Source organism: Drosophila ananassae, chromosome XL, assembly GCF_017639315.1.
Source record: "Drosophila ananassae strain 14024-0371.13 chromosome XL, ASM1763931v2, whole genome shotgun sequence".
Lineage (NCBI taxonomy): Eukaryota > Metazoa > Arthropoda > Insecta > Diptera > Drosophilidae > Drosophila > Drosophila ananassae.
In genome coordinates, this window is record NC_057931.1 from 15,910,543 (window position 1) to 15,982,631 (window position 72,089).

Here is a 72,089-nt window from a genome sequence, read left to right on the forward strand (position 1 = left end):
TATTCCAACAAATTATGTAGGATTTAAAACCTGAAAGCGGTAATTAAATTGGTTAAAGATATTACTGTTTGTTTCGTTACTGTTCTGTTCCATCGCCGGTGTCGGGGATCTTAGATCCGCGGGAAGAATGCTGGTTTAAATCATTAAACAACCTATTAATGTTCCCTGGTACAAGAACCGCGTGACAAAAACAGAAAGTTGGTTTTACATTGTAGTGAATCCTGCTGAAGGTCTCAATATAGGAGCAGTACGTCTAGAATACATTTACGGGTTATAGTTGGATCAAAGTTCTGCTGGTAGAGGAGCTAGACGCCGAGAACGTAGCTGGCGGCTGGAATAAGTAGTCGAGGGATACTGGAGATTGTACTGAACCAGGAGTAGCTTGCTGAGAATAGAGTTACAGGTTAAAGAGAACCACAATTGTGGTAACAAAACTACATACATTGTTCGCTGTTCGAGTCTATTTTTATTCTAGATGTGAAGTTCATTTATATATTAAATATTTTTGTATCTTATATACTAGCCATTAGTAGGAAAATGTCAAGTGACATTGAATGTCGCTTGGACAGCCTGTCCTGGATTCAGTTCGGGTTTCGACAGCCAGGCTAGTAGATCCATCTCGCCCGGATAATAGATCAGTTATTAATGTTGTTACTGCTTAATCGGTTGATGGTTCATGCATTCCCTGCATGTTCTGCTATTTCAGTTTGCTTAGGGCAGCAACCACATTTTGAAAAAAAATCCTCCACGATATAGGCATTTTCGATATAATTAAGATCAATAAAGTTGAAACAATAACTAACGTGATTTGATGCGGCTTCTTTTAGTCATTAAGAAGGGTTCTAGAAATGAAGCAGGGTTCTAAAAATGAAGCAGGGTTCCGTATCTAACACCTAGCTCATTGTCACAGAAACATCAAGGTTGCACATTTTTAACACCACCTCATATGCCGCACAAAAATTGTGTCGTTCTCAAACAAAAATCTACAGGCGGCAGAAATCGGTTTCTGGTCGTGGCCTGCTCAAGGTATATTTCGCATGTACTAAACGCAACGTCATGCTAAGCTGGGTTGTGCCCATAGTTTTACGGCACGACTTCGCTAAGAAGACGTAATCATTCCTTTTACAATAATAACATTATGTTTTGAACCACAGCGCCAACAAAAAGTAACCCAGAAGATATTAATAAATTATAGTGAAAGAAAAACTAATTAGAATAATGTTTTAAGATACTGAACAGAAAGAAGTAAAGTAATATTTTGTGACATGATTGAAATAATTAATACTCATTTACCACCGAACAGTACACTGTATTATTGAATTATTGTAATATTGAATTATTATTAAGTTACTGAATAGTTTAATATTTATGCACATTTGATCACGAAATAAGGAAAACCTCGATCCCTCCGAAGAGCAAATAGTTTTCCTCTATTGTAGATATCAACGACGATAAATAGAGACTATGACCTACCCTAAAATTAAAAAAATTAATATATAACATTTATTGGAAAAAGTCTGGTTTAAATAAAATAGGATAGAAATGAAAAATTAGTCATTCATTTTAACATTTTAACTTAAAGAAAACAATTCAATTTATCTTTTATAAAGTGATTCCAATATAATTATTCTCTTTTTACAAAACAGTATGTGTAATAGAAAAACACAAAACACATAACTTATTAGAGGAATGAAGCTTTCACAGGTATACGCATTTATGAATTTTTGTGCATTTAAAATAGAATTTTTAGGTGTTTACATATAGCTAGAATATTAATGAACTTTTAAAATTATATTTTGTGTCATACTTTATGTACATTTATGTCATAAATATTTCCTGCGCCTTAAATTTGTCTCTTTTCTATACTTACATTTTAACTTTACAAATCAATATAACTATGTATATCCTTATTTTCTAAACTAAACTTATTTTGTATACTAAAAGATAATTTTATTTAAAATAACTAAAGTGCTGTTAAGAGCGACCAGATTTATATAGATTTAAGGGGTTATATATGTTTGGAGGAACATTTGTTTGGTTGTTCATCAGAATGTTTCTGTGAAATAAGTTTTAAATTCAAATTTTTTATTGTTATTTAACCCAATTACAGTATATTTACACTTCACGTCTCCAAGTTAGTACCTCCCGAATTGGGTCATTCAAGCTAGAGCTTTATAGATTTTTTCCAATTTAATTTTATAAATTCTTTATAATAAATGATAGCTAGAATGGAGCTTTTACACCTTTTTTTAATTTAAAACTAAATTAATACAATTAATTATATGCAAAAAATTCATCATCAAGATAGTGCCCAATAGTTACCTTTCTTAATTTTTCAGGGACATCAATCAAATTTTTTTTACAACAAAAAAATCGAAGAAAATGGATTTAAAGGAGCTTTTCAAAATTTAAGAGGGATATTGCTCTTAATCAGATAAAAAAGAGATTCGCCCTAACTTTGACGGATTATTAATTTTGTATGTTCTGGAGTGGCGCTTTGCGTCATATTTTCTTATGAAAAGAAAATAAAACTTGAGCAAACCGAAATATTTAATTCAGGAAATGCAAAAAAAGTTTCATCAACACAATTGGGTCAGATGTGTCATAACATGGAGATGTGTAAAAAAAAAAAATACAGACAAGCTACATGGCCTTTCCAAACTGAAAAATAGAATTTATTTAAGCTTATTTTTTGCTGGCTTTATTGTGTGCACATTAGACACATCAAATTCTTGGGGGGCGCTAACGTAGTGACGCACCTTATGGATTAAACAAAATTGTCACTTTTGATTCATAATCATGATTTCAAAACTGTAATTAGAATACAATTTGTATGCCAAGTGCTCCGCAACAGCAGTGGAAGTTCGATGGATCGCCGCAAACATACATATATTTGTTGAAACCAAAAAATTAGATGTGCTTTTTCACAAAGTTTTTTTTTAAATATTATTATAAAATAATACACAATTTAAAATTTTAAATTTGTAAATAAAAAAAATCGTTTTAAATCATTTGTGTTGTAAATTTCTAGTTCTAAGCACAATTTGACAATTGGAATTTTACTATGTTAAATAACTCCCGGCAGAACTGTACAGTTAAATTTATTTTTAATGCTCAATAAAAAATATATTTTTGCAAGGTTTTTGTTAATGATCTAGAAAAGTCATCGGCACACAATACATTGATATAATTTAAATGCATTTGTATTTAAAAAAAAAACCGACAGTTTGGTGCTCTGTATGCGCGGCAGAGCTGCGGAAAAAAAATCTATGCTTCTGACATAGGGCTCTGCCGACTACTGATCCAGATATATTATAAATATATTTTAAGGGGGCAGGATGGTTTCTGAGACTGAAAAAAAAACAGATTTTTGAGATTTTTTTTTTCATTTCTGAGTGAATATAATTATTTCATTTTTTTACACGATACATGGCTATATGTAGAGAGTATCTAGGAATTTTTTTGTTAAGAAATAATTATTATTTATCCCGTGACGGGCGGAGTCGCTTCAAAAAATTATTATCTTGCGGTGCGTAAAGTCTGGCCTTACAGTGTTATCGAAAAAAAAAAAATTGAATTGATTTACTTAAAATATTAGTTTCTTGTGCGGATGAACGAAACCATTTTGAAAAATATGCGATTTTGACTTTTTGGTGCGGTTGTAAAGTCGGAGGTACCATTTTTACATAAAAATTAGCCCATTATTTTGCCCGTAAAAATGGTAAAAAAAAATTTACAAAAAAAAAGCGTTCGTTAATCCGCAAGTATTTATTGTATTAAAGATGTGTGAAAAATTTTATTTAGATTCGAGCATTACTTTTTGAGTGACGTTACGCACCGACTTGAAAAAGTTTTTTTGAGAAAAACGCGTCTAAAGTTTTAAAAGCAATTGGAAGTATATGGATAGAAAAAAACAAAAAAATTGGTATCTCAGCAAGTTGAAGTCTCAAACCATCCTGCCCCCTTAAGCCATTAAAAATTCATTTAAGAAATATCCAAACATATATAACCTCTTAATGAGTTTACAATTATAAATGTCAACCCAAAGGTTGAAAATATATCGAGTCTTCACCTCTTTCAAAAATTTTATTTATTTAATTATAAGTTCATTATTAACACAAAAAGTTAATTTTATAAATTATAATATAATTTTGTTTTTATTTTACAAAAGCGTCACGCTTATTGGTGTTATTCAGGCTTTACATGGTACTAGGTCGAGGTAATAAGGATGATGAAATGTAAATTGGAGGTGGTCGAAATTTTTAAAATTCCAACGTACCAACGTGGTCGCTCATAAAATAAATTATTTGCTTATCATCGACTTGGGGCGACTGATGGCACTGGAGATAAACCTATTACACCGCCAGAAACTGTACTAAGACCAACGGTCGCAGCACTTGCAACAATTCCCATTGAATGGTCAGTTTCCTTCGTGCTAACAGTTTGATGACTTAATGAATCGACAGCAATCATATGCTGAACTGGAATGCCTATTGATACCGCTGGACCTGAGTTTTTACCGACTACAATACCTGCTGACAGTTGTGTTAATGGTAGTTGCTGTTGGATTTGGGATGACTGTGGGACCCCAGTTGAACTAACAACACATGTTTGTAGTCGGTGTTGGGATGGTGTAGGTCCTAGAGCACTGACTGTAGGAGGAGGATCCTTGACTCGTAAATGAGATGCAGATTGAGCTGCATAAATATTTATTGCCTTTTGTCTTTCTTCTGCTTCATGGCGTAGCGCAGCTTCCATAATTGGGTTGTAGCGAAGAATGGGATATGGGTCACGATAGGGATCTATACCCCATCCAGGTGGAGCTGAAGCACTAAAATGTGTAATAGGTCCACCAACACCTAAAGTGGGTGGTAGCATTGCACGTGCCAGATGCGGTGGTGGGGGCAAACCATGTCGACTTGCAGCTATAATATTAGCATGATGATGATGGGCCGCTGCAGCTGCCGCATTTGCTTGAGCAACGGCTAATGAGGATGAGTGATATCGAGGGTCTCCTGCAACAGCTGCCGAAGCGCGCATTAACATAACTTCTTGCTCATCTTTTGTACGAGGATGTTCCTCTTTTATCCGAACTTCTGGGTTAAGATCTCCAACATTACGCAGTGGTGAGCGGTCCCGCGCAGAGGCATTTACAGAAACCATTGCCTGAACTGTGACTGACTGCTTATTATTTTCGTTAATTCTTTGCTGTTGCAACATCCGCTCACGTTCCAATTCACGACGCTCAATTTCTCTTCTTTCACGTTCACGTTCTTTACGATCACGTTCCCGTTCCCTCTCTTGCTGCTCTCGTTTTAATTTTTCCTCTTTTTCTTTGCGTTCACGTTCTTCCCTTTCTCGTCGTTGTCGGTCACGTTCTCTTTGTTCACGTTCGCGAAGTTCACGCTCGCGCTCTTCCACTTCACGACGCGCACTGTCAACCCCAGAATCAGGTTTTCCGGACCAATTTGTAGGAGCTGATGATATTGAAGGATGATATGCAACGTTCCGTTGCATATTATTGGTTCTAAAAGGGAAATAAAAAATGTATTAGCCTTTGGTCCAAACTTTTGAATTCGGTTTAGAGTTTGTGAGATTACTCTAAGGATATCTTGGTAACGAACGAATCGCACGTAAGTCTCGGACAGCAAGCGGTTATTCGCACCGAAGCGGTACCTCTAACATATAGCTTTACATGCTCCGCACTCCCATACAATATTGCCTATACACTTTCTATCACCCAACTCAATCGAGCTTCAGACCGATAAAAGGTGTCTTTTAAAACGTACCGAGAATCAGGCTATCTGGGGTCTGAAAACTAAGCTAGCTTAGTCTTGAATGGACGGCTCAGGGTAGTTGGTAACCCTCCGATCTAGGAATCCCCTGTTTTCCGAAGCTTTTGGGAACAACTGAAAAATTTAGGGTAACTTTTCTGTTTTCCTTGTAACCAGAGCATGCAAATAACAGTTAATCGTTTCTATTTGTTAAAAAAGAAGTTTTAATTATGGACCCATTGAAAAAAAATGTCAGAAAAAACATTTAGATTCGGTTTTTCAGTCTCACTCAAAGAAAAACCGATATTTATACCCTTGCAGATGGTATTATAATTTTGGTCAAAGTATATAGACTATAAAGTATATATATTCTTGATCAGGATCACCTCCTGAGTCGATATGAGCATGTCTGTCTGTCCGACCGTCTGTCGCTTTCTTCGCAAACTAGTCTCTCAGTTTTAAAGCTATCGATTTGAAACTTTTCGCACATCCTTCTTTTGTTTGCAGGCAGTATATAAGTCGGAATTTCCGGGATCGGTTGACTATATCTTATAGCGGTCATATATTTGATTGATCGGAAATGCCATAACTTTGGTGTTTTTTAAGTTAGAAAGATGGGACTTGGTACAGATTCTATTTTGGCAAAATAATCCGATTTGCCGAATTTCATAGGGATCGGCCGACTATATCCTATAGACGCCATATAACTTAACGATCGGAAATGGAACAACCTTAACTGCAAGGGTATATCAACTTCGGCTCCGCCCGAAGATAGCTTTCCTTTCTTGTTATACCCTTGCAGAGGGTATTATAATTTTGGTCAAAAGTGTGCAACGCAGTGAAGGAGACATCTCCGACCCTATAAAGTATATATATTCTTGATCAGGATCACCTCCTGAGTCGATATGAGCATGTCCGCCTGTCCGTCTGTCCGTCTGTCTGTCTGTCTGTCTGTTTCTACGCAAACTAGTCTCTCAGTTTTAAAGCTATCGAGTTGAAACTTTGCACACACCCTTCTTTCTGTTGCAGGCAGTACATAAGTCGGAACGGTCGGGATCGGTCGACTATATCCTATAGCTGCCATATAACTGATTGATCGGAAATGCCATAACTTCGTTGTTTTTTAAGATAGAGGGTTGGGACTTTCCACACATGTTATATTTGATTAACATATCTATATGTACAAAATTTCATAAGGATCGGCCGACTATATCCTATAGCTGTCATACAACGATCGGAATTGGCATAACTTTGGTGTTTTTTAAGTTAGAAAGATGGGACTTGGTACAGATTCTATTTTGGATAAAATAATCTGATTTGCCAAATTTCATAAGGATCGCCCGCCTATATATGATCCGCTATATATCTAATAATATAAGATGCGTGGCGCCACCTAGCGGACTGCGACTGAACTGCAAGGGTATATCAACTTCGGCTCCGCCCGAAGTTAGCTTTCCTTTCTTGTTTTTGTTTAAATTTGATCAGGTTATTTACTAACTCTTTGACTGAGAGTTTGAAAAATAAAAGTCATTGTGTCAATTTGATTTTTTTTTTTGTGTATAAATTTATAATTTTCCATCCCCATATTTTTAAAAATTAGTTGAAAAAATTAGTCAGTTGAAAACCGAATTGTATTGTTGAACATAACTTTAAAAGAGTTTCTGGTTCGAGGAACAAATGCCGGGAGTTTCATGTGGTAAGTTAGTCGCTTCACGATGTGAAAAACATTATTTAAATTAATGTTCATAATTTTAACGCTTCTTTAAATATTGTAACCAATCTGACTTATGTCATTGAAGCCCCATGGGGCCATGGGGCCATGGGGCTACGCATTCGTAGTAGCTGAGGCAGATTCACAGATACAGTCACAGATAACGTTTGTGTTTTTTAAGTTAAAGGGTTGGGACTTTCCACACATGTTATATTTGGCCAAAATATCTTATCTAATTTCATAAGGATCGGCCGACTATATCCTATAGTTGTCATAGAGTGATCGGAATTGGCATAACTTGGTTAACTTGGTTTTTAAACTAGATAGATGAAAATTGTTTCGGTGGTGAAATATAATATAAAATATATTTATATAATAATAATAATATATATAAATATAATATATAATAATATAAGTTGGGTATATCAAATTCGGCTACGCCCGAAGTTAGCTTTCCTTTCTAGTTAGTTGTGATAAATTTTAAAACTTCAACCGTGAAACAACGATTTTACTGTGCTATATTGAGTGATAATTACACGAATTTAGTAAAATTTTGAAATTCAAATGTAGTTCTGTTACTTTTTTTCTAGTCCCTTTACATATTTGCAGTTAATTTTCTGTAATTATCTATTTGTACTTCTATTAAAAATTTTATCACTCTCCCCCTTTTACTAACTCCAAACTCTCAATATACTTTTAATTAACCTTTTTGGTACAGTGATCGAATGTTAATTCGTATTCGTAAAAAAAAACATCCTATTCTGCCAACTACAGAAGCATTTCTAAATTGCTGGCAATTCCAATCTTTGTAGTTCAATCATTTCACCATGCTAGGTGTTTTTAAGCGCCGATCTACCACCACAAACTAATTGAAGTTAGGTCATTCATTGCTTCAGCAGATTCAGAATATGTACTTTCTCTATGGGTTTGCTTACAAAAATAGCGCGTCCTATTCGATTTAAAACTTAAATATGCCGACCATAGATCTTCAATGGTTAATGGAACTAATATGGTCGAAAACAATTTAATAACCCCTCTGTACCTATAAAGCTTATATACATTATTGGTCCTTGCGATGCTGGAGTTCGAGGCATGCGCCTGTAATCCCCAATATGAAATTCATCAAGACTGCATTGAATCGGTACAAATGATTTGCTGGCACGGTGTTATTAAAGAACTATGTAGGTGTTGCAAATGTAAGGTGATTCTTTTATCAAAAAGCTTTGGAATTGCTGACAATTTAGAAATGCCTCTATAATTGGTAGCGTCGGATTTTTTCCCTTTTTTATGCAGAGGAATAATGAAAGATTCCTTCCACATAGGGGGAAAGATTGAAGTCTTTAGCGGTATATCAAAGAGTTTGAGGAGCGGTTTGATCAGTGCCTCGGCGCAGCTCTTCACAACACAGTCTGGTACTTCATCAGGGCCTGAAGAATTCACGGGCTTGACCTTAAAAAGATCCGTTAACCACTTTCCGTACACCACTTTGATCAAAAGATGGGCAAAATAAGGTTGGCTAATTGGATATTATAAGTGTAAGGCTGAGCTGGAGTGGTGCTAGGTGAATACGTTGTTTGAAAAAACTTTGCAAAGAGATCGGCCACTGCCTGATCAGTGTTCGCATACGAGTTCTCAAACGTAAGCAGAGGAGGAAAAGATACATGTTTGCGCTTAGTGCTTACAAAGTTATAAAACTGCTTCGGATTCTGAGAAAACTGAATCCGGCAGCGGTAAATTTAACTCCTCTAACATCCTGCGTTATGCACGGTGAAATTTGACCGAGCTACTAAGTATCTTGAGGAACTAACTACTGTAGAGCCAGATGATAAACGTTTATTACAAAGTCTTTTCATGACGTTCTTTCAATTTAATAGGTGTCTTGTATACCAAATCTGATTATTTGAAATGGACGGATATTTTTACGGCACGCAAGTGTCGAAAAATATATTCAAAGCGTAATAAAATTTAGGTTCGGCATAGCCTCACATGCCAGTAGATCGGACCAGTCAAAATCCAAAATTAATTTATTTAGTTATGTTAAGTCAGCTGTCGGGTCAAGCAGCCGCCGGAAAGAAGTTTAGCCGGCAATAATTTATTGAATTCGTGACGTCACTTTCTTTTATATTTATGTTTGCGTCGCCCGCTCTATTCTAGTCGCCCGCCCTCGTGCATTCGATCGGCCACCTGCATCCGCGTCATGCGCTAGCGTTTGTCTCGCTCTCTCGCGGGATCTCTCGGTCGCCCGCGACATTATTCTAATTCGGTCCTCAACATTACTCAGTCACATATGTAAATATATCATTTGTAGATTGACCCTCCGCATTTTAAAGGTGTAAAATTCTGGAAAGAGTAATTCCATCCGGATCTAAAACGAAACACAAGTCCAGCAACTGACACACTTGTAAAGTGGTTAATTTGACCAAGTAACATGTTAACACGCCTACGGGGATGTCATGGCGGGTTTTAGGCAATAAAGACGGTGAATTATCAACATTAGACCACATCTAGGATCTTAGAATGGTGGGCTTTACGTATGTAAGGGAAGCCGCGCGAAAAAAAAATTACCTCAAAGCGAAGAGTGAGTCTGGCAAAGCGATGATAACAGTGAGTAAGGTTGTCTGGCCAATGCCACAAGGCCGGGAATGAGCGTCCTAACCTAAAGCAGCCCAGCGGACTATACATGTAACATCCCAATGAGCCCCTAGCTAGAGCCATACAGTATGGTCCAATCGACCACATTAGGCAAGTTTTTGTGGTTTCTTCGTAGTTATATCTTAAAGTGAATCGTCTTAGCAGTGAAAATTTGCATAGAAATCTCATTTTTAAAAAGGTATAGACAATGAGTCCAGCCTAGTCCAACCTTAAAACTTAGTGTAAATCGTAGAGTAATTAATTCTTTTCATTCTGCGATAATTGAAACCAATTTTATGAATAATTGAAAAATCCATTAATCCAAAAATACAGCAAGACTTTTTTGGCAACCTTATATAAATAAAGATGAGTGGAAAAATTGATCAAATTTTACCAAATATTGAATTATGTAGGCCGTGTAATTGCTTTGACCATCATTGTATTTAGTACATTTCATTTTTGCAATGTATCTATAGCAACTAAAATAAAACAAGAAAGGAAAGCTAACTTCGGGCGGAGCCGAAGTTGATATACCCTTGCAGTTCAGTCGCAGTCCGCTAGGTGGCGCCACGCATATTATATTATTAGATATATAGCAGATCGTATATAGTCTGCCGATCCTTATGAAATTTGGCATATTGAATTATTTTTCCCAAAGAGTAATCTGTACCAAGTCCCATCTTTCTAACTTAAAAAACACCAAAGTTATGCCAATTCCGATCGTTCTATGACAGCTATAGGATATAGTCGGCTGATCCTTATGAAATTTTGTACATACGATGTTTTATCCAAATATAACAAGTGTGGAAAGTCTCAAACCTCTAACTTAAAATAAAAACACCAAAGTTATGGCATTTCCGATCAATCAGTTATATGGCAGCTATAGGATATAGTCGACCGATCCCGGCCGTTCCGACTTATATACTACCTGCAAAGAAAAAAAGGATGTGTGCAAAGTTTCAACTCGATAGCTCCAAAACTGAGAGACAAGTTTGCGTAGAAACCGACAGACAGACAGACGGACATGCTCGTATCGACTCAGGAGGTGATCCTGATCAAGAATATATATACTTTATAGGGTCGGAGATGTCTCCTTCAATGCGTTGCACACTTTTGACCAAAATTATAATACCCTCTGCAAGGGTATAAAAATGACATCTAGCAAATACTTGGAACACTCTTACAAAGTTGAAATCTCCGATTTTTTATATACAGGGTGCGCCATCTTTTATTACGGGATGTGAATTTGCTATAACTATGTGAAAAAACATCAAATTTTCACAAATGAGGTATTTTTATTTAATTTTGTCATTTACAATTTGTTTGGACTAGTTGTGAAACACAACAAAGATTAAATTGCCGCCCTTATGGGCTACGCCAAAACTGGCTCTTTTTGCTGCATTTTCCATCACTTTCTCGAGCATTTCGATCGGTTTGGCAGCCATTTCGGCTCGAATATGTCTGCTTCTACGCAAACTTGTCTCTCAGTTTTAAAAATATCGAATTGAAACTTTGCACACATCCTTCTTTTGTTTGCCGGCAATATATAAGTCGGAACGGCCGGGATCGGTCGACTATATCCTATAGCTGCCATATAACTGATTGATCAGAACTGCCATAACTTTGGTGGATTTTAGGGTAAAGAGTTGGGACTTTTCACATATGTTATATTTGGTAAAAATATCTTATCTACAAATTGTCATAGAACGATCGAAATTGACATAACTTCGGTGTTTTTGAAGTTAGAAAGATGGGACTTGGTACAGATCCCATTTTGGATTCCAATCTAATCCGATTTGCCAAATTTTATAAGGATCGGCCAAATATACCCTATAGCTGCCAAATAACTGAACGATCGGAAATGGCACAACTTTGCTATTTTTAAAGATGCTTGGGGTGGTTTTAAACATTATTATAAGAAAATTGATTCGATGATGAAATTCTCGTAAGGATCGATCAGCTAAATACGATCTGATATATATATAATAATATAAGCTGCTACCTAACTGCAAGGGTATATCAACTTCGGCTCCGCTCGAAGTTAGCTTTCCTTTCTTGTTTTCTCTATGGTCAAACGGTAACACTCGGGTTGATTTAATTTTAATACGGAAACGATTGTATTAAAACGGAATAATTATATTTCCATATTTCCATGAAAAAATGTATATTTTTGGTTGGCAAAATCCCCTTCCTGAACACACCCCAAGGAAGCCAACTGGAAATGAAGCTACAGTGCCAGTACAATCAGGCGGCGATTATTTAAGATAAGACTCAAAAAGGATGTGTTTTAATTTTTATGTGATCAAACATATATGGACGACTTTTTATAGGGGTTAAAAATATTATACATTAAAAATATATTTATTCGGCACGACTAAGAATATTTTTAATGTATAATTTTTTATACATATAGTGCATTTATTCGTCACCAAAATTAATCAGATATTTTGAGCGTCGCGTGCGGTGTCGCCATCGTTATTTTACCTCGTTAAGAGGTTTTTGTATTTGATTGGGACAAGTTGGGACAACATTCTAGATGCTTTAGTTAATAAAAAACAAGGACGGAAAGTTAACTTCGGGCGGAGCCGAAGTTTATATACCCTTGCAGTTGAGTCGCAGTCCGCTAGGTGGCACCACGCATCTTATATTATTAGATATATAGCGGATCGTATATAGTCGGCCGATCCTTCTGAAATTTGGCAAATCGAATTATTTTGCCAAAAGAGGAATCCATTGAAACTCCCATCCCTCTAACTTAAAAAACAACGAAGTTAGAGCATTTCCGATCAATCAGTTATATGATAGCTATAGGATATAGACGGCCGATCCTTATAAAACTCGGCAAGTCGGATTCTAGCTTAAACAAGAAAGGAAAGCTAACTTCGGGCGGAGCCGAAGTTGATATACCCTTACAGTTAAGATTGTTTCACATCCGAACGTTCAGTTCTATGTCATCTATAGGATATACTCGGCCGATCCTTATGAAATTTGGCAGGTCGAATTATATTGCCAAAATAGAATCTGTACCAAGTCCCATCTTTCTAACTTAAAGACACTAAAGTTATGCCAATTCCGATCGTTCAGTTATATGGCAGCTATAGGATATAGTCGGCCGATCCCTATGAAATTTGGCAAATCAGATTATTTTGTGCAAAATGGAATCTGTACCAAGTCCCATTTTTCTAACTTAAAAAACACCAAAGTTATGCCAATAGGATATAGTCGGCCGATCCTTATGAAATTTTGTACGTAAGATATTTTGATCAAATATAACATGTGTGGAAAGTCCAACCCTCTAACTTAAAAAACACACCAAAGTTATTGCATTTTTGATCAATCAATAGTCGACCGATCCCGGCCGTTCCGACTTATGTACTACAATGTGTGCAAATTTTCAACGCGATAGCTCTAAAACTGAGAGACTAGTTTGCGTAGAAACCGACAGACAGACGGACAGACGAGCATGCTTATATCGACTCAGGATGTGATCCTGATCAAGAATATATATACTTTATAGGGTCGGAGATGTCTCCTTCACTGCGTTGCACACTTTTGACCAAAATTATAATACCCTCTGCAAGGGTATAAAAATCAAGATTTTGTAACCGTGAAAACCAATGTAGTCTTTTAAAGAAAAGCTTCTACTGTAAAATTTCCAACTTTAACACACGGGTTATATAGCCAATGATAAATAAATTACCTCCATGCATCTATATGACCACCAAAATGCGTGAGCCCCGGAAATCCGAAGGGATTAACATAACGTCCAAACGGCGACACAGTCGTTCCTGAATAATAAATTGTTTTTTGGTTGTAGTTATACTAGTTTTACTCATTCTTACCAATATGACTAGGAGGTGCTCCAATAAAACTCGTTGCCAGTGGTGAAGCTTCAAAAGACAATCTTCCTTGTAACGCATTAGTAAAAGTCGCAGATGGAAGTTCACTTCCGCGATGGAGATGTGGTGATGTTGCGTTAAGACTGATAGATGGAGTTGCTTTATTACCTAAAGTTGAAGTAGGACCACTTGCCACTCCGTTTCCAATCACTGAAGTAGGTACATTATTCAATGATGGGGGTCCACTTCCTCCACTTGAAGCGTTGACTGCTGCTACGTTTATATTAGAAGTTTGGCTATGGTTGGACAAAGCTACTGAATATCCAGTTTTTTCAGAACTTTGTTTATTTTGGTGATAGTAAATTTCCCAGGCTATACGAACATGCATTGCATTCCAACGACCAGTTTTCTTTAAAATTTTCACATGAAAGAAAACAGTATACATTCTTATTTTAAAATTATGGAGAAAACAAGTTTAGACTTAAACAAAGTATCAGTTTCCGTATATAACGCCCAAAACATTTTAAGGAGACTGTATTCCAAATTCTTAACTTCTTATCTGCCTTTTTTTGTATGTTTGTGACTGCAGCAAATGCCCATATAAAAGTTTACTTGCTCATCTGCGAACATTAAAAACAAGAAAGGAAAGCTAACTTCGGGCGGAGCCGAAGTTGATAACCCTTGCAGTTAAGGTTTGTGCCATTTCCGATCGTTCAGTTATATGGCGTTTATAGGATATAGTCGGTCGATCCTTATGAAATTTGGAATATCGGATTATTTTGTCCAAAATGGAATCCGTAGAAAGTCCCATCATTCTAATTTAAGAAACAACAAAGTTATGCCAATTTCGATCATTCAGTTATACGGCAGCTATAGGATATAGTCGGCCGATCCTTATAAAACTCGGCAAATCGGATTATTTTTCCCCAAGTGGAATCTGTACAAAATCCTGTCTTTCCAATACCAATCCGTAGAAAGTCTCATCATTCTAGCTTTAACAAGAAAGGAAAGCTAACTTCGGGCGGTGCCGAAGTTGATATACCCTTACAGTTAAGGTTGTTTCATTTCCGAACGTTCAGTTCTATGTCGTCTATAGGATATAGTCGGCCGATCCTTATGAAATTTGGCAGGTCAAATTATATTGCCCAAATAGAATCTGTACCAAGTCCCATCTTTCTAACTTAACAAACAGCAAAGTTATGCCAATTCCGATCGTTCAGTTATATGACAGCTATATGATATAGACGGCCGATCCTTATGAAATTTGGCAGATCATATAAGTTGGCCCAAATTAGAATACACAGAAAGTTTCATCCTTCTAACTTGAACACGAAAACAACGAAGTTATAGCATTTCCGATCAATCAGTTATATGGCAGCTGTAGGATACAGTCGACCGATCCCGGCCGTTCCGACTTATATACTACCTGCAAGGAATAGAAGAATGTGTGCAAAGTTTCAACTCGATAGCTCTTAAACTGAGAGACTAGTTTGCGTAGAAACCGACAGACAGACAGACGGACATGCTCATATCGACTCAGGAGATGATCCTGATCAAGAATATATATACTTTATAGGGTCGGGGATATCTCCTTCACTGCGTTGCACACTTTTGACCAAAATTATAATACCCTCTGCAAGGGTATAAAAATATGTTTACGATTTTCTAAAAATGTTTTTAACCGTTTAAAGAGCTGATTTAAACATTTTTTTTTTAAATTTTTTGGAGAATATTTATAATTTAACTTAATCTCCATATATAAAAAAATGATTCTCGCTAAAACTCGAGAACGGCTGAACGGATTTATCTTATCTTGGTCTTGAATTATTCGTGTAGGTCTAGGGAAGGTTTAAAAGGAAGGTTTAAGGGAAGGTTTAAAAGGTGAGAAAAATTCGAATAATTCCCGGGAAAATCCTCAAACAGCATTTTTCTATTTCCAAAACAAACGTTTTCTAAATAAAATGGAAACTACAATAATAGTAGGCGCCGGTATGTGATACATAGTTTGACAGCTACTCATTGTTCTCTGCTCAGTTAATATTATGTGACAAACCGATATTGTGTTCACTGAAAAATTATGAAAAAAATTTTAATTTGAAACCATCAAATAAATAACGTGCATTGCGGAAATTATTGAACCGCACTAATGACCAGAGACAGGAAGATCAAGAAAATAGTCATATTGCTATGTCAGAATTGCGTTCTTTAGTGAGTGACAATGTAGGATATAGGCTTAGAATGCAACGAGATCGTGCACATCAAACACAACAACAGCAAGCTAGTCATAATGAAATTGAGCGAATCCGCAGACGCAGTGCTCCTGTGATTCTTGAACGAGCTGCATTCCACTATGATCCGGTAATGGATTATTGTGCCGACAAATCAATAACAATTGGGGAAATGAAAACAATTTGTAAATATTGTAAATATTGTATGGCGTTAAAGTACACTGGTGAATCTACTGGAGTGCTGGAGGCAAAGTAAAATTGCGACAATTGGTCCCACCACCAGAACCTTTACGCTCTTTAGTTTCTGGGATTGGAAATGATTCTACGCACTTCTTGACCAACATTCAGAAATATAACAACTGTTTCCAGATGACATCATTTGGTGCTACACATATTATACAAGACAATTCCATGCCCACTTTTAAGGTATTATATAAAAATATTCAAGTTAGTACTAAAATATATATATCGGAAATAATTAACAAAAAATACATAATTTTTGGGATTGAAAATGATTACTAATTACACGGTGCGACAGTGAAAAAACACTTGTGAAACGAGATAGTGTAGGTTGTTAATCTGGTCGAAGAGAACTCAAAAATATTTTTTTTATATTTTTGGAACCCTCCAATTTTTTTTTATTTAAAAAAAACCGTTTTTTCGGGACTTTTTTGCGCTTAAAAATTCCTGAACGCGTTTTTTTCAACCGATTTCAAAATTTTTTCTGTTTTTCAATAGTTAAATGTTGTAGCTTTTGAAAAAAAAATATATCTTCGATTTTGTTGAACAAAAAAGACAAAATTTTTACACCTGAAACTGAAGTTTTCGACTTTTATTCGTGTTTTTTCGGATTTTGATGCCAGTTTTTCGGTACAACTTACAAAAATTCGGCCATTTTTGATACATATCAATATTGTCTCATTCATTCTGAATAAAACGAGGTAAATTACATAAAAAAATAATGAAAATTGGTGAAGTTATAACGCTTTTCCCAAAAAAAGTCAATTCAACCTAGCGTGCGCTCCGGAGTACCTGTGTGTATAAGACAGGAATATGCTCTTCTTCTTATAGTGCTCCCATGGTTTTATTGACTTTTTTTGGGAAAAGCGTTATAACTTCAACAATTTTTATTATTTTTTGATGAAATTTGTCTCGTTCTATTCAGTATTATTGAGCCAATATTAATATGTGGCATAAATGACAAACTTTTTGTCAGAAGAAAGCAATATACTCTTATTTTTATACACATTGTTCCTCCGAAGCGCCCGCTAGGTTGAGTTGACTTTTTTTGGGAAAAGCGTTATAACTTCACCAATTTTCATAATTTTTTGATGAAATTTGTCTCGTTTTATTCAGAATGAATGAGACAACATTGATATGTGGTTTTTTTTAAATAAAAAAAAATTGGAGGGTTCCAAAAATATAAAAAAAATATTTTTGAGTTCTCTTCGACCAGATTAACAACCTACACTATCTCGTTTCCCAAGTGTATTTCGTTTTTTTTTTTTTGTCGCACAGTGTTATCTATTGCTATTCAATACAGTTCATATTAAATTATAATCACTCAATGTTGTCAAAGCTTATTTTAGGTGTGTTTCTAACGACAAAGGGTCAATTTTAAATTTTTTACCGCTCCACAAAGTTCAAATCCAATCAAATTATTCTTCGCGTGCGCTTTGGGGGATCTAATGTCGCGTTTCGAAATTAAACAAAAGTGAATCGCGATCTCGAAAAAATTTCAGAGTCACAAATTGTGATAAGTCATTATTAGTACTGTTTTTTAATACAGTTAATTAATTTATTTGGTCAGCTCCGCGAAACTTAATTTTAGCTATCTTCAGTTCTTACTGTATCAGATAATTTTTTTTAGGTTGGAAAAATTTTAAATTTTGTCACAAAAGTTTCTGAACGCAACAAAAAAAAAACAACAGCTGGCAGTATGAAGTCTACCGGGTCAGCTAGTTTTAAATAAATAAAATTTTTTCCAAATTTTTAAACAATCACAAAAACTTGATAATTCAGCAAGAAAATTTAACATTTACCAAACTTGATAATTCAGCAAGAAAATTTAACATTTACCATTTATTAAATAATAAGTTTAAGAGCGATACTTTTGGATTAGAAAGATAAAGCATTTTTTATTTTCGAAATTTGAAATAATTTCGAATTTATTTACCCCTGCAGAGGGTTTTATAATTTTGGTCAAAAGTGTGCAACGTAGTAAAGGAGACATCTCTCTATCTTTAAAACTAGTTTGGTTCGAAATAGACAGTTTTCCTTAACTGCGTTGCACACTTTCGACTAAAATTATAATACCCTCTGCAATGGTATAAAAAGGCGAAACAGTCGACGGTAAGCGATATCGATGGATGCTGGCGCACATTGTGTGCCCGGAGATGCGTCGAAATGGTCTAGAAAACTGTTAAAAACTGATTTCAACAAGACAAAGCCGATAAGAGTTTTTGCAACGAAAATTTCTTGAACTCATTGGGTCAAAAATATGCGATATCGACTGGCTACCGCGTTCGCGAGATTTGACCCCGCACTTCTTTTTGTGGAGTATTCTGAAAAGCGAATTGTACAAGCAAGCCTAAGATCACCACAGAAGTTAAGGAGAGAATACGCCAAAAAATGGCCAATGGAAAAGGAAAATTTTTACAATCGAGAACAAAGGTCAAACAAACTGACTCAAATTAATCGTTAAGGATCAATCTTAATAAACATAAAAAATCGAGATTAAAATTTTTCATGAATTTTTTTTTTTGCATGAAAATTGTTTTCATGTTCCAATTTGTTTTGAATCAAAAAAATTATCTTGCAGGTTCAACTGATTTAGTAAAAATCTAGAATATGAGATGAAAAATTCTTATTTAATTGAACCTTTCTTCACGTAAAAGAAAAAATTGATACAATTTTAGCAGATATAAAATTATGTAGGCAGTGTCTTACTCCATATTTGGTTGACCACAATTATTTTAGTAGATATAAATTTTGGAAAAAGGTTTAAATATTTAATTTAATACGTACTTAATAATACGAACAAATACCATGTTTAAATTTTTAATTTAAGGAAATTCTCGGAAAAAATTTAGCTGGTTATTTTTTTTTTGAATATTAGGTTGTCAAAAAAAGTCTTGCGGTATTTTCGCTAGTTGGCGCTGAAAGTTCTTGTTGTAGTTCTTGTTTTATTCGTCGCATCAGGTCATACTATACCTTTTTGGAAAGCTCATTTCACGCACTAACACGTGTTTGATTGATTGTCTTAAGTCGTTCGTGAGTTATAGCGACGCAATCATGGAGCAAAATAAAGAGAAAATACGGCATATTTTACAGTTCTACTACGATAAAAGCAAAAATGCATCTCAAGCCGCCAATAAAATTTGTGCAGTTTATGGACCAGATACAGTTTCCATTTCCACCGCACAACGATGATTTCAACGTTTTCGTTCTGGTGTAGAGGTGGTAGAAGATGCGCCACGCTCTGGAAGGCCTGTCGTCGAAAATTGCGATAAAATCGCTGAATTGGTCGAAAGAGACCGGCATAGTAGCAGCCGTAGCATCGGTCAAGAGCTGGGCATAAGTCATCAAACCGTTATAAACCATTTGAAGAAGCTTGGAGTCACTAAGAAGCTCGATGTATGGGTGCCACACGAATTGACGCAAAAAAAATCGTTGACCGTATCGACGCATGCAAATCGCTTCTAAATAGCAACAAAATCGACCCGTTTTTGAAAAGTATGATAACTGGTGATGAAAAGTGGGTCACTTACGATAACGCAAAGCGCAAACGGTCGTGGTCGAAAAGCGGTGAAGCGGCCCAGACGGTGGCCAAGCCTGGATTGACGGCCAGAAAGGTTCTTCTGTGTGTGTCTTCTGTGTGTATGAGCTGTTCCCTTATGGCCAAACGCTCAATTCGGAGCTGTACTGCCAACAACTGGACCGCTTGAAGACAGCACTCTTGCAGAAGAGGCCATCTTTGATCAACAGAGGCCGAATTGTCTTCTTTAGTGACGCGCCAGAAGCTCTGGGAGCTCGGATGGGCGGTTCTTTTGCATCCACCGTATAGTCCGGATCTCGCACCAAGTGATTATCACTTGTTTCTGTCCATGGCGAACGCGCTTGGTAGTTTGAAGTTGACCACAAGAGAGTCCTGTGAAAATTGGCTCTCCGAGTTTTTTGCCAATAGGGAAGCGAGCTTCTATGAGAGGGGCATTATGAAGTTGGCATCTTGTTGGGAACGCGTCATCGAACAAAACGGCACATATTTGACTTGAATCGCATTATAATTTAATGAACAATTGAAAATTCAATAAAAATACCGCAAGACTTTTTTGACAACTTTATATTTAAATATTTTTCTTTCTACATATCCATAATAAAAAAAATGCTGACGAACGCAATTGCTTGGCCTACATTATAAAATATATGATAAAATTTTGTTAATTTCTTATCTTAAATGTTAAGGCGAAAATTTTCTATATGTATGAAGAGAGGGAGAAAAAGAGTCTGTCTCACATCACTCGGCTTTCTCTTTCATTTTGATAGCTGCTAAAGCAGTTGCCACAAAGGGTAAAAAGAGTGGAAATGTCGTTTTTACTCGTCTGCATAGCTTGCAAATAACTGTTAACCGTTTTTTTGCTTACGCTCTGTTTGCGAGAGCAACCGAAACAAAGCATGCCGTTTCGGTTCCTCTCTGAGCAGCAGGCTTTGTTTTGTTTTGTTTCGGTTTTCTGTTGAACGAATTACAATGAGCAAATCATGAAACTCTCATCAACCGAATATCGCTCAATGAGAGATTTGAGTGACACTCGCACAGAGAGACTCAGTAAAAGACCGATTGACTGAAAAAGTCAGAGCAAAAAGTCTTTCAATAATTTGTTTTCGTTTCGCTGCACAGTGGCACATGGTACATGAAATTTGACGAAAAAACTTATTAAAATTTTAAACGTGAATTTTCCAATCTCAAACTAATACATTCATTATTTTAATTAAAAAATTAATAGTTTCCTTTTAAATTCATTTTGAGTTAAGCTTAACAATTAAACTTTGGACAACTTTGTTGTCCATTTTGCTAAATATAAAAAATTGATGCACTTTTTTATTAAGTTCTCGTCCCATTTTCAATAAATTTGATGAATCACTGTTTACACGAGAGATTTTCAAAGCAAATTGACAAGTTGAGCCCACTAAACTTCACATACACACATACATGCACAAAAGACTTTTTCGGCAATCGGTCCTAGAATGAGCAGACCAAACGAAAACGTGTGCTTTGACTGAGCGCGAGCAAAATTTGTATACGAGCAACTCAATCGATTGCTCTCAGACTTTTTGCTCAAAGTCTCAGTGACAAACACTTATTTTGAGACCGCTCGAATCGGTTAACAGCTATTTGCAAGCTATGTATGGATGCTCGTCTGACATCAGTTTTAATTGAAAATATTTCCGAAGTTATATAATATAATATTTGTCGGGAAGTGCTTACGTGCTTTTTTTTTTAGTTATTCGTTAGATTTTTACAGTACACCATACCCGAAGGGCGTCTCTTAGTGAAAATATGCGCACGTCTACATGAAAATGGCCCACATCCTGGAAAGCTGGCTGTGATGCGGATTGGAAAAATTTTCGGACGAAGTTAACTAGTCTTTTGGTTTTTAATGTATCGACCTTAAACTTTGCACACATCCTTATTTCCATCGCACGCAGTATATAAGTACGAAAGATTGAGAGCGGTCGACTATATGCTTAAGATGCCTTAAACCTGAATGATCAAAAAAAAAATTATTAACTTATAGTATTCATAAAACTCAGAAAATGAAATTCCGTTCTTGGCTTTTTCCCCCATGAAAGTAAGACAGGAATCAGGTGTAAGTCAGCCATTTGTAGCGCAAAAAAAAAAGTACAACTTTAAAAATATAATTTTCGTTTCAATATTAAACTGTAATTTTTATTTAATTAATAATTTAATCATTTTAAAGAAAACGGAATGAAAAAAATTATAAACAAAATTCAACGCAGCTTGCAAATCTTTGCGAAAAAATCTTTATCACACGTCACGGCGTACGTTAAAAATAATTTATCAAAATATAAATAGATAGAAAAAAGAAACAGAAGTAATTAAATTTTTTTTTTTTTTAAATTATTTGTAACGCACGCCATGGTGTGTGACACTTATTTTTTCAGAAGGTGCCCATTTTCCAATAATTCAATGCACCCATCGGTATCCTATTCACCTATGCAACATATCGGTGATAAATTTTTTACATAAATAACTTTCCCGACAACCATTGAAATTTATTTACAACTTGAAAGGGAATGCGGAAAATAAACCGAAGCCGAAAAGAAACTGTCGTATATTAGGGTATAACCTGAAATAGAAACACCTTTTTTCCCGCCGCACACTTTCCCCTCTCTTTATGATCTTTGATATCTCTATCGTTTTAAGGGTCTTCAAAGTTTGAACTTAGTCGAAAGAGCCGGCACTATTTCTTCATTTGCTTCGACTCGATTTTCTTTAGGTGGATCCCTAGAATTTTTTTTTGCTTTGCGAACTAAAATTTTTGTGAATTTGTGGGGATTTAGAGTTTATCAATTTGGAATATACCAAATATAACAAAAAACTTTATTGATTTTTTAAAGAATATATAAATTCAGGTAATGACAAAGGATTTTAAAACATTACATTAACAATGTGAGTCCAATTATTGAATTTGTATTCGATATATTGAGATCACAACTGTAGACGTTATATATAACGTTATTTAACTCTCTTTGTGACATACAAATTAATGTATACCTACGAAAATATAAATCGGATGAGTTTAAATGCAAAGAACATGTAAATTTACATAGATGTAGATAAAACAAAATTGTTTTGACTTTTTTAATATTCTGAAGAGTATAAGCCGTAAGACCTCTACCCACAAAAAAAAATTACCCATAGAAAAAGTGTATTATCGTATAAATTTAAAAAATTAAATAAAACTTGTGAATTGATGAAAAAATATGACAAAACATGAAAGGAAAGCTAACTTCGGGCGGAGCCGAAGTTTATATACCCTTGCAGTTGAGTCGCACTCCGATAGGTGGCGCCACGCATCTTATATTATTAGATATATAGCGGATCGTATAGTTGGCCGATCCTTATGATATTTGGCAAATCGAATTATTTTGCCAAAAGAGGAATCCATTGAAACTCCTATCATTCTAACTTAAAAAACAACGAGTTTATAGCATTTCCGATCAATCAGTTATATGGCAGCTATAGGATATAGTCGGCCGATCCTTATGAAATTCGACAAATCAGATTGTTTTTTCCCAAAATAGAATCTGTACCAAATCCCATCTTTCTATCTTAAAAAACACCAAAGTTTTGCCAATTTCGATCGTTCTATGACAGCTATAGGATATAGTCGGCCGATCCTTATGAAATTTTGTACATAAAATATTTTGGCTAAATAACGTGTGTGGAAAGTCCCAAACCTCTAACTTAAAAAACACCAAAGTTATGGCATTTCTGATCAATCAGCTGATCATGGCAGCTATAGGATATAGTCGACCGATCCCGGCCGTTCCGACTTATATACTGCCTGCAAAGGAAAGAAGGATGTGTGCAAAGTTTCAACTCGATAGCTTTAAAACTGAGAGACTAGTTTGCGTAGAAACGGATAGACGGACAGACGGACATGCTCATATCGACTCAGAAGGTGATCCTGATCAAGAATATATATACTTTATAGGGTCGGAGATGTCTCCTTCACTGCGTTGCACACTTTTGACCAACATTATAATACCCTCTTCAAGGGTATAAAAAGATCGATTTTATTGCACAGCTATTTAAATAAACACAGCTACATATGTACATATGCATGTATATCATATCTGCGTTTGCAACTATTCTCATTTTTTCAGATTTTTTATTCCGCTATGAATGGATACAAATTTCCGCATGCGCACATACTTATCTGTAACCCCAATGTCAGCGAAGATGTCCAATTGGCTGAAAGACGACCAGCGAGAAAGAGGTTAAATAGCCAGAAGATGTGGCTGTGTGAGCAGTCGAGCTCAAAGCAGAAGAAACTGTGGTGAAGGGGTCAGAGCTCGAGCAGCTATAGTGGAAGCAGTAGAGGAGGAAATAAGCCAGAAGAGGAGAGGAGCCTGGCATCAGAACAACAGACAAAAGGACATCAGACAAAAAGATACGCATAGCAGCGGGAGAGCAGATGTGGAGGAACAAGGACTGCAGAGCTTGAGCAGAAATAACTTTATCAATAAAGGAAAACAAAGAATATTGCTACCCACTGGCATTAAAAAGTTGAATAGAAATGCTTGATGTATGTGTCGATCGGTAGAAGTCGTACTGGTTCTAGCGAGTCTTCTTTTGTGTCTGATACGATGCTCGATTGCTTTTATTAAGGTTCTGTTATTTGTTTTAATATATTATTTGCGTGGCCCCATTTTTTTATAACTTGTATTGATTAAAGGTTGTCCAAACCAAAAAAAAACACTAATATAAATTGTATGTTTTTTTATCAACATTTTTAAAGTAGATGCACGTCGCTTTAAATGTACTAACGCAACAAGAATTATCTTATAACATATTTCAAAACAACTGAGCTAGAAAAGCTATGAATTTAATTAATATATAAAATATTAAATAAACATCAAATTTTTGGTATAATTTCTTACCCTTGAAGCAAAAGAAGTCAAATGATTCGGAGTGGCGAACGGCGTGGATCCTCCTACGCCACTATGTAAAATGCCGGTTGGGGAATATCCTGGATATCCAGTTGGTATACCGATACCATTTCGATAAAACTGAGGATCGACGGTCGTAAGTTTTGAAATGTCTTTAAATAATGGTGGGGGAAACAGTTGCCCTGGAGTTACTTGTGCAGTTGCTATTGTTGCCGGAGATGTGGAAGAAAACATTTGTTGATTCTGATGATGATGCGTATGATGGTGTTGATGATGTTGAAGCTCAGGTCGAATGTATGTTGTGGCTGTTGAAGGCGTAGGTGTTACAGCAAGACCAGATCGATCTAAAAACCTACTGTCAAGTTCTCGCCGCAGTAAATCCGCTTGATCATCTGTTAAAAAAAAACATAAAATTTGCTAAGTATTCTGCCATTCCTTTGATGGTCTTCATACTTTTGCTTGGTTGAAAAAGAGATTCAGCAGAGAATGGGTGGGGCGTATTTGCAGATGTGTTTGATATTACTGTAGCTGTAGTTGGCTGTATAGAAGATGCTGTCGAGTTTGTTGAAACATCTGTCACTGATACATTAGTGCTTAATGTACGTGATACCAAAGAAAAGGAACTGACAACCGTCGAAGAAGTTGCATCCGTTGAGGAAGATGTATGTTGGGCAGGAGGTGCGGTCATGTATGATGTAGACTGAAAGCACTGATTATTTGTAGCTTGTGTTATGTGAGTATTTATCATAGTTGCATTGCCAGAAACTTTAGCTATATTTGATGCAGATACATTCAACAATGGTGGGGTAGGTCTGGCACAACCACTTGATACAACTGGTGCCGACAATCCACATGATGACATTATGGTAGTGACAGCGGGAGAACTACGAAAAATCAAATGTTTATTTTGTGCAAAAGAAGATGTAGAAAATCTTACTTTAACCAAAGTCCTGCTTTAGGAGAAGACATTGTTATACATCCTGTCAATGGCGGTACCGACAAACTTGATGACAATGTTGAAGTAGTACCATATTGACTTGACGCGTTTCCACAAAATGTTGAACCCACATTGAGTGTTTGTGAAACAATGGACAATGATGTTGATACATTGTGTTGCGCCCTGGTATTTGTACTGGAAAAATTTAAAATATTATATTATACATTATATTAATATTACTTCATAATGCATAATTTAGATTTTTATAATTTTAAGACTTATATTTTACTAAAACTAAAAGTAAAAAAAAATAAATTATTTTATAAAAATTTTTATAAAATAATAAGCTATAAAAAGATCGGAAAACTGACGAAAGAACAAGAACGGAAGGCTATAGTTAAGTTCCCAATTATATGATACCTGGTTCGCATATATTCCACCCAAGCTTTGATGGCAAAAAATTTGCCATTTCCCATCGTTCAGATATATGACAGCTAAAGGATATAGTCGGCCGATCCTTATGAAAGTTGACAATCGGATAACTTTGGCCAAGATGGAATCTGTACCAAGTCCCATCTTTATACCCTTGCAGAGGGTATTATAATTTTGGTCAAAAGTGTGCAACGCAGTGAAGGAGACATCTCCGACCCTATAAAGTATATATATTCTTGATCAGGATCACCTCCTGAGTCGATATGAGCATGTCCGTCTGTCCGTCTGTCCGTTTCTACGCAAACTAGTCTCTCAATTTTAAAGCTATCGAGTTGAAACTTTGCACACATCCTTCTTTTCTTTGCAGGCAGTATATAAGTCGGAACGGCCGGGATCGGTCGACTATATCCTATAGCTGCCATATAACTGATTGATCGGAAATGCCATAACTTTGGTGTTTTTTAAGTTGGGGTTGGGACTTTCCACACATGTTATATTTGACCAAAATATCTTATGTACAAAATTTCATAAGGATCGGCCGACTATATCCTATGTATAGCTGTCATAGAACGATCGAAATTGGCATAACTTTGGTGTTTTTTAAGTTAGAAAGATGGGATTTGGTACAGATTCTATTTTGGGGAAAACAATCTGATCTGCCAATTTTCATAAGGATCGGCCGACTATAAACGATCCGCTATATATCTAATAAAATAAGATGGGTGGCGCCACCTAGCGGACTGCGACTGAACTGCAAGGGTATATAAACTTCGGCTCCGCCCGAAGTTAGCTTTCCTTTCTTGTTTTAACTTAAAAAACACCAAAGTTATGGCATTTCCAACTAATCAGTTATATGGCAGCTATAGGATACAGTGGACCGATCCAAGCCGGTCCGACTTGTATACTTTGTGCAAAGAAAAGAAAATTGTGTGCAAAGTTTGATAGCTTTAAAACTGAGAGACTAGTTTGCGTATAAACAGACAGGCAGCCGGACCGACTTACAGACAAACATGCTTATATCGACTCAGGAGGTGATCCTGATCAAAAACATATATATACTTTATTGGATCGGAGCTGTCTCCTTTACTTCGTTGCACACTTTTGACCAAAATTATAATACTCTCTAAGTGCTAAGTTGTTCAAGGCATAGAATTAACAGTTTATTTACCTGCAGCTTAAATCCCCGTCTTTGATGCAGGCAATATCACTTTTAGGTGAAATAACCTTTTGTATCACAGATGTTGGTGACAATGATGACGCAGATACACTTGATGAGCATGAAGTTATTGCAGTCGTTGAACTTTGAACAGTGGGTATAGATAAGCTAATGTTTGAGGCAGTATTAGTTGATGCAGCCACAGAATTTTCATTTCGCATTATTGTTTGGTGTTGAGTAGATATTGGAGTGACCTGATGTGGTTGTGTAGGTAAAATTTGGGGTATAGATGAGAAGTTCCCCGTCTGCGAAAATATTTGAGTAGGTGGAGGAGGTAGAGTTTGTGCTAAAACAGCGGGAAGTGCTGTTACTGAGAGAGAAGACAATCCGGAAGTTATGGTACATGACCTTGGAGCTGCAGCTCCACATGCTCCATTCGCAAATGCAGGCACATTAATAGAATTTGGTATATGAGAATGATTCAATGAATGGGCTGTCGAGTTTATTGAATGAAAACTTCCGGCAGTAGTCACTGTTAGCAAGCCAGGTTGCGATACACAGATACTTATTGATCCATTATTATTTTGCGGGGTAACGGAACGTATTGATGCCATTGAGACACATTGCGGCAATGTAATATTGGAAGCTAATGTTACTTTCGTAGTTGCCGGAGATTCGCGACTGTGTCGATTTTCCAAATTACGTAATTGTGATGCCAGTAAGTTTGGAGGAGGAACCGGCACTATAGGAGGTAGGTACGGTCCATGATTTATGCTGTTGTATGGTGAATATAAAGGATAATTCGCATAAGGAGCTCGATACTGAGGGCCATGGATAAGCATTGGTAATCCAGCATTTAAAGTGTTCGATGGAGTCCCTGAAAAAAGCAATGAAGATCCTACATATTTTATTAAAAATATCTCTCGTCAAAAAAAAATGCAGCATACCGTTAGATGTTGATGTTCCAGTGGAACCGCCAACGCTGATTGGTGTAGAAGTAGATGATACCAATTTAGTAGTTTGATTAGGAGAAGACCGTGGCAAAGCGCTTGTTATTACTGACGTCGCCGAGGTCGTAGAATAACCACTTAAAAACCCATTCGGTATGGGATTTGAATAAACTGTTGTTGAAACAGAACTGTTTTTATTAGGATCTGTGTTTTTTGTTATTCCAACTGAAGAAAGAGCTGTGGGACCGTTAGAAGAATTATTTGAAGAAGAAGATAATGTGGGCACTCCAGAACTTGAAGCTATATTGCGAATGGGAAATGGACACGCAGAAATAGTTGTTGATTGTACACAAGAAATAATTGGATGATGCGATCCTGATAACTGCCCATTTGACAATTCGTTTGTATTCAATAAATTTTTTGGATCATTTTCATCTTGTATTGTATGTTTTTCATTTTCAACAGATACTCCAACGGTGGTATCCTATTTAAGAAAGAAAAAGTTTGTATAAAAATGAGTTAAATACACAGGAAGGAATTAATAATTGGGAATGTTTAATTTTTTTACGCCGTCTTTAATAAGAAAAAAATGAAGCCATAAATTTTACTTACTATTATACATGGTATTATAATTGTGTCATAATTCCACAAATACGCACTCTATAATGTTTTTTTATTATGGAGGAGGATCACTTGAGTCTATATTAGCATGAAATAAGCATGTCCTTCTAGTCAGTCTGTTTCTACTCGAAAGAGTCTCTCAACTTTACTTTAATGCAGTTTAGTCCAAGATTGGCCGACTATATTCGAGTAAACCAAAACTAAATGAACGATCCAAGATTGCCCGACTATATTCGAGTAAACCAAAACTCATGAACGATCAAAAATGCCTGCGCTGTTTTAAAAAAATATTCAACAGTCAGCCATTGAGACGTCATTTTCCATGACCCCTTGAAAAAAAGGTGCTTTCGCGTTGACAGCACAATTCCTGACAAAATCATCTGAAATGAAAAAACTAAATATTTTCCTTTTGTGCAAACCTAAAACTAGAAACTAGAAACAAAAAAAAAAAAATAATAAAAATTGGAATTTTGGGACACTTTTTTTCAAAAAAATTAAAATTTTGGTGAAAATTGTTGAACATTTTTTTTTAAATAGTTGTTATCAACGAAAAAAAAAATCCTTCGTTCAAGTTCTAGATAATCGTATCTCGAAGGCATAAGCAAAATTTTATCAAAATCGGTTGAGTAGTTTCCGAGAAATCTTGACAACCGACTTCGAAAACACAGTTTCGAGAAAAACGTGCTTAAAGTTTGCGCTCTGCCAAATCTGACCTTGAGCGTCCACCTTTTCAGGACTGTATCTCCGAAACTTTTATTCATTATAATCGAATCGACTTGACTAGAAAGGACTAGTTGTGCGCTAAATCGAAGGTTAGTTTCTACCATATTTCCCAATATTCGGACATGGTTCGGGGCGCCGGCGTTTCCTGCCAACCGTTCACTGACTTTAAAGGAAGTCCCATACATTTTCATTAATGTTAAAGGATCCCTGGAACTTAAATGCCAATTTATCTGTTCATAAAACATAACACCAAAACTCCAGAGGCTTTTGTATGTACCCCAAGGCAAATGCGAGACGATTCTTTTTCTTTATTGGAGTAATATTGCATTATTTAAGAAGGTGAAAACCAAGGCGAATGGTGCAATAAGGAGAATTTGTTTATGGCTGCCCGACTCTAAACTAGACCTGTATCTTTACGAGGGGGAAGAAGGTGTAGCATATCACCATCGAATTCTCAGGAGAGATTAAATATATAGAGTGGAGTACGTAACCAGTAGAGCAGACGGGAACACATTTAAGGGGTGCTGCCAATCATTTTGAGGCTTAAAGGAAGGCAGAAAACGCCTTCTGGTTAGTGTCTTCACGTAGGTCTTGCTATACGCAACGGCGATATGGGTTGAATCAGTCAAAAGACACCAGGGACTTAGGAGGAATCTAGGGGCATCTTAGCGACTCGCGGCGCTACGAGTCATATCGATCTACAGAATAATCTTGGAGCATGTTTTTCTCATCGTAGCAGGAATAATCCCAACAATATTTTAGGGTCAATAGCATCTGGGGTAGATTTTCCCCTCACGGGAGCAATAAACAAAAAAAAAAAAAAATAATAATAAAAAAAAAATAAAGGAAAGCTAATATACCCTTGCAGTTGTGCCATTTCCGATCATTCAGTTATATGGCGGCTATTGGATATAGTTGGCCGATCCCTATGAAATTTGGCAAATAAGATTATTTTGTGTGGAAATGGAATTTGTAGCAAGTCCCATCTTTCTAACTTAAAAAACAGAAAAGTTATGCCATTTCATCAAAAAAGTTTCAACTCGATAGCTCCAAAACTGAGAGACTAGTTTGCGTAGAAACCGACAGACAGACAGACGGACATGCTCATATCGACTCAGAAGGTGATCCTGATCAAGAATATATACTTTATAGGGTCGGAGATGTCTCCTTCACTGCGTTGCACACTTTTGACCAAAATTATAATACCCTCTGCAAGGGTATAATAATAATAATAAAAACAAGAAAGGAAAGCTAACTTCGGCCGGAATCGAAGTTTATATACCCTTGCAGTTGAATCGCAGTCCGCTAGGTGGCGAAACGCATCTTATATTATTAGATATACAGCGGATCATCAAATATATTATTAGATGTATAGCGGATCGTATAAAGTCGGCCAATCCTTTAGGAAATTTGGCATATCGAATTATTTGGCCAAAGAGGAATCCATTGAAACTCCCATCATTCTAACTTGAAAAACAAGTTATGGCTATAGGATATAGACACCCGATCCCGGCCGTTCCGACTTATATACTGCCTCCAAACAAAAGAAGGATGCGTGCAAAGTTTCAACTCGATAGCTTTAAAACTGAGAGACTAGTTTGCGTAGAAACAGACAGACAGACCTTCCAGTTAAGGTTGTGCCATTTACGATCGTTCAGTCAAATGGCGGATATAGGATATAGTCGGCCGATCCTAATGAAATAAAAATAAGATTGTCCAAAATGGAACCCGTAGAAAATCCCATCATTCAAGCTTAAAAGACACCAAAGTTATGTTAATTCCGATCGTTCAGTTATATGGCAGCTATGGGATATAGTCGACCGATCCTTTTGAAATTCGGCATATCAGATTATTTTGTCCAAAAGTTATACAAAAAAGTTATACCAATAACGATCGTTTTATAAAAGATATAGGATACAGTCGGCCAATCCTTATGAAATTTGGTACATAAGATTTTGTACATTTGGCCATATTTACCTTGTGTGGAAATGCCAACCCTCTAACTTAAAAAACACCAAAGTTATGGCATTTCCGATCAATCAGTTATATGGCAGCTATAGGATATAGTCGACCGATCCCGGCCGTTCCGACTTATATACTGCCTGCAAACAAATGAAGGATGTGTGCAAAGTTTCAACTCGATAGCTTTAAAACTGAGAGACTAGTTTGCGTAGAAACAGACAGACGGACAGACGGACATGCTCATATCGACTCAGGAGGTGATCCTAATCTAGAATATACATATATACTTTATAGGGTCGGAGATATTTTCTTCACTGCGTTGCACACTTCTGACCAAAATTAACATGCCCTCTGCAACAGTATAAAAATAAATACTAATACGGTTTAAACTTACTTGTTCTGATTCTGGAGACGTTACGCATATTCCCAGATGGTGACGCTTATCACATGCAGATATATTTGATTTTTTTTGTTTTTGTAGTTCTAAATCGGTTGGAATAACTGATGACATAGATGCTGATACATTAGAAAGCACAGCTTTAACTTGTGCATGTACAGGGGTATTTTCAGTTTTTGTATTCTTCCCGCTTAAAACTGTTGAAATAGGTACTCCCGAATATGCAACCTCATCTCCATAAGCGGTACCAATTTTATTTGAGTCCTGAAATATACACATATATATCTTTATAAATAAAATATAGTTGTTTAATCTATCGATCTATCTTTAATCGATCTAAATGTAAAAAAAAAAGTAAATGGAAATAATGGAATAATGCTAATGAAAATGTTGGGAATAGCCCCAAGCATCTTTAAAAATAGCGACGTTGTGCCATTTCCGATCAATCAGTTATATGGCAGCTATAAGATATAGTCGACCGATCCTTATGATGGCAGATCGGATAAGTTTGCCCAAATTAGAATGCATAAAAAGTCCCATCCTTCTAACTTGAAAAACAACGAAGTTATGGCATTTCCGATCAATCAGTTATATGGCAGCTATAGGATATAGTCGACCGATCCCGGCCGTTCCGACTTATATACTGCCTGCAAATAAAACAAGGATGTGTGCAAAGTTTCAACTCGATAGCTTTAAAACTGAGAGACAAGGTTGCGTAGAAACAGACAGACAGACGGACATGCTTATATCGACTCAGGAGTTGATCCTGATCAAGAATATATATACTTTATAGGGTCGAAGATGTCTCCTTCACTGCGTTGCACACTTTTGACCAAAATTATAATACCCTCTGCTAGGGTATGAGTTAGCACGAAACTATTGTATGTATTCACCTATATTTCGCTAGTGAATTCAAAAACGGACCCATACTAGTAGAGAGGTGAACTTTTGTGACGCTTTTCCAAATCTTCACTTATGATTCGCTAGCAAATCCAAAAGTGAACCAAAAATAAGGGAAAAGTGAACTCACAAACCCTCCGCAAAATGTTCACATTTCAAAAACGGATCTCTGAGAAGAAGGCGAAAGAACGAAAAAAAATCTTTTAACGTCAACTTTCACTTTCACTTTTTTTTGTCACATCTGTGCCAAGCATCAATAAGAGTGGTCACAAAGTTTTCGCGCCGCCACTGTTGAAGGGTAAGTTATAAATAATTTATTATAAAAAAAAAATTTAACATATTTTTGTTTTTTATTTTTATATTTAAATATCTTTTTATTTGGCAAAGGTGGATCGCCAAATGGCCGAAATAATTTCTCTACGCACAGAGGTGGCGAGTATAAAGGCCAAAAAAAAATATTGCCTACTGAGGCCTATGACGGCATCGACGGCTTTATGCTTTTCGCATAGCTTGCAAATAACTGTTAACCGTTTTTTTGCTTACGCTCTGTTTGCGACAGCAACCGATACAAAGCATGCCGTTTCGGATCCTCTCTGAGCAGCAGGCTTTGATTTGTTTTGTTTCGGTTTTCTGTTGAACGAATTACAATGAGCAAATAATGAAACTCTCATCTACCGATCATCGCTCAATGAGAGATTTGAGTGACACTCGCACAGAGAGACTCGGTAAAAAATCGATTGACTGAAAAAGTCAGCGCAAAAAGTCTTTTCAATAATTTGTTTTCATTTCGCTGCACAGTGGCACATGGTACAGGAAATTTGACGAAAAAACTTATTAAAATTTTTTAAAAAATGAATAGTTTCCTTTTAAATTCATTTTGAGTTAAGCTTAACAACTAAACTTTGGAAAACTTTGTTGTCCATTTTGTTAAATATAAAAAATTGATGCACTTTTTTTTATTAAGTTCTCGTCCCATTTTCAATAAATTTGATGAATCACTGTTTACACGAGAGATTTACAAAGCAAATTGACAAGTTGAGCCCACTAAACTTCACATACACACATACATGCACAAAAGACTTTTTGAATCTTCGAACGCAAGCAAACGGTCCTAGAATGAGCAGATCAAACGAAAACAGAAAAAAGTGTGCTTTGACTGAGCGCGAGCAAAATTTGTATACGAGCAACTCAATCGATTGCTCTCAGACTTTTTGCTCAAAGTCTCAGTGACAAACACTTATTTTGAGACCGCTCGAATCGGTTAACAGTTATTTGCAAGCTATGGCTATTCGAGAACAATTTAAAAGAAGACATAATTATAAAAATATTATAAGTAGTTCTTGTTAATTTTGATTCATTATTTAAGGGGGCACTTGTATGCGCACTTGTATCTTTCAAAAAATCGAATTTTTTTTTGCATTTTCTTAAAGTGTATATATTTAGAAATGTGTTCACAAAATTTTGAAATGATCCGGTGAAAATTCATTGAGATACACATGTTTAAAGGTAGGGGCGTCCGGTTTATGTAATAGTGAGTTGAAACTTTAAACACGTTTTTCTCAAAACTACGTTTTTGAAGTCGGTCACCACTCTTACTCGAAAACTAGTGACCCCATTGTCTTGAAATTTAGCATGCTTTTTTAATGCATAATAATCTAGTACTTAATCGAAGGATTGATTTTTTTATGCAAAAATTTTTCTTTTACAGCTGAGAAACTACCGCTTTTTTTAACGAAAAATGATTGTTCAACTTTGATAGGTCGCCATTTTGTCGAATATTTTTGTTTTTTAATATGCATCGATTAAGTACTAGAGAAACTTTCAATTAATGTAAATCCGTTTCATTTTTTGATTTCAAACGATCCAGATTTCCGCAGTCTTGGTCACCGCGACCCGTGATTTTCAGACGGACCTTACTCCGACGGGGCATAACTTTGAAACTGCTCAAAAGTTTCTACTTTTTTTTTCAAATTTAAGTTAAAATAATGTACTTTCACATAATAAAGCGATATTCCAAAAAAATTCAATAGTTTACGAGGAAAAAATTCGGGAAAAATGTATATTTTTAAAAAAACTGAGAAATAGTGCGGAAAGAGATGAAATGCAATTGAAAATTAAAATTGAACATTGAAATTGAAAATTCAATTTTAAAATTGAAATTGAAAATGAAAATTGGAGTTCAAAATTGAATTTGAAATTGAATTGAAACTGAAAATTGAAATTTAAACTGACAATTGAATATTGAAAAATTGAGATTGACAAAAAAAACTGAAGATATGAAAAACAATTTCAAAATCATTTGTCGCATTTCTTCAAATAAAAGATAATAAGAGACAGAGAGAGAGAGAGAGAGAGAGAGAGAGAGAGAGAGAGAGAGAGAGAGAGAGAGTGAGGGGCAGTGGTTATATCCTCTCACTCTACGAAGGAGAAGAAGACGGAGAGCCGTTTAACGTTACGTTACGGTTTTTCTCGGCTAGCCCTCCTCCACCAAACTCATACTGCGCCATAAAAAACTTCGTTCCAAAAATCCGTTTTTCCTTTTGCTGTTTCATGACAGCAACATTCGTATACATTAATAATCTATCATTGATTTATTTTTCAGAGGACGAGAAGAGTAGAAATCCTGACGACGAGGTCACGGCCTCTTTCCATAAGGTGAGTCTTTCCAACGTCAAAACTAAGTAGGCGAAGTAATTCTACTGGCCCTCTGCTGCTGCTAGAGTTCGAAATTACGCATATTCGATATTCGTTATTAATCACTAATATTTTTTTGTCATTCTAAATATTTTAATAACTTCCAAAACCAGGCTATATAAACGAAAATGTTTAAGGAACAAATTAGCCGAATTTATTATTACCTTGTAGTTTTTCTTTAATTTCTGAGAGCTTAATAAAGGTAGCGTGGCTGTGCGGGTAGAGCGTGCGACTCCCACCGCTGCACTCGAGAGTTCAATCCTAGAAACTGCCAAAAAGAATTTGTTTTTGCTTTTTTTGTTGATTTTTGAGAAAAAAAATTTAGATGAAGTACACTTTCTATTAAAATGTGAAATCGCAAGTCAATATCTTGAAAAATAACAAAGTTGACCCGATCGATCCATGAAAAATGTATATCTATAATCTTTGAGTAAAATGCACAGAAACAGACAAACATTCTGACGGAAATGCTTTATTTTTATCAACTCGTCATCCTGTTCAATAATATATATAATTTATAGAGTCGGATTCCTTCAATGCATTACAAACATTTGGACAAAATTCATACATCCTGCAAGGGTATAAAGATAGAAAAACCCTAAGAAATGTATAATATATATTCGATACATAAAAAATAAGTTCAGTATTGCAGAAATAATATCGTAAACAATTTTTGTTGAACAAAGAAAAGTAATAAATCTTACGTCAGTTAAGTATTCCTTTTTCAAAACTTTATTAGTACCAACGACTTGCGTTAATCCGTTTGATAATTCCTGGATTTCCAATGAGCAGGCTTCATCTTTTTTGATTCTTTTGTTAGTGTCCAATATGTGTGTTTTCTGTTAATTATAACACATTAAGGAATTAGACATTTTATAAAAAATATATGTACACTTACATTAAGAGTTTGTGATGGGGACGCCTGTTTACATAAGATCTGATGGGCGCTCTGTGCGTACTTTGATTGTTCAGTAACATCACTTGACATTAAACTACTTATAATCCCTATTGAAGGAAGGGATTTTTGACCAATATTTAGTTTATCATTTGTCATATCATTTAAGTTATGAGATGTATTAACATCACTTCCTCTATTATTCGATCCATTTAGAGGAATATCCAAATGATTTCGAGTTGCAGCGGGAGATCCGATAGTTATTATAGGTCTGCTGACATCAACAAGGGGCGAATCTTTGTCTTTCTCCACAAAACTTGCTTTAGAGTTTTCAAGAATTATTCCACTATCATCACTAGAAGGCTTAGCGGATTGGTCGGACTGACTTACTTGTTGATTTATAGTATGCTTCTCAACTATGCTGTTACTCTTGTTTTTAGTACAATTGGTAATATTTTTGTTACCTTGCTGTTCATATTCAGTTCGCCAAAACGCTACAGGTTCCGCTTGTGCTTCAGAATCTGTGCTGACGCTTACAGATGGTAACATATAAACCACGTTGGTAGTGCACTCAGCATTGTTATTAGAAATGGGACCATTTGTGTTAAGAATATTGTTGCTACCAATATTAGCAGCACCAACATCAGAATTAATTCGTGTGAATGCTTGGATATTTTCTTTTGAATTGTTGTTTGCAACAACTGTCAATGTAGAAAGCGTTGTGACACGTAAAGGATGCGGTTGCCCAGTATCGATAATTTTTGGAATTTTCATTTCTTCTATGCTATAAGTGCATGTGAGCTCTTCAAGTGCGGAAAGCCGTTTTTCCTTTCGCTTTTGTCCCAATTTAATAGCAAACTATTGGTAGAAAAAAAATATTTTAAGAAATTTTAATATAATCAACTCTACTTTATAGCCGAAATTTCCGACTAAAGAACTCTTTTGGGGAAAAGTCATTTTTAAGATTTTCAATACTTACTAAATTTAAAATTTAGTAAATTTTATTTTATTTAAAATTTTTAAGAAAAATAATACAAAAGAGTGATTTAACTTCCCTTCATGTTTTAAAATGCATTTGTATGGAAAATAAAACTAATATAGGCTGTAAGGAGACCCTATAAAGTACAGTTGCGAAGCAATTAATAGCATCATATTAAAACATTTTGTTCTAAGTATAATAAAACTTAGTTTTGTTGAAATTTTTTACTTCAATTTTTTTTTTTTTTTATTTTTAAGTATTCCTTCCAATCAAAAGCAGTCTGGAACTGGAACTGAAATTTCTTTTAAGTTATTTGTTTTGAAAAATTTTATAAAAATTCCCGATACATTTCTTATCGAATCTTAAAAATTGTATTATTAACCAGTTTAATATATTTGGATTTAATTCCAATGTTTTGTTAAAATACTTGAAAAAGTATACAAATTAGATCTCTGACCCCTCCCTCTCTCTCATTCAGTCAATATACTGTATACTGTAGATACATATATATACAGACTTACTCTCTTTTCGGGCTCTATAGCCGAAGCAGAAACTAGCTCTTCAAGGGGGAACGTTAACACTAGGGAAGGACCCGACGCCATGATGGGGACATTTACGGCAGCATTCTCCAGGACGTATCTTCAAGCATCGTAAAAAAAAAAAGCATCAAGCAACAAGGCACAGCAGGCTGCGCACGATGGTTTTTATACCCTTGCAGAGGGTATTATAATTTTGGTCAAAAGTGTGCAACGCAGTGAAGGAGACATCTCCGACCCTATAAAGTATATATATTCTTGATCAGGATCACCTCCTGAGTTGATATGAGCATGTCCGTCTGTCCGTCTGTCTGTCTGTCGGTTTCTACGCAAACTAGTCTCTCTGTTTTTGAGCTATCGAGTTGAAACTTTGCACACACCCTTCTTTCCTTTGCAGGTAGTATATAAGTCGGAACGGCCGGGATCGGTCGACTATATCCTATAGCTGCCATATAACTGATTGATCCGAAATGCCATAACTTTGGTGTTTTTTAAGTTAGAGGGTTGGGACTTTCCACACATGTTATATTTGACCAAAATATCTTATGTACTAAATTTCATAAGGATCGGCCGACTATATCCTATAGCTGTCATAGAACGATCGAAATTGGCATAACTTTGGTGTTTTTTAAGTTAGAAAGATGGGACTTGGTACAGATTACTCTTTGGGCAAAATAATTCAATATGCCAAATTTCATAAGGATCGGCCGACTATATACGATCCGCTATATATTTAATAATATAAGATGCGTGGCGCCACCTAGCGGACTGCGACTGAACTGCAAGGGTATATCAACTTCGGCTCCGCCCGAAGTTAGCTTTCCTTTCTTGTTTTATACTCAAAGTAGGGAAACCATCGCAGTGCCACCCTAAAAACCAAATTACATCTTTTGCTCACAACACGCAAAAGAACTCTGAACTTGAACTCTTCATTTATTTACAATCTGTTTTTATAAACAATAAATAAATTTATTAAATTTATATATAATAATTAATTATGTACAATGTATATTATTGATCAGGATTACCTTCTGAGTCGATATAAGCATGTCCGTCTGTCTGTCGGTTTCTACGCAAACTAGTCTCTCAGTTTTAGAGCTTTCGACTTCAAACTTTACACACATCTTTGGTTTCCTTTTCATAAGTTCGAACGAACGGAATCGGTCGACTCTATTCTATAGCTGCTATATTCAATAACTCATTAATCGGAAATGCCATAACTTTTTCTATACTATATACTATAACTATATGACACAAAGTTTTATTTTTAAAGATAAAGGAAGATATGGGAATGGATTGGTATGGATTCATTTCCTTCCGATAAAATACACTTATGCCAACGCTTTCTCAAATCCTCGAACAAAGTGTGCCTAAACATAAACATCAGCGCATTCTTCGATTTGGCGTTCCCCGGAATGGTACTTTTGACTTGTTTTGGGAATAGCCAGGAGTCACACGGAAATCAGGTGAATACGGTGGTTGTGTATATGACACCAAGTTTTCTTTCGACCCTAGTAGGAAGATAAAGAAGTATAAAAGAGCGAAACAATGCAGGGTTATTTTACAAGAGATAATGGTATTAGGTTTTCTTGCTGGCAGCTTCCGTTTTCAAGTAACGGTAAAAAAATGCACAAGCTCTCCAATTTATGCTTCATTGCATTACAAAATGCAAGTGTTGTAAGTTTTTTCCGATCCTGACAGCTATGTGATATAGTATATCTACAAAAAATGTATATCTATCTTTCTGCAAAAAATTTTGAGTTTGTGATAAAATTTAAGCATGTAGCTTTTTTTTAGAAAAACATTTCAGAAAAAGACAGACATGAGGACATGCTTTATCCATTTAAATTGTCCTCTCGCCTTATCTCTATAAAGGTTCTTTTTAATTTAATTACCTTTCAACATTGTGTAATTACCTTTCAACAATACATTGTGCCAAAAAAATCAATGTAAAATGTAGTGTCGCAAATTGGAACAGTCTTTCTATATAGTTACATAGAAAAGAAAGTTAAAGAATCAGGTAAGTTGTGACATTTCCTGATTAACTGATCTATAGTTATGTGACAGCTATATCTTATAGCGGCCGATACTTATGAAATTTTGAAAGACCGACAATAGGATTAATGGACAAACAAAACGGAGTCGCTGTGGACGGCAGTCAATGTAGATGACCAAACCCTCAAAGCCCTTTTTATGCGCTAAAAGGTTACAATATATAGCCAAACTCAGATTTACAATATTTAAAGATAGTGTTTATCTCTCTCATCTTTTTATCATTCATTCAGTGTTATTAATGTTCATGATATATTGGTTTTAGGAGACATTAATATACTAATTCGAATCCGAATTCCTAAAATGATTTTACTGATGGCTTAACTGACTTGGCCCCCTTTCAAATTAATCCCGTGATAAACACTTAAAGCAGGACCCTAGACCTAATCTACTCCCACTGTCTCCATTGTATTATCCAAGTTTCGTCAGGTGTTAGTCCTTGGTCCCATGCTTTGTGTTTTTTTTTGTAAGTGATCTACTGAACGTCTTAAACTATTCTTTAATATTTATGTATGCGGATGATGTAAAATTACGCTTATTCTCCTTTGATAATATTTTGTAAGACAATTTTAAATTTGCTCCAACAATTTAATTTTCCCAAACTGTTTAAACTTCAAGCATATGACCTATCATCGCTGCGTAACCTATGAATATGGTTATGTACTCTATCGGAAATCACGTCTTAGATCGTGTAAGCGAGAGGGATGTTAGCCTTTATTAAATAATGGTTTAAAGAATTAATTTACTTATTTTTCAATTAAAAAACTTAACGTTAAGACCTATCTAAAATGTACCAAAATTTCAGGATCGTAGATATATCCATATAATAGTACATGGTCTGTTTAACTCAAAATCTCTTTCTGGATCAAATTGGATCACAATATAAATTCCCAACCAGGATATTCCCAACCAACCAAGTGCTCAAAGTGCATGCGCTACAAAAGAACAACAAAGCGCAGGCGAATCTGGGAGAATCAAAGAAGATGGAAGTGCTGATAACGGGCAATTAGTGGACCGCTGCGGCTAGTTAAACTGAGAGAACTAATTAGCGATAATTACAATTTTTGATGCTGGCACCCGTCCCAACAGTAATCTTAATCTAATTAAATTTGCAATTATATTTTTTAATAATAACTACATATTTTCTGTGTACATCCGACCTCAATAAGTGAAATTTGGCTGAATTTTGTTTTCAAGACCAAAATGTGCACCAAAAATTTTGAATTTGGCATTACTTTTCTCTTTGAATAAACTTTTTCAAAAAAATTCTCTGAACTGTTACTACAGTAATATTCCAGTTGTGGGCGGGGAGGGTGCTTGGCTAAAAATTTTAAAAAAGACTAACGGTGTGGGTAATATAGGAGAGGAGGGTACTTTTTTAAGAGGAGATTATTAAAACACCGAAAGAGACGTTATCAAGGTTTAATTACAAGTGCCTCTGTGGGAAATGATGGGACAATAAATTATTTTTTAGCTATTTGTGTAACACCCAGACATCTATGTCCTTTGTAATTCCAAGCTTCTTTAAATGATTAATAACAGGTTAATGACTCAAGCCCATGTCTGGGCCGATGGTACGGCTGCTTTATGCCTCAGCAATTCATCGATTTTGTCGCAATTTTCGACGACAGGCGATCCGGAGCGTTTCGCATCTTCGACTACTTCTACCCCAGAAGGAAAGCATTGTGCGATGGAAATGGAAAGCAGCTCCATAAGCTACTCAAATTTGACGGCGTGATATGCATATACTCTTTACTCTTTATCTTTATGTTTGCTATGTTTTAACTCATGAATGCCTAAACCAAACATGCATTAGCGCGTGAAAACAATCTATAGCACATGCATGACGATATGCACATGACTATCGGAAATACTTCAAGATTTTTTTGGCACCCTTATATCATCTCTGGATGATATGACCGCAATTTATACCTATACTTTTATACAAATAGTTTATAATACTATTAAAACAAAGCCAAAAAAGGAACGAACGAACTTGATTGTACCAGATCCGATACATGTAATACTATACAAACCACCATTTAGCCGAAGTTAGCTTTCTATCAAATTCGCTTTTTGGTTTTGTTTTAATAGTATACTCTGTATGAACTTTATAAGAGATCAAAACGATGGACTCCTAATATCAGTTCTAGTTTGTTTTTCATAATATTCCACGCCCTTCTGCCCCATGAAATTTTTGTGTAACGCCAGTTAAAAAGTCGGTTATAGCCGTCCTTACTGTTTTTATACCCTTGCAGAGGGTATTATAATTTTGGTCAAAAGTGTGCAACGCAGTGAAGGAGACATCTCCGACCCTATAAAGTATATATATTCTTGATCAGGATCACCTCCTGAGTCGATATGAGCATGTCCGTCTGTCCGTCTGTCCGTCTGTCTGTCTGTCTGTTTCTACGCAAACTAGTCTCTCAGTTTTAAAGCTATCGAGTTGAAACTTTGCACACACCCTTCTTTCTGTTGCAGGCAGTACATAAGTCGGAACGGTCGGGATCGGTCGACTATATCCTATAGCTGCCATATAACTGATTGATCGGAAATGCCATAACTTCGTTGTTTTTTAAGATAGAGGGTTGGGACTTTCCACACATGTTATATTTGATCAACATATCTTATGTACAAAATTTCATAAGGATCGGCCGACTATATCCTATAGCTGTCATACAACGATCGGAATTGGCATAACTTTGTTGTTTTTTAAGTTAGAAAGATGAGACTTGGTACAGATTCTCTTTTGGATAAAATAATCTGATTTGCCAAATTTCATAAGGATCGGCAGCCTATATACGATCCGCTATATATCTAATAATATAAGATGCGTGGCGCCACCTAGCGGACTGCGACTGAACTGCAAGGGTATATCAACTTCGGCTCCGCCCGAAGTTAGCTTTCCTTTCTTGTTTTTTACTTAACCTGATCCTTCTAAGATTTATGCTGACAAGGCAAATTCGTTTTTTTCCTAACTCTGGAAATCACAATTGCAGTTTGAAATTTTTATTAAGAGTAAACACATTTTGGAACAACTTAATATTAGGTTGTCAAAAAAGTCTTGCGGTATTTTCGCTAGTTGGCGCTGAAAGGGCGTAGTTCTTGTTTTATTCGTCGCATCAGGGCATACTATACCTTTTTGGAAAGCTCATTTCACGCGCTAACGTGTCCGTGTGTAAATCCGTTTCACGTGTTTGATTGATTGTCTTTTCTTTTAAGTCGTTTGTGAGTTATACGACGCAATAATGAAGCAAAAAATTTGTGCAGTTTAAGGACCCGATACAGTTTTCATTTTCACCGCACAACGATGGTTTCAACGTTTTCGTTCTGGTGTAGAGGTGGTAGAAGATGCGCCACGCTCTGGAAGGCCTGTCGTCGAAAATTGCGATAAAATCGCTGAATTGGTCGAAAGAGACCGGCATAGTAGCAGCCGTAGCATCGGTCAAGAGCTGGGCATAAGTCATCAAACCGTTATAAACCATTTGAAGAAGCTTGGAGTCACTAAGAAGCTCGATGTATGGGTGCCACACGAATTGACGCAAAAAAAATCGTTGACCGTATCGACGCATGCGAATCGCTTCTAAATAGCAACAAAATCGACCCGTTTCTGAAGAGTATGATAACTGGTGATGAAAAGTGGGTCACTTACGGCCACTTACGTTTACGTCGTGGTCGAAAAGCGGTGAAGCGGCCCAGACGGTGGCAAAGCCTGGATTGACGGCCAGGAAGGTTCTTCTGTGTGTTTGGTGGGATTGGCAGGGAATAATCCACTATGAGCTGCTCCCCTATGGCCAAACGCTCAATTCGGACCTGTACTGCCAACAACTGGACCGCTTGAAGACAGCACTCATGCAGAAGAGGCCATCTTTGATCAATAGAGGCCGAATTGTCTTCTTTAGTGTCGCGCCAGAAGCTCCGGGAGCTCGGATGGGAGGTTCTTTTGCATCCACCGCGTAGTCCGGATCTCGCACCAAGTGAGTACCACCTGTTTCTGTCCATGGCGAACGCGCTTGGTAGTCTGAAGTTAGCTACAAGAGAGTTATGTGAAAATTGGCTCTCCGAGTAACCGCAAATACCGCCTTTTTTGACAACCTAATATGTATGCAAGTTTATAATGGATCAAGCTTGTAGTGCAGGCAAATAAAGTTAAAATATTGTTTATATTGGTCACGGGTATAAAGGGAAATTGATCTTTTTCGTTTACAATTTTTCGTATCCGAACGAACTTGATTTTTATTGTTCTTTTCAAACATGTTTTATGTTCGATCTTTGATTCTTGTTTGCTCTCTTTTGAGACAAGTTAAAATAAATCTTATCATATTCTAAGTATATGTATCTTCATAACTCATTGCACGATTTAATACTTGCTTTGAATACTTTAACTTTGAACTTAGGCCTATTTAAAGGCTATTTCGAATTGTTTTGCCTCATTCTTATCTTTAATAATCACTTGATTATTCAACCTTACCTAAGCACAGTATCATTTATTAATTTCTAGTCAAAGATGGTCCTAGTTCCTCTATAAAACAACAATTAAGTATTTTCTTTTAACTACTAAAACGTTCGAAATATTGTGGGTAAATTATCAAATTTACTAATAGGGGTTCCTTTTAATTTTTATGCTATGGCGCTTACCTCGCTTAATTTTGTTGAGTACTAGTTACGCATATGTTGAGTACTTAGAATTCAGCTGATCTAATCCGTTTCCCAAATTTAAAATTTGGTCCTATTTATGGGCGATATTCATTTTCCCTAATTTCATGGATTCTGGTGAGAATGACAATTCCCCTATATCTAATTGTCAAAAAGACTTTATCGATTGTTTAATTATTAATTTTGCACCTTTCCAACCATTTTCGAAACACTCGTTGCAGGTCACCTTTCCTTTTTTAATATGACATCCTCGGCGACAGTAATTCGTTCGTCTTCAGTATCGGTTTTAGAGGACTTAGACCATCCTCAAACTCTTTGAGAATATTTGTCTCAAATTAGGTGGAATCTTTTCTAATATTTTACATCTATCGAAGCTGCTACAGATTCTTTTTACTAATTAAGTAATTACGCCTTCCAAAAGTTGCTTCATCATTTTCAACAAATCTAACTTGGTTTATGTCGAATGGTTATGTTATGGTTATGTACGATTTACCTCATGTCGAAAGCTATGCTACTACATTTATGTATGTATGACGATAGTGTGCTTTTTATTGTCCGACCCTTTCACACACCGGCACTTGTAATTAAACCTTTATAAGGTCTTTTGTGGTGTTCTAATAATTTGCTCTTAAAAAGTGTCCAATCACCAAAATTATTATATTTCAGTGACACTGAATAATGCTGGTTATGTTATAAAACGATGGTCCAAAGAGCTCGATGATCCGTTCACTAGTAGGACTCTATATGTCTCTCTGGTTCGTCCCATCTTGAAAATTGCTCATGCAGTTAGGAACATGTTCAGCAAGCAATTTATGAGAAAAAAAAACCCCTTGACTCTATTAACTAACTAACTGATACTTATGTATCAGTTGTTTTACGTTGATGATGTTACGCTGATGATGTTAAGTTTTACGTTGAATATACTAATGCCAAATCTAGACTGCAATATTTAAACAACAAAATTTCATATTTTTCTGTAAAAAAAATAATTGGGAATTGGTATTTTTTTTTATTTGATAACTAAAGGAACGAAAAAAACACAACTTTGGTGTTTTTGTAGTTAGAGGGTTAGAAATATTCAAAGCACAAGACATTTTTTTCATCATTAAATTCTATTAAATAAGAATCGAAAATAATTCATCATTAAATAAGAATCGACCATCTACATTCGATATAGAGTGGGGAGCGAAATTGAGTACAAGTTGAAAATTATGATGCTTAGGAGTGATGCTTAACTCATAAACGCGAAAGTAAATGGGAGCTTCTTTCTAACCTGATTACAGCTACTATTAGAGAAACCCTTGTATTATTAGTTATTATGCTATCATCAGAAATAAAAGACTATCAAGCCGCAATATTTTTATTTTATTAGCTGGAAAATGAGGAAAGATCTCCAGATGATGGAAACATCATTGCTTTATTTAACTAGAAAATGTTTGTTAGACAAATGCTTGACAAATTAACAGCGAAAATCAGTTGCAAAGGTATCAAATAGGTAAAAGTATAAAATATAAATTATGTGTGATCCGGAAACAAAATTGGACTCTAATAGTAGACTCAGGATGTCCAGAATGAGGAAAAATGAGAACTAAACACCAAAAAGGAGTTCTCCAAATATATTATTGAAAAAGGGACTACGTTGCAGCCTAAAGGGCACTTGTAAATAAGCTATGTATATAAGATAAAAATGGGACTTAAAAAAAGTTGTCAAAGGAGCATGAAATATTTACCATAAAATGTAAACATCATTCGGTATGAAAAACAACGTTCGTAAAATTGTAAAATTTTAAACAAATTTATTTTTGAACAAAATTAAGTCCCTTTAACATAGGCCATAGTTGAGCATTCTTTATTAAGAGGGCAGGATGGTTTCAGAGGCTGAAAAAAAAAACAGATATTTGCGATTTTTTTTTCATTTCTGAGTGAATGTATTTATTCAATTTTTTTACACGATAAATAGCTATATTAGAAGAGTATTTACGAATTTTTATTTTTAAAAAATAATTATTATTTATCCCATGACGGGCAGTCGGCCGGAGTCGCTTCAAAAAATTATTATCTTTCGGTGCGTAAAGTCTGGCCTTACAGTGTTATCGAAAATAAAAAAAAATTTAATTGATTTATTCAAAATATTAGTTTCTTGTGCGGATGAACGAAACCATTTTGAAAAATATGCGATTTTGAATTTTTGGCGCGGTTGTAAAGTCGGAGGTACCATTTTTACATAAAAATCAGCCCAATTTTGCCCATAAAAATGGTAAAAAAAAATTAGTCGAAGTCGAAGTTGATATACCCTTGCAGTTAAGGTTGTTCCATTTCCGATCGATATATGGCGTCCATAGGATATAGTCGGCCGATCCTTATGAACTTTAGCAGATCGGATTGTACTGCCCAAAATGGAATCCGTAGAAATACCCATCATTTTAGCTTACAAAACACCAAAGTTAATTCCGATCGTTCAGTTATATGGCAGCTATAGGATATAGTCGGCCGATCCCTATAAAAATTAGCAAATCGAATTATTTTTCCCAAAATAGAATCTGTACCAAGTCCCATCTTTCTAACTTAAAAACATCAAAGTTATGCCAATTTTGATCGTTCTATGACAGCTATAGGATATAGTCGGCCGATCATTATGAAATTTTGTACATAAGATATTTTGGCTAAATAACGTGTGTAGAAAGTCCCAACCCTCTAACTTAAAAAACACCAAAGTTATGGCATTTCCGATCAATCAGTTATATGGCAGCTATAGGATATAGTCGACTTATGTACTACCTGCAACGAAAAGAAGGATGTGTGCAAAGTTTCAAATCGATAGCTTTAAAACTGAGAGACTAGTTTGCGTAGAAAGCGACAGACGGACGGACAGACAGACATGCTCATATCGACTCAGGAGGTGATACTGATCAAGAATATATATACTTTATAGGGTCGGAGATGTCTCCTTCACTGCGTTGCACACTTTTGACCAAAATTATAGTCAAAACCCTCTGCAAGGGTATAAAAAGCGTTCGTTCATCCGCAAGTATTTATTGTATAAAAGATGTGTGAAAAATTTTATTTAGATTCGAGCATTACTTTTTGAGTTACGTTACGCACCGACTTATATAAGTTGTTTTGAGAAAAACGCGTCTAAAGTTTTAAAAGCAATTGAAAGTATATTGAGAGACAGTAACTAGAAAATCGGTATCTCAGCGAGCTTTAGTCCGATCGACATGAAACTTTCACAGGATATTCCTGAGATACTGTTCTATTATATTATAAATGTTTGAAAACAAATTTTTTTTGAAGTCACAAACCATTCTGCCCCCTTAACAATAAAAGTGGCTTTATAGAAAAGAGGCGGCGAAATCTTGGTGAAAAACTGATGCAAACTTCTAAAAATGTAGTAATGACGGTAATTGGCATAGACCAAGAAAATACGAAATTTTACGATTCACTTACAGAACACGTTCACAGACTCTTCTGAACCATTTACCTACTACCTTTCGAATAATTTCCCTTTTAAAGGACACATACGCGCCATTTTACATTCTTCTTCCTGATCAACCTTCTTTCTGATAAGAAAATGATGTATTCACCATTACTATGTTTCATTAAGATTGGGGTCTAACTAGGGTTTCGTGTTTTGGGTATCAAAATAATATCCCAAATATTACGTAATCACGTTTTTGACATTTTTTGGCAACTAATATAATTTGTTCGCAACTGCACGTACGCGATCCTCGGAAATATCCATATATATACTTTTTTTTTTTTAATTACACAATTTTTAATATTTACAACATCTTGATCATTACATCATGATCAGTAGTACACCGCGCAAAAGAATTAGACAAGAGGCTGATCTACATGTATATAAATATAAATATGGATTAATTTCATAAGAAAACATTAGAAACCCTTCATGAACCCAATTAAATAAAATATGCACTTATAATGTATGCCGCATACAAGCTTACCTCAAGATCTTCATATGTTTTGAATTCCAATATGGCAAATCCATCAATAATCTCCTCCTCGAGAACTGGTGAACGCGGCAATTTTCTTCTTACTGGGGGTGGTGGTCGGGGTGGAGGTTTGTCACGCGGCAACAATAATGTCGACGATGATGATGTTGATAAAAGGTCTTCATCTAACGACTCGCCTTCACTATCACTTGGCGTAGCCATTAGGCCAGAGTTACATTCTGGTGAATTTGGGGGATTCAAAAGTAATGAAGCAATACTATCTGTTGGTGGTAAAAGATTATTGCTGCCATTACTGCTGCTTGTAAAATTTCCGTTTGAATTGTTACTGTCTTCGCCCATACTTCCAGCGCTATTGATATGATATATCAAGCCATTCCCTGGTCCATTTACTATAGGTAAAGACGATGCTGCACTACTGGGTAGCGGCAAACCTCCCTGACCAGCATTGTGAGTGACATTTAATGTTCCAGAAATGCTATTATTGACTCCTACAGCCCCAGTAATATGCATTGAGTTTAATGAATTGGAGTTACAGCGACCATCACGTTCCGCTTGCAAACGTTGAGCCCGCTCTCGTCGACGCTTTTGCTGCCTTTGTTGTTTTGTATTTAGACTCAGTTGGTTGCTGTTTGATGTGTTACTAATATTATGACCATTTGAGTTGACAGCAATAACGCCAGGACCGCATCCGATATGATGCACCGCAATAGCCGACAACGAGGAAGTACAATTGAGGTGCGATGAAGTAGATTGGAGAGATGGAGAGGGCGACGATCTTGAATCGGCGGCGACTGATGCTGTAACTACAGATGCCGCAGCCACTATAGAAAGTTCCGTGTCTGAGTCAAAATCGCATGTATTAGGATCTAATGTAGAACTTGAATTGATTGTTGCCCCATTAGTTGTCTGCATTTCTTCATGAGCTTCAGTTATGACAAATGGTCTTGTGGGCATGGAATCCATTTCACATATTTCTGAACTAGCTTGGATAGATATACCAGCAGTTGGTGGAGGAAGGTTTAGGATAGAAGTTGTGGGGCAGCTTGACGGCACGATTAGGCTTTTTGGTGAAAAAGACGTTGTAGCTTCTGATGGTTTCTGTTTTATATCATCTTTCTGCTGATTTAATGCAGTTCTTGGCAAAATACTACTAGTGGCGGATGCGATATCCTGCAGTTCTGATTGTGATCCAGATAAATTACTGCCAGGTACTGACATCTCTAAAATATCATTTGTATCTGTATCCATGATTCTAAAAATTTCTGGAGATGCCTTTTAAAGGGATAAATAACAGTTTAATTCAATATTAATACCATTTATTTGACCAAGTTGTTTTGAATATGGTATATCAGATTGGTATACAGCAGAAATATATTGTATATTCCAAGGGTCAATATACATATGTATGTAGGCTTATTATGATTTTGACAATGAAAATAAAAACAGAACGAAGTTTTTAACCAACAATTATGTAGTTTAATATTCCAGAGACGATACTGCCTTGTAGCCATATAATTACATTTCGATTGTTAACATTCTCGTTAAATCACAATATTGCATCTCACTTCACAAGTTTAAGAAAAAAAATAAATTTATATATATAAATATGTATTTATATATACATTATATATATATAAACATATATATACATATATGCATAATATATATGTATATAATAACAAAATAACACTTTTTTCCATATTTTCGGTAAATACGCATTTTTCATATACTAATATAAAGCAATATTTTTCTCCATAGTTCTCAATTTTTTCTCTATAGTTTTGAATCTATATTTACTCTAATATGTCGACGCCGCAATCTTCAACGAGAGCGCTCGCGCGCTGGGTAGCATTTTATATGTATGAGGATGTATACAAAGTATCCCGTGTCAATAGTTGTCTCGCTTACACTTTTCAAATTGCTACATACACCTTGTGTAGGCAGCAACAGAGAGCACCGCTAGCAAAAGTACAAGGAACGTACATACAAGACTCTTAGTAAGCTTATTATATTTAAGCGTAGATATTTTAAAGATGATTCACTAAAACCGTTCAACATAAATGATTTATTTTTAGAGAGATTTACTTCCATAACGCTTATCATTGTTTTAAGTTTAATAGTTTATCATATCCAGAAAAGGTTTTTAAAGAACGAACTCACAGTCTCAGCGACGGACTGATTTTTCGATTTCATGGTAATACGACCAATAAAACTATCGAAGAATGAGCCTGTTTCGGACATACACTTCTATCGATATCAAGGTATAACAAATTTAATGTAAATGATATTACGAATGCATTAAATATTTCTGTTATTCATTGGTAATAAATTAATTGTTTTTTGAATGAGAAATATTCACGGGAGCTCATATATTTTTATGTATTATGTGTGAATAAGTAAGTAAGTGAATAAGAAAACATAAAAAAAATATATTCTTTTTCTATTTCAAAAATAATATTTTTTGGGCTAAGAATTAAGAATTACCTTATACATATATTAAATATTGAATATTGCAAGGTCTCTTTTTATATTGACAGCCTTCCAATATGGGCGATGACAAACGTCAAATTTTGGTTTTCAGTTTACCAAAAGTTTTCGGCCTATAAGCATACACCTTGAATTATTAGGAAAAATTCTGGAGCGTTCCAATTTCGTGTAGCAAAACTTTTAGATTTTAACCGATTACGGGAAATTGTCGCATACTGAATTGATCCTTGAGATTGTTATAACGCAGTGAAACGCGTTCGGATTTTTTTATAAATTTATCAGGAGATTTTTAATAAACGGGTTTTCGCCCCGAAGAGTTTGTGAGATGCCTAGGATGCCCAGCTTAAGGCAACCGAACGGGTCGCTGGTTGCGGATAGCGAATGGCCTTCTCAGTTAAGGTTACCTGGAAATAAAGCGAAGGATTCCATAGCAGAACTCTCCTCGGGGATCCTCCTTGCAAATATACAGCCCCGGACAGCTAGCGGGTGTCCGCGCCGTAAGCGGTGGAGTTAATAAGTAGCCTTACACTTTTTCTTTCTTCTACACTACAAATTCTACCCAACTTCCATCCCAAAATACCTTCATACTCCAGGCCGGACCAAGGTGTCACTCGATCCGTGCCTAGAGTCAGCCTGGCTGCGAGCCAGATATACAAACTCTGCCCAGTCTGAAACGGAGGGCTCAGGGTACCTGGCGACTTTTAAGAAACCTTTCCCGTGGAGGCCATGTGGGTGCTCTGGTCCATCTGCACGTGCATCTTCTCCCGCAGGTACTTCTTGTGCGGGTGGTGGGTGGTGGTGCTGTTGCTGCTGGTGGTGTTGATGGGTGAGCTGAGCGCCGCCACGGCCGCCTTGAAGCCGCTGCCTCCGTTGCTGGTCACGAAGATCTGCGGCTGCTGCTGCTGAGGCGCCGCCGCCTGCGTTACTGCGAGTGCGTGGTCTTCAGCGCCACCGCCGTGCCCCGCTTCAGCTGGGCCGCGGCCGTCCCGCTGGAGGTCACGATGCCCTTGATCAGGTTCTTGTCGTTCAGCCAGCTCAGGGAGCGCAGCTCCCCGTCGTCGCCGTCAGTGGGCCGGGCTCCGACTCCGGCTGCCGCCGCCGCCGCGGCCAGGGCGTCGGCCGAGCCCATCTCAAGGGGTTCCGCGGCCAGGAGCACTATGTTGCCGCCGGCCGCTCCTCCGGCTCCCGCCCCCGCTCCGGGCTGTGGGGCGTTCGCCGCGGCCGCTACTGCCGCCGCCGCCGCCGCGGAGGCACTGTCGTAGGCCGTGAAGCCGCCGCTGTGGTTGTGCTGGAGGAGCACGTACTTGGACCCGCTGGCCGGCATGCTGGCCATTACTAGGGGTGCTGCTGGGGAGGGTGTGCTAATGCTGTTGCTGCTGCTGCTGGGGGTGCTGGTGGTGGTGGTGGTGGCGGGCGGTGCGATGCTGCGGTAGCCATGGGCCGTGGTGGGAGCCGGGGCGGGGGTCGGTCGTTGGAGGTGACCCCGCAGCTGGCTCAGATCCCGCAGCTGAGTGGGACTATCTGTGGACATGCTGCAATGGAGGACAGAAGGCAGTTAGTTTCTCGTTCTAAGCAGGACAGTAGGAGAAATGTTCTAGAAGGTCTAGTGGCACGAAATCTGACTGCCTGACTTTTAAATCAGACATTCCTATCGAGTTACTCGATTCTAGCCATGATGCTCGCCATGCTGGATGATCTAATGACCGATTGAGGGAATGATCGGCGTGCTGAGTCCTCCACCCGGCTGCACTTTGTTCGGTCATCGCCTCTCTGGCCACAACTCGCATCATTACCCATTCAACCCGTTGTTGTTGCTGCTTCGCGTCCTTCGCGCTTTTTATTGCATACTTTCCCGCGTCCCTCTCTCTGGCTCTCGGCCACCATTTTCCACTTTACGCAATCGAAGACACATTTTGGTTTTGCCTTTCCTTCATTTTCGCCTCCAATTCACGCGTGTTTGCCTTTGTGGCGTTTCTATGACGCCAGAAGCGTGCTCTCGCGCTCGCCCGCTCCCGCCTACACTTGGCGAAATAGTTTTTTTTTTTTTTTTTTTTTTTTAAACTTTGCTTTTATTTATTGGATCTTCTCTTAATTTTGAGACTAACAATAAGTTTTCAAATCTTAACATTAACATTTAACTAACAGTAGACTAAGACTGCATTCTGGTTGCACGTTCCTCAAGACGGTCGCTGGGTGGGTAGGTCATTCCGACGAAGTCGTGATTGGTTACTCAACCTTGTTAGACCTCTCGCCAGGTGGTTAGGGTGCGACAATAGCTTGCTAAAGTACTTTTCCTTCTGTTCAGCGATCACATCTTTGACTGGAAGAATGTTTAAGTCGCGATGTATGTTTTCGTTGCGAACGTACCAAGGTGCCCCGGTGATTGTTCTCAAGATCTTCGACTGAGCTCGCTGGACTATGTCAATATTGCTATTGCTGGCATTCCCCCATAACTGGGAGCCGTACATCCATATAGGTTTAAGTACCGAGTTATACAGCAGGACTTTATATTCAAGGCAAAGGGGAGACCGAGCGTTGATAAGCCAATGAAGGCTGCTGGCTTTTAGCTTTAGGTGGGTTCTTTTAGCTTCTATGTGCCGACGCCATGTGAGTCTTCTATCGAGGTGTACTCCTAGATATGTTACCTCGTTTGCTTGCGGGAGTAGGGTGTTGTTTAGCGTAAGGGGCGGGCAGTTTTGCCTATTCAAGGTGAACGTAACGTGCTTGCATTTTTGTTCGTTTACTTTAATTCGCCAGTCTGATAGCCATTTTTCAACATCCACCAGATGAAGAGCTAGCTGCGCAGTTGCTTGCATCGGGCATTTTGAGCGGCTAAGAATAGCTGTATCATCAGCAAACGTAGATGTTGTTAATCGTGTGCTTGTCGGGATGTCTGCTGTGTAGAGAACATATAATGTTGGTCCGAGTACGCTTCCTTGAGGAACTCCAGCTCCAACAGTGAATTCGTCAGATATATCAGTGTTGCACCTCACAGCAAATTTTCTGTCGTAGAGGTAAGACTCTAAAAGCTTGTGGGTATTACAAGGGAGCATTGTCTTGATTTTGTACATTAGACCTTCTAGCCAGACTCTATCAAATGCTTGAGAGACATCTAGAAATATTGCGGTACAGTACTCGCGTTTTTCGAATGCATTCCGAATTTCTGCTGTTATCCGGTTGACCTGCTCAATTGTACCGTGCTTTTCACGAAACCCAAACTGATGTGACGGGATTCCTTCCTGGATCCTTAGGTATGTGTTTATTCGAGTCAGAATGCATTTCTCAAAGAGTTTAGATAAGCATGAAAGTAGGCTTATAGGTCTATACGACGTGGGAATTGTGTGGTCTTTTCCCGGCTTTGCTATCATTATTATAATTGACTTTTTCCATCTCGCTGGAAAGTGGCCAAGTTTTGCGATGGCATTGAAGAGCTGGGTGATAGTGCAGACGGCGCAATATGGAAGCTCAATGATCATTTTGGGAGTTATGAGGTCGCAGCCTGGTGATTTTTTCGGATTTAGTTGGTTTTTGATGATATTAGCGATTTCGTTTGGGCGAAACTCGATTGGTTCATGTTGAAGCTGAGGCTCATATGGTAAAGTCGGCAGAGTAAAGGCACTAGTGGCCGGATTTGGTTGGAAGATATTTTTGAGGTGATTGGCAAACGTGCTGGCTCTGTCTGCATCGCTGCGCGCCCAGCCGCCTGTGGGATTTCTAATAGGCATCACTGTTTCTTTCGGTGAGCTTAGAGTTGGGTGAGCTCTCCATAGTGAGTGTTTTGTACTAGAAGTTGACAATTGCTCTATATAGCGGCGGTGGACATAAGCTTCTTCTTGCTGTAGGGCTTTAGTAAGTTGACGTGAGGCATGTCTAAAGCTTTGCTTAGTAGATGGCGATCTGTGGAATTGCCACTCGCGACGTGAACGCCGCTTTTCGAGGACGAGCTGTTCGATTTGTAGATTTGTCTTTTTATTGCTTTGTGTATTTATAGTTTGCGATGTTGAGGCTCGAGCTGCAGAGACGAGTACAGACTCAAGTGAATTAACAAAGCTGTCTACGTTGGCTTCATCGTGGAGATGAGGACTTAGCTCAATGTGTGAGCTGATATATTTTCTGTACTTAACCCAATTGGTTTTCTGTGAGGTCAATTTTAATGGTTGTTCCAATGTTCCTGGATGTCGCAGTAGAATAAACAGGACAGGCGAGTGATCAGATGAAAGATCCGATAGGCAATTGGAGCTTATCAGATTTTTAGGGATGTTTTTGGTAATCGCAAAGTCTATTAAATCTGGTAGTTTCCTTGGGTCTGCCGGCCAGTATGTTGGTGTGCCAGAAGAAACATAGTCGAGCTTGTTCTTGGCTTTGATAATTGCATTATAGAGCTGCTTCCCTTTTGGAGTCACGAGACGGGATCCCCAGTGTGTGTGCTTGGCATTGTAGTCTCCTGCTGCTATGAAGTGGTCTCCAAGTGTGTTGAAAAACTGCATAAACTCATCTTCAGCTATATTGAAGCGAGGGGGGCAGTATACGGCGGCTAGTGTAAGTTGGTTGCCAGTATTTAGTTGTATATTTATAGATGTGGCCTGTAGGTAGTTTTTAGCAAATTTGTTTTGATAATGGTGCTTTATGCGGCTTCTGATTAGAATTCCAGTCCCACCATGTGCTTTACCATCTGGATGATTTGTTCCGTAGAATGAATATCCTCGTAGTTGAAAATTGTATTTGTTTGTGAGGTGTGTTTCCGAAAGCAGCATTACATCGATGTGATTGTCGAGTAGGAATTGAGCTAACTCAAGTTTATGTTGCGAAACGCCGTTAGCGTTCCACGTAGATATCCGTAGGAAAGCCATTATTTGGATTGTTGTGAAACCAGCATTTGAATCAATAGATTTTGGTTTCGCATTAAATCTTGCATAGTTGTGCGCATAAACGACATAAATTCCGTCAGGCTTTGTTGTAGGCTGCATATCATAGCTTCAAAGTTGCTTTTTGGCTGCTCTGTTGGTTGATGTTGCTGAGCCGTGTTCGGTTCTTGATATGCTGATTGCAGAAATGAGCTTCTTGAGGCAGGTGTCGCCGGTCCTGATTTTAAGGCGCTTGCGTATGTCACATTTTTGTCAACGTTAATGGGTCCTAGTGAGGATCTGGCTGCAGTCGAGAAGAAGACTTCAGGGTTTGATCTGGACGCCGTGAACTGTCCATTTTGGTTGCGGGCAGCTATTCCTTTCTGGTGGATGCGACTTTTCAGCTCCTTATAGACTGGGCATCCTCTATAATTAGCAGTGTGATTGCCACCGCAGTTGCCGCACTTTTTCGAGTTGCTGTCATCTTTGCTCGCTGGGCAGTGTGCGGAGTCATGAAGCTCTCCGCAAACTACACACACCGGGCGCAGTTTACAGTATGACCTTGTATGGCCATATTCCTGGCAGTTCGCACATTGTACCGGGCCATTGCGTTTGTGCGGTTCCTCAACTGTAATTCTGCGGTGCAGCAGGTACTGAAGATTGTATATTGGGTGCACTTCGTATTTCTTCAGGAGCTTGGTTTCTGGTTCAAGCTCAACCTTAAAGAGTGGCTGCGGCTTTCTATCCCTGTTAAGGATATTAAAGACTGTCTTGGCGCTAAAACCCTTCTCCTGTAGCGCCTTTTTTATCTCTGCAGGCGTTACTTCGGGCTCTATGCCCTTAAGTACGACTTGCCCTTGCTGCTTTTTAGCTGGTACGTGTAAAAGTTCTTTTTATTCTCGGTAAGATATTTTGATAATACTCTATAGTTATCTTCAGACTTCATTTGAACTTTTGTTTCTTGAATGTTGCCCTTTACAAGGGGTATTATGTGGAAGTTATCCTTACCAATAAGCTCAATAATTTTGTTGACAAGAACATTGGAACTTTTTTCGCGTATATAGATAGGCGGAGGTTTTGGCTTCCTTTTCCCAACTTCAGTGGATTCGACCGCCTCAACCTCATCGGCGTCTGCCAAGATTTTAAATCGGTTTGAGTTAATGGGCGTTTCTTTTGCTGCTAGGCTAGCATTGCCACGGGTTATTTTGCGTTTGGAATTCAGGGGGCTCAGCTTCCTTTTGATTTGGATGTAGCGATCCATGCCAGTCTGCACAGCCGGCTTAATATAGTCATTGTTTTTGTTTTTGTTTTGGTTTTCGGGCAGCGCGGACGTATTACTATTTGCGCTGCTAGCTGATGACGTCGTTAAACGCGCTGTCGATACAGTTGCGGTTGTTGTTGTTGTTACTGTTGACGTTGTCAAAGGAATTGAGGTGCTAGTTACTGCACTCTTTGGCTGCAGAGACATCGATGGTATCGAGGGGGAGCAGGAACGCGCTCTCTCGCTCTCTACGTTTAAGAATTCGGTCAAGTTGGGGGTAATTGACCGAGCTTGATCGGAGCTTGCATGGTTTTCGGTTGCTTTAAAAGAGAAGTACGCGTTGTTTCTTTGTACTGAGAGCCGTCTCTCGTCTAGCTCACGTTGACGTTGTGTGCGAACGTCGTTTGAACTCATTGCAGTCGAGGTTGATTTAGTTTGAGTTTTAAGTGTTGTGTTTTATATTAATTAATTAATTAATTAATCAATATAAACATTAGCGATTTCATCGCAAAAAGCGTCTTTTCGCGTTATTGTAGATTTCTTAGAGCAGTCACTGCACTTTTATGATTTTATTGAATATTTTTTCCCGGAGCACAATAAAAAAAACACGTCTGCATGCGACGACTGCAATCGAATAGTTGAAGTTCTCCCCCTTTCTTTTCTCCGAGTGTATTGGTGGATTATCTTATCAGCTCTCGCGGGAGCACTCCGCCTCGGGCAGGGATCGGGGAGCGAATCAGGGTCCAACGATCAGGCGGCGATCGGCACAGTGGGCCCCCGCTGGCCCGCCCCCGCCCCACGCTTAGTCACCCACCCGGACGCATCCCGGGCGGGCCATCGCCACGGAAGCAATTAACTCAAAATATTCATTTGGCCCGAGGGACGACTTGGGTGCCTTTGGGCACGCGAATCGAGCCCGGAAGGGGGCGGACAGGTGGGTGAGGGGGGTGGCCTCAAGGCAGCCAACAAAGTGTATTATTATTTATTGATTTTCATTTTCATTTTTGTTTTCGAGATGGAGACTGACTTGGCCAGGCCACTACAGTGGAGACTCGGCCGTCAGAAGGTGCATCAAGTATACGCCACGTTGCCCTCCCAGGGAAGGAGTAATCCGCCTGATTATCGGCCATTCCTTTGGATGTCCAGCCCGAGCGAGCCAGAGGGGGAGTGGAGGGGGGAACTATTGCGCCACAACAAACCCGTAAACGTAAAACACAACAAACGCGACAAAAGAACGAAGACAACAAAAACAAAAACACAAACAATAACAAAAAGCTCCACCGACCTCCAAATGGATGCCAACGCCGGCGTCGCTGTCAGCGCCGACTGACGTCCAGACTACACTGAGAGGCAAGCTGGGAGAGCTCGAAAGTCAGGTCGAACTGTGCTGATTAAACAGCTCCCGTTTTCTTCCGGTGTAGCCGGACTGGAATCTAGCGAAAACATTGTTTTCGCTTGTTTGGGCGATTGTTTTCCGAAGAGAGTTGTTCGTCCCAAACCCTGGACGACCAACGACAAGCCTCCCACTCTCGCCACCATGACGGCATCTCCGGCCCAAGTGCCTTAATAGCTCCTGAAGGTGCGAGAAAGGGTGGCGTACTTGAAGCGGCTGGCAAACTTGGTCAGAACAAGCATACATACGCCGAAAAGAGAACTGCAGGGCAGATTCTCCGCAGAGTGGCTCAAGAAGGTGGAATGCGCCAAAGGAGTCCTTCCACTATATGGCATGATGCCGAGACCCCCAGTTCCGAAGCAGGAGCCACAGGAAGCACATCCCAGGAGGGAAAGATCCCAGGATGCCGGAAGGACCAATAAAAAAGCGGTTGCGCACAGCCAAAGCGGCCGCTACAAGACGCTACAAAAAGTCATAGGCCTATACCTAAGATCAACTCTTAACCCAACCCAAATCTCGGATGCACAGCATGCTTATAAAAAGGGTAAGTCCACCGAGACTGTCCTCCACGGGCTCATTTCTAAAATAGAGAAAGCATTTTCTCAGAAGGAATACGCCCTGGTAGCCATTCTAGACATAGGAGGAGCCTTCAACAACGTTCTCCCGAACACCATAACCGGAACACTGAGGACTCTTGGGGTAGATGATCACCTGGTGGGACTCATTGTCCAGGTTTCGAGGATCTGCCGGCCAGTATGGGCTTCCTGGGGAAACGTAGTCCAGTTTGTTGTTCAGAATTGCTTAATTGAGTTGTACGATTGCGTTCTTTTGAGAGTCACAAGTTGTGATTCCCATTGCGTGCAATTGGCTTTGGCTATAAAATAAATAGATATATACGTAAGTCCATAAAAGCGACCGAGCAGACACTTTTTCAAAACCACACCATGTTTTGGATTTGAAAATTATGAATAACATGAATGACATTAATTCCACCTCACTTTGTTGTAGGGTGAACATAATGGTTTCGAATATGCTCTGTGTGATTAAGCCCTTTGTATGTTAGGCTAAAGAAGATTTTCCCAACCTGATCGTAGAGCATCGGCGTAGGAGATGCCGTTGGAGGAGTTTAAAGGATCGATTGTGCAGCTTTCAGCTTTGGCGAAGAAGACGTCTAACGTTGTTTTTGATGCAGTGTACTCGTTCCGTATGTTTTGGTGGAGCATTTCTGTCGCTTGGGTAAACTTCGTTTTTCTACAACGATCTGTTGTCTAGCTCAAGATGACAGTGAAGAGTCATTGCGGCTTCTTGTTTTTGTTTAGAATGTTGTAAAATACTTGGCAGCAATATCCTTTTCTTAGGGAATCCATTTTTTTCTTGCTGGCGATTCCCTTTGTTACTATTCAACGTCTTTGCTGCTTTTCAGCTAATATGTAAATTGATTTTTCTTGCAGGAGGAGTATTTTACCCGGGACTCCAAACTTTGAAGTAAAGTTCCAATCACTTAAACTACATTTATATGTATCTGGCTAATAGGTATGCCAGTTAACTAAAGTTAACCGCGCAACGGCAATGTCCGATTGCTTAAGAGCTCGCTCTGGCCAATCTGCTATTACAGCGCCTGGCCGGATGCCCGTGCATAGCCGGCGAACACTGCATATTTGCGTGGCCGCTATGAAATACACTTTGTAAGCTTTAAGTTTCAGTTTATGTTTAAGCTTTATACAATAAAGAACTCTTATATCAATACTCCGGCACAAGTCATAAAAGTCGATTCATTTGTAAAATTCGAAAGAATCGGATCGTTGGCAAGTGCAGACGTGTTTATTTTTTCTTTTTTTCCTATCTTCTTACAAGTAATTTAGATAAAAGCAGTGCAAGCTATAAACATCAACACACAGTGGGCGAAAAGACACTTAGTGCGATGAACTTCGTACATTTTGTGTAAATAAACAAGAAGAAAATCCAAAACATTACGCTATGAGTGAATTCTTTCACTCATACGGTGCTCCAACGTCAGCAAGACGACCGTCGGCTCTCTCTGCAAAGCATGCCACTCAATCGTGTCCACCCAAGACTTTAGTCTGACTTTGCCGTATCTCGACGTGTTTTTGCGATTGCTCTCATCTGATTACCTATATCTTTGATAAGAGTTTCCCCTTTTCGCGTATCATCGTCGGTGCATATTTGACTTACATAGTTCATTGAACCATTCACTTCTTAAAAACAATATTATTATTCAATATTACATCTGTCGTGCTCTTCGAATATTTATATATATATTCGCTTCCTGAGTTCTATTCTCAGGTCGAGTCATCCCGTTACATCATTGTTACTCTCAAGCGGTTATTTGTCACGGCGTATCTCTTTTGTTACGACTTCTCTTCGACGTGCCTGATCCGAGCGTGCCTCTCTACCATAAATTTCTAATTGATCTCTTCTCGCTCTCACTACAGTGGACAAATCTCAGTCAATAATGAGTCTAATTTGCACTGCTAAGAAATGCGAGTTTGGAGGATGCATCACTGGTGACTCGTATCTGTCCTGCTGGCTTTGTAACAACTGCTCACATATTAAATGTGCTGGTGGTGGGTACAATGGACGGATCCCAACTAAATCCCAACTATGTCGATTCAGCTCCAAAAAACTGAGTAATAACGTATTTATTCGAAGTATTCTATTCTAACGAAACGTTCGAAGTATTCTGGGTAAATTGAACCAATTTTTTACTAAGAGTGCTTCTTTTGATTTTGATGCTATTGCACTTACTGAAACCTGGCTTAATTCCTCTGTCTCTGATTATGAAATTTTTGTTGCAAAGTACACTGTGTTTCGAATGGATAGACCATCTTTCGGTGGTGGTGTCCTCATTGCTGTTAATAATAAATTCTCAGCTGAACTAATCTCTTTTTCTCGAATCAGTTTGGAATCGAGTTTATCGCTTTAAAAATAGCTGTTGGACCGACTCATATTTTCATGACCTGTTCCTATATACCTCCATCGGTTGAGGATACTGTATATTTACACCACCTCGAGGCTATTAAGTTCGTTCTATCATTAGTCAGTGACTCTGATTTTGTCCTAATTATGGGTGATTTCAACCTTCCCAAAATCTCCTGGATCCCGTGTGAAGATGACAATTCCTTGCATGCCAGTTGTCAAAACAACTTTATTGATGCATTAATTGAAATTGCTCTTTTCCAAATTATCCCCATCCTTAACACACTTAGCAGATCTCTAGACCTTATTTTCTGTAATAGGATATCCTCTGTGACTGTAAATCGGTCATCACCACTATCGCTTCCTGAGAACGTTCACCATCCTACACCATTGGTTTCGGTATTAATTGATGTCCCTAATATACATGCTAACTATAAGACTCAGTATCGTAAATGTTTCCGAAAAACGGATTATAATGCTCTTCACAATCATTTAGCTGGATTTGACTGGAAACATCTTTCATTTTATAACTCTATTGATGCTGCTACTGATTCTTTTTATGATGTAATCCACCTTGGACAAATTTGTTCCTGTAGTTTCATTGTCTTCATCAAATAAACCACCATGGTTTAATAAACACCTATCTCGTCTTAAGAACAGGAAATCTAGAGCTTACAAAATGTTTCTTAAGTTTGGATCTTTGTTTCATCAGACAAACTTTCTTTACATTCGCAACCAGTTTATTATTCTTAATAATCAAGTTTATAAGCGTTACATCGTGAATTGTAAGGCAAACTTCCGAAATGATCCGAGCTCCTTCTATTCGTTTGTCAATATGAAACGTAAATCCAGTCTTTTTCCTCCTTCCCTAACTTATAAAAATATTTCTTATTCTTCAGAACAAGGTATTGCTAATCTCTTTGCTTCATTTTTTCAATCAACTTATTCGTCCGATTCTTATAAATTCTTTAAATTCTTCTTTAAATTCTACATACCCTTATAAAATTCCATATATGAACAATATATACTTGTCTAAATTTAATAATCTTGATGTTTTTAATGCTCTTTCAACCTTGGATATCTCAATTTCTGCTGGTCCCGATAATGTCCCGAGCTGTATTCTCAGGCACTGCTCTGATATCCTATGCTACCCTCTTACCATCCTATTCAATTTATCTCTGGACCTTTCATGCCTTTCTAAGAGATGGAATGAATCTTTTATTATTCCACTTCATAAGAAAGGTTCTAAAATACTTATAGATAACTACCGCGGTATTGCTAAGCTTTCTGCTATTCCCAAGCTGCTGGAGAAATTGGTTACATTGCAACTGCAACATCATTGCAAAAGCATAATTTCCTCCTCCCAGCATGGTTTTGTCAAATATCGTTCTACAACAACCAATCTGCTAGAATTCACTTCGATCGTCCACAAGGGTTATCTAAAACGAATGCAAACCGATGTAGTTTACACCGATTTTAGCAAAGCTTTCGATTCTGTTAATCATCGTCTCCTTCTCCGGAAACTTTATCTTATGGGGTTTCCTCCTAATATCATACAGGGGATGACTTCATATCTATCGAATCGTACGCAGCGGGTTTTGTTCAAGAACATCACATCTCATGTTATAAAAGTAACATCTGGTGTTCCGCAAGGCAGTCACTTAGGACCTCTTCTGTTTATCCTCTTTGTTAACGACTTACCTAGTGTCGTGAGCTATGCTTCTACACTTATGTATGCTGATGATGTCAAGCTTTGCTTTTCTTTCTCTGACCACTTCCTGCATAGACATCTGCAATTCGACCTTGATGAATTTTTCTTGTGGTGCTTTAATAAGCTTCTCTCACTAAATTGCTCAAAGTGCAAGGTTATGACGTTTAATCATAGCATGCCTCATGTCATCTCGTACTCACTTGGGAATCACTTTTTAGATCGTGTATCCTTAATGAATGATCTTGGAGTTCTTTTCGTTCACAAGCTGTCGTTTAATGAACATATTTCTGTAACAGTAAATAAAGCCAGAGGAGTACTTGCTTTTATCAAGCGTTGGTCAAAAGAGTTTGATGATCTCTTTACCACTAAAACGTTGTATATCTCTTTGGTTCGACCGATTCTAGAATACTGTTCATGCGTTTGGAGTCCGCAGTATATGGTTCATCAAAAAAGTATTGAATCAGTGCAAAAGAAGTTTCTTTTATTTGTCTTAAAATATTTAAACTGGGACTCAGATGATCTTCTTCCACCATATCTTTGTCGGCTAAAATGATAAGCCACCATTGCAGGTACGTCGTACTTGTGCTGGGGCCATGCTCCTTCATAAAATTATTCTTGGTCAAGTTGACTCGAAACTTTTACTCGAAAAGATACTTTTCTCTGTTCCAAACAGGTCAACCAGGTCCTTCCGACCCCTTTGGTTGCCAATTTGTAGATCTAATTTTGCGGATCATGATCCTTTTCGCGTTATTTGTAAAAACTATAAAAATTTGTCACATATATTTTCGCCTGAATTATCCCTAGATGTAATAAAATCTAAATTGAATGTTTTTCTATTAGAATAATTTACCTAATTCCTAATTATAATTAATTTTAATAATATTTGTACAAATAACAGATAATTGTTATATTCAATAAATAAAAAAAAAAAATAAAAAAGACAACGCGACCGCTAACCCAACAAAAACTACCCAATCGCGATCAATAACTCCAAGCCCGAGTAATGAACTTATTCCAACATCGCTAGGCAGGGCGCGCTTTTGCTCTCCAGCGCTCTTGTTGGACAAAACCTCATACCCCTCCCTCATGCCAACCTGCTTAGCCACGGTCACCAGTACAGTGACGTCACTAGCAACTGCAACGGCTACTTCTACAACAACTACAATAGTATCGACTGCTCGCGCAATACCATCTACTGCAACAACGAAATCTGCTGTGCAAGCAAATAATGCAGCACCTTACACCAGCGCGCTCTCCTCTAAACAACGTTCAGCTGTACAGACTGGCCTGGATCGGTACATACAAATAAAACGTAAGCTCAGCCCGCAGAACTCTAGACTTGGTAATTCTGCAAAAATAACTCGCGGCACCTCAAAACAATCCACATCAGAGAAGCCCATAGAAGCAAACAGGTTTGCTATTTTGGCAGATAAATCAGATGAAATACCCCCTAAACACATCGTAGGGGAAAATAAAAAGCCCAAACCGCCGCCGATTTTCATTAGAGAGAAAATTTCTAATGCTCTCGTAAGCACAATACTAAATCTAATCGGACCAGACAATTTCCACATAATTCCACTAACAGAGGGAAATATTCACGAAACAAAAGTTCAGACAAATCGGAAGTAAACCCGATGGGGGTCACTTTATTGGGTACTCCTGCCTTTCATGCGATTCATTCGGATACTTTTTTAACGCCTAATACTTCATCGCCTACTGTTGTGCATGTGGAAGTGATCCATTCACCAAGTCAGCCAATGGAATCGTCAAGGAGTCTTGGTCCACCTATTGTCTTAGATCCTCCATCGTTGGAAAACTTGTAAGTTCCAGTGGCACCGTCTCCTAGGCCTCTCACTGGTGTGGCGCCTGTGTTAAGATCCTCTGGGCTTTCGCTTAGAGCTGTTGCACCTCGTAAAGCTTTATTTGTATCCCGCCTCATGCCGGATGCCACTGTGGATGATGTCAGGAGTCACCTCTCAAACCATCTTAAGGTAGCTCCTAATGAATTAGCGGTCTTTAAGTTTAATTTTAAAAATAAGCGTAGTATATCCTCTTTTAAAAGTGTAATTCCTGAATCCTACTTTGAAAAAGCTCTTGATCCATCAGCCTGGCCTGAGCACAGTATTATTCATGAATTTTTAGCCAAAGATCCTCTAAATCCCAACTATGTCGATTCAGTCCAAAAAAACTGAGTAATAACGTATTTATTCGAAGTATTCTATTCTAACGAAACGTTCGAAGTATTCTGGGTAAATTGAGCCAATTTTTTACTAAGAGTGCTTCTTTTGATTTTGATGCTATTGCTCTTACTGAAACCTGGCTTAGTTCCTCTGTCTCTGATTATGAAATTTTTGTTGCAAAGTACACTGTGTTTCGAATGGATATTCGAATGGACCATCTTTCGGTGGTGGTGTCCTCATTGCTGTTAATAATAAATTCTCAGCTGAACTAATCTCTTTCCCGAATCAGTTTGGAATCGAGTTTATCGCTTTAAAAATAGCTGTTGGACCGACTCATATTTTCATGACCTGTTCCTATATACCTCCATCGGTTGAGGATACTGTATATTTACACCACCTCGAGGCTATTAAGTTCGTTCTATCATTAGTCAGTGACTCTGATTTTGTCCTAATTATGGGTGATTTCAACCTTCCCAAAATCTCCTGGATCCCGTGTGAAGATGACAATTCCTTGCATGCCAGTTGTCAAAACAACTTTATTGATGCATTAATTGAAATTGCTCTTTTCCAAATTATCCCCATCCTTAACACACTTAGCAGATCTCTAGACCTTATTTTCTGTAATAGGATATCCTCTGTGACTGTAAATCGGTCATCACCACTATCGCTTCCTGAGAACGTTCACCATCCTACACCATTGGTTTCGGTATTAATTGATGTCCCTAATATACATGCTAACTATAAGACTCAGTATCGTAAATGTTTCCGAAAAACGGATTATAATGCTCTTCACAATCATTTAGCTGGATTTGACTGGAAACATCTTTCATTTTATAACTCTATTGATGCTGCTACTGATTCTTTTTATGATGTAATCCACCTTGGACAAATTTGTTCCTGTAGTTTCATTGTCTTCATCAAATAAACCACCATGGTTTAATAAACACCTATCTCGTCTTAAGAACAGGAAATCTAGAGCTTACAAAATGTTTCTTAAGTTTGGATCTTTGTTTCATCAGACAAACTTTCTTTACATTCGCAACCAGTTTATTATTCTTAATAATCAAGTTTATAAGCGTTACATCGTGAATTGTAAGGCAAACTTCCGAAATGATCCGAGCTCCTTCTATTCGTTTGTCAATATGAAACGTAAATCCAGTCTTTTTCCTCCTTCCCTAACTTATAAAAATATTTCTTATTCTTCAGAACAAGGTATTGCTAATCTCTTTGCTTCATTTTTTCAATCAACTTATTCGTCCGATTCTTATAAATTCTTTAAATTCTTCTTTAAATTCTACATACCCTTATAAAATTCCATATATGAACAATATATACTTGTCTAAATTTAATAATCTTGATGTTTTTAATGCTCTTTCAACCTTGGATATCTCAATTTCTGCTGGTCCCGATAATGTCCCGAGCTGTATTCTCAGGCACTGCTCTGATATCCTATGCTACCCTCTTACCATCCTATTCAATTTATCTCTGGACCTTTCATGCCTTTCTAAGAGATGGAATGAATCTTTTATTATTCCACTTCATAAGAAAGGTTCTAAAATACTTATAGATAACTACCGCGGTATTGCTAAGCTTTCTGCTATTCCCAAGCTGCTGGAGAAATTGGTTACATTGCAACTGCAACATCATTGCAAAAGCATAATTTCCTCCTCCCAGCATGGTTTTGTCAAATATCGTTCTACAACAACCAATCTGCTAGAATTCACTTCGATCGTCCACAAGGGTTATCTAAAACGAATGCAAACCGATGTAGTTTACACCGATTTTAGCAAAGCTTTCGATTCTGTTAATCATCGTCTCCTTCTCCGGAAACTTTATCTTATGGGGTTTCCTCCTAATATCATACAGGGGATGACTTCATATCTATCGAATCGTACGCAGCGGGTTTTGTTCAAGAACATCACATCTCATGTTATAAAAGTAACATCTGGTGTTCCGCAAGGCAGTCACTTAGGACCTCTTCTGTTTATCCTCTTTGTTAACGACTTACCTAGTGTCGTGAGCTATGCTTCTACACTTATGTATGCTGATGATGTCAAGCTTTGCTTTTCTTTCTCTGACCACTTCCTGCATAGACATCTGCAATTCGACCTTGATGAATTTTTCTTGTGGTGCTTTAATAAGCTTCTCTCACTAAATTGCTCAAAGTGCAAGGTTATGACGTTTAATCATAGCATGCCTCATGTCATCTCGTACTCACTTGGGAATCACTTTTTAGATCGTGTATCCTTAATGAATGATCTTGGAGTTCTTTTCGTTCACAAGCTGTCGTTTAATGAACATATTTCTGTAACAGTAAATAAAGCCAGAGGAGTACTTGCTTTTATCAAGCGTTGGTCAAAAGAGTTTGATGATCTCTTTACCACTAAAACGTTGTATATCTCTTTGGTTCGACCGATTCTAGAATACTGTTCATGCGTTTGGAGTCCGCAGTATATGGTTCATCAAAAAAGTATTGAATCAGTGCAAAAGAAGTTTCTTTTATTTGTCTTAAAATATTTAAACTGGGACTCAGATGATCTTCTTCCACCATATCTTTGTCGGCTAAAATTATAAGCCACCATTGCAGGTACGTCGTACTTGTGCTGGGGCCATGCTCCTTCATAAAATTATTCTTGGTCAAGTTGACTCGAAACTTTTACTCGAAAAGATACTTTTCTCTGTTCCAAACAGGTCAACCAGGTCCTTCCGACCCCTTTGGTTGCCAATTTGTAGATCTAATTTTGCGGATCATGATCCTTTTCGCGTTATTTGTAAAAACTATAAAAATTTGTCACATATATTTTCGCCTGAATTATCCCTAGATGTAATAAAATCTAAATTGAATGTTTTTCTATTAGAATAATTTACCTAATTCCTAATTATAATTAATTTTAATAATATTTGTACAAATAACAGATAATTGTTATATTCAATAAATAAAAAAAAAAAATAAAAAAGACAACGCGACCGCTAACCCAACAAAAACTACCCAATCGCGATCAATAACTCCAAGCCCGAGTAATGAACTTATTCCAACATCGCTAGGCAGGGCGCGCTTTTGCTCTCCAGCGCTCTTGTTGGACAAAACCTCATACCCCTCCCTCATGCCAACCTGCTTAGCCACGGTCACCAGTACAGTGACGTCACTAGCAACTGCAACGGCTACTTCTACAACAACTACAATAGTATCGACTGCTCGCGCAATACCATCTACTGCAACAACGAAATCTGCTGTGCAAGCAAATAATGCAGCACCTTACACCAGCGCGCTCTCCTCTAAACAACGTTCAGCTGTACAGACTGGCCTGGATCGGTACATACAAATAAAACGTAAGCTCAGCCCGCAGAACTCTAGACTTGGTAATTCTGCAAAAATAACTCGCGGCACCTCAAAACAATCCACATCAGAGAAGCCCATAGAAGCAAACAGGTTTGCTATTTTGGCAGATAAATCAGATGAAATACCCCCTAAACACATCGTAGGGGAAAATAAAAAGCCCAAACCGCCGCCGATTTTCATTAGAGAGAAAATTTCTAATGCTCTCGTAAGCACAATACTAAATCTAATCGGACCAGACAATTTCCACATAATTCCACTAACAGAGGGAAATATTCACGAAACAAAAGTTCAGACAAATCGGAAGTAAACCCGATGGGGGTCACTTTATTGGGTACTCCTGCCTTTCATGCGATTCATTCGGATACTTTTTTAACGCCTAATACTTCATCGCCTACTGTTGTGCATGTGGAAGTGATCCATTCACCAAGTCAGCCAATGGAATCGTCAAGGAGTCTTGGTCCACCTATTGTCTTAGATCCTCCATCGTTGGAAAACTTGTAAGTTCCAGTGGCACCGTCTCCTAGGCCTCTCACTGGTGTGGCGCCTGTGTTAAGATCCTCTGGGCTTTCGCTTAGAGCTGTTGCACCTCGTAAAGCTTTATTTGTATCCCGCCTCATGCCGGATGCCACTGTGGATGATGTCAGGAGTCACCTCTCAAACCATCTTAAGGTAGCTCCTAATGAATTAGCGGTCTTTAAGTTTAATTTTAAAAATAAGCGTAGTATATCCTCTTTTAAAAGTGTAATTCCTGAATCCTACTTTGAAAAAGCACTTGATCCATCAGCCTGGCCTGAGCACAGTATTATTCATGAATTTTTAGCCAAAGATCCTCTAAATCCCAACTATGTCGATTCAGTCCAAAAAAACTGAGTAATAACGTATTTATTCGAAGTATTCTATTCTAACGAAACGTTCGAAGTATTCTGGGTAAATTGAGCCAATTTTTTACTAAGAGTGCTTCTTTTGATTTTGATGCTATTGCTCTTACTGAAACCTGGCTTAGTTCCTCTGTCTCTGATTATGAAATTTTTGTTGCAAAGTACACTGTGTTTCGAATGGATATTCGAATGGACCATCTTTCGGTGGTGGTGTCCTCATTGCTGTTAATAATAAATTCTCAGCTGAACTAATCTCTTTCCCGAATCAGTTTGGAATCGAGTTTATCGCTTTAAAAATAGCTGTTGGACCGACTCATATTTTCATGACCTGTTCCTATATACCTCCATCGGTTGAGGATACTGTATATTTACACCACCTCGAGGCTATTAAGTTCGTTCTATCATTAGTCAGTGACTCTGATTTTGTCCTAATTATGGGTGATTTCAACCTTCCCAAAATCTCCTGGATCCCGTGTGAAGATGACAATTCCTTGCATGCCAGTTGTCAAAACAACTTTATTGATGCATTAATTGAAATTGCTCTTTTCCAAATTATCCCCATCCTTAACACACTTAGCAGATCTCTAGACCTTATTTTCTGTAATAGGATATCCTCTGTGACTGTAAATCGGTCATCACCACTATCGCTTCCTGAGAACGTTCACCATCCTACACCATTGGTTTCGGTATTAATTGATGTCCCTAATATACATGCTAACTATAAGACTCAGTATCGTAAATGTTTCCGAAAAACGGATTATAATGCTCTTCACAATCATTTAGCTGGATTTGACTGGAAACATCTTTCATTTTATAACTCTATTGATGCTGCTACTGATTCTTTTTATGATGTAATCCACCTTGGACAAATTTGTTCCTGTAGTTTCATTGTCTTCATCAAATAAACCACCATGGTTTAATAAACACCTATCTCGTCTTAAGAACAGGAAATCTAGAGCTTACAAAATGTTTCTTAAGTCTGGATCTTTGTTTCATCAGACAAACTTTCTTTACATTCGCAACCAGTTTATTATTCTTAATAATCAAGTTTATAAGCGTTACATCGTGAATTGTAAGGCAAACTTCCGAAATGATCCGAGCTCCTTCTATTCGTTTGTCAATATGAAACGTAAATCCAGTCTTTTTCCTCCTTCCCTAACTTATAAAAATATTTCTTATTCTTCAGAACAAGGTATTGCTAATCTCTTTGCTTCATTTTTTCAATCAACTTATTCGTCCGATTCTTATAAATTCTTTAAATTCTTCTTTAAATTCTACATACCCTTATAAAATTCCATATATGAACAATATATACTTGTCTAAATTTAATAATCTTGATGTTTTTAATGCTCTTTCAACCTTGGATATCTCAATTTCTGCTGGTCCCGATAATGTCCCGAGCTGTATTCTCAGGCACTGCTCTGATATCCTATGCTACCCTCTTACCATCCTATTCAATTTATCTCTGGACCTTTCATGCCTTTCTAAGAGATGGAATGAATCTTTTATTATTCCACTTCATAAGAAAGGTTCTAAAATACTTATAGATAACTACCGCGGTATTGCTAAGCTTTCTGCTATTCCCAAGCTGCTGGAGAAATTGGTTACATTGCAACTGCAACATCATTGCAAAAGCATAATTTCCTCCTCCCAGCATGGTTTTGTCAAATATCGTTCTACAACAACCAATCTGCTAGAATTCACTTCGATCGTCCACAAGGGTTATCTAAAACGAATGCAAACCGATGTAGTTTACACCGATTTTAGCAAAGCTTTCGATTCTGTTAATCATCGTCTCCTTCTCCGGAAACTTTATCTTATGGGGTTTCCTCCTAATATCATACAGGGGATGACTTCATATCTATCGAATCGTACGCAGCGGGTTTTGTTCAAGAACATCACATCTCATGTTATAAAAGTAACATCTGGTGTTCCGCAAGGCAGTCACTTAGGACCTCTTCTGTTTATCCTCTTTGTTAACGACTTACCTAGTGTCGTGAGCTATGCTTCTACACTTATGTATGCTGATGATGTCAAGCTTTGCTTTTCTTTCTCTGACCACTTCCTGCATAGACATCTGCAATTCGACCTTGATGAATTTTTCTTGTGGTGCTTTAATAAGCTTCTCTCACTAAATTGCTCAAAGTGCAAGGTTATGACGTTTAATCATAGCATGCCTCATGTCATCTCGTACTCACTTGGGAATCACTTTTTAGATCGTGTATCCTTAATGAATGATCTTGGAGTTCTTTTCGTTCACAAGCTGTCGTTTAATGAACATATTTCTGTAACAGTAAATAAAGCCAGAGGAGTA

At 37.5% G+C, this 72,089-nt stretch overlaps 1 protein-coding gene across 5 annotated transcripts; it reads right to left on the reverse strand.

The window, feature by feature from the left end:
* Positions 1–1,776: 1,776 nt before the first annotated feature.
* LOC6502895 (mucin-12) lies at positions 1,777–50,987 on the reverse strand. Of its 5 annotated transcripts, XM_044717167.1 has the most exons (14): positions 50,905–50,983; positions 48,736–50,016; positions 36,551–37,405; positions 36,357–36,491; positions 32,056–32,322; positions 28,353–28,839; positions 27,418–28,303; positions 25,818–26,012; positions 25,334–25,764; positions 25,073–25,272; positions 24,872–25,000; positions 13,959–14,364; positions 13,817–13,904; positions 1,777–5,527 (listed from the first exon to the last, which is right to left on the reverse strand). In XM_044717167.1, exons 1-14 carry the CDS (start codon positions 50,935–50,937, stop codon positions 4,315–4,317), a joined length of 6,606 nt encoding a protein of 2,201 aa, XP_044573102.1. In that variant the 5' UTR covers positions 50,938–50,983; the 3' UTR covers positions 1,777–4,314. The 5 variants fall into 5 exon arrangements, with proteins under 5 accessions (XP_044573102.1, XP_032311886.2, XP_032311885.2 ...); XM_032455995.2 differs by having other exon boundaries at positions 24,872–25,272; positions 27,418–28,282; XM_032455994.2 differs by having other exon boundaries at positions 24,872–25,272.
* Between the last annotated feature and the right edge of the window lie 21,102 nt (positions 50,988–72,089).

Bases quoted from the DNA above. Each gene is read 5' to 3' on its own strand.
- LOC6502895 (XM_032455994.2), bottom strand. From the start codon at position 50,937: ATGAAATCGAAAAATCAGTCCGTCGCTGAGACT. The intron at 37,406-48,735 runs GTAAGCTTGTAT...TTCTACCAATAG, and splicing joins AAACATATGAAGATCTTGAG to TTTGCTATTAAATTGGGACA. The intron at 26,013-27,417 runs GTAAATAAACTG...AAATTTTTCCAG, and splicing joins GACGGGGATTTAAGCTGCAG to TACAAATACCAGGGCGCAAC.